Consider the following 72,089-nt stretch of genomic DNA (forward strand, 5'->3'; position numbering starts at 1 on the left):
TGCCTGAGCTCCCATCTGGTGGGGATGTTGGAACACACTGCACAGCAGCTATGGGGAAGATCCCAGCTCTGCAGACACACATTAAAATCTGCAGCTCTGTCTTGGGATCACATCACCACCACACACAGGAAAGTGCATGCAAAGGAATAGTGTAGGAAAGTGGAATGCTAAAGAAAAGGGTTACACACTTGGATCCCTATGAAAGGAAATTGTACCACAGACTTTAGACACTCAGTCTTTCGTAGGGACCGTGGGCACTTGTCCAGTTTTGGGTTTTCCCAACGCGGGAAAGATGATGTTAAATTGGAGCAATTGCAGCAGAGGGCCACTAAGGTAGAGGGAGCTGGATCAGTTGCCCTGTGGGGAAGGGTGGAGGGGATGGGCCAGGCTCAGCCTGGAGAAGAGAAGGCATTGTAGGTACTTGGTACTTGATGCTAAGAAGGAGATGGTGAAGATGATGGAGCCCAGCTCTTCTCAACAGAGAGATGAAAGAAGGTAAGAGAGGGCATGAACCAAAACAAGAGAGGTTCAGAACAGAGAAGTTTTCACCATGAAGACAGTCAGCAGTGAAACTGTGCAGTCTCCATCTTCTGAGACTTTCAAGACCAGACTGGCAGAAGCTCTGAGCAGTCCGGTATGATTTCACAGTTGACCCTGCCTGGAGCAGGCTGGAAGAGAGACTTCCTGAGTTCACTTCCAATTTTAATAATCACATGATCCTACTGCTTTGCGAAACATAATCTGTTTTTATTTCAGCTTTGAGCTAGCAATTTTCAATACTACTAATATATGGAATAGATGGAAATGCACTTTTGAGCATTTCATCAGACACATAACTCCTGTTTTGAGCTATGACAATACATTTTACAAGATAAAACACACCAATTTTCTTTTTGATGGGTAGAAAAAATTGAAGCTGCCATTTGTCTAGTAGTAGCTAGGCAAAACCAACATTTATACCTTTTTATTATCTTTAACAGCCTACATTCCATGTACCTGTAACTATAGGGGAGGTCTGCCAGCCTGAATCAATGCTCACCAGCTGCAATGGGGCTCCCACTTCAACTAGTCCCAGTGGATTTAGTGACCTGGAGCTATCAGTGAAGGCACAGCAATGCCTGTGATATAAAGAGACTGTGTGCACACACCAAAGAAGCAGAAGTTTGACCAGAATACCCACGAGAGGCCTCTGTATCACAATTTTTGCACCTGTGAAGGTCAGACAGACCCATTCTGAAGACCTACAAGCACCTCAGGAGCTTCCCTGCACTGCACCTGTTTCAACCTCCCTGGCTGAACTTCTGCAGAGCGAATCATGTGTTGCAGCTCAGTGCTCTCTGTGGAGCGTGGTGAAAACTTGTGGCATCCAAAGAACTGAATACAGGACTGCCTGCCATGTTAAAAGTAAAAACTTAAACAGCAGAAAGCTACCACACTCTAAAAAGAGTGTCTGCAGAGTTGAAACATTCTCTCAAAGAGGCACATCTTTATATGATAACTCACAGGAAGGAGACTCTCCAAGATTATGAAACAGAGAGACAAATGTAATGATTGCTTTATCTTGAAAAGCACTTGGAAAGCTTCCCTTGGGGAGACTGCAGTCAATTCATTTTTGTAGAGAAAAATTCCCCCCACTGGCAGGTAGACAGCTTATGCTTTAGCAAGGGAGAAGGGCATGCTGCTCACACGTATGCCAGTAATTTGCTGTCAGGGAGAAGGGAGTTAATGATGCTGGACAGGCTGTGTAAATACCAAAAGCCCAAAACCCAGCAAAGAAAGAATCAGAGACACAGAAGGCAGAATGGAAAATACCAAGAGGATGTTATGCTTGATACATATGAATTCTCCCAGGATCATGTATTAAGAAGCACTGGATTATTTTACAAGAACAATATGAAGAGAGAGATGTTGAGAAAATATGAATTAGTTACAGGAGTGTTTAGGGGCCTGTAGGAATGGAGAAGGGAACCAACCAAGAAGGCAAAACATCTTCTTAAAAGAAGAGGGGGTGAGTAAAAACAGAAAAGCCCTTAGAAAATATAAAATGAGGCAGGACAAGATTGGTGTTAGCACAAGCTTTTGAGGCAAGGGGAACAGCTCCTCTGCAGTAAAAAAAAAAAAAAACAAAAAACAAAACCCAAAAAACTGTTTGCTGCATCCTTTGTTATTTCAGCTGGGATCTGCTGGAGTCTATATAAGGGTGACACCACTGTAACACAGCGATTACCTCAGATACACCTCTCCTCATCTGTGCAACTGTAATGCTGGCTGAGTCCTGCAAACACCAATTACATGGAGCAGCTCTCCTCGAGGACTTCAAGCCCAGGGCATGTCCGGTTGGTAAAGCTACCCCAGGATACCCCATTATTGTGGTACAGCACTGGGATTTGTCACATGGTCTACCCTAAATTCCGTCCAGAAAGAGAGAGAGGTCATTTCTAGTTTTATTATTGCATTGCAGCATAGGATGAGCTGCTGCAGAAAATGGCAATGTTTGGATATGCATTGAACACAAACTGCTCAAATACTAGAGTTGGTCACACAAGGTGACAGCAAGAACTGTGCCTAAGCAAGAGCACCAGGGGCTGAGCCCACAGCGCCCCCAGCTCCCTACAGCAAACATAGAAGCAGGATAGGAGGAATCTGGTGGTTGGCATAGGGAAATAAAGGCAGTCCCTGGCTGGCAGAGAAAAGTGTCTGAAGGGATATCCCACAACTGTTGGAGGGTGTGCCAATACACAGGACAAAAAATGGGAATGTTTGGAGGGTCAAGGGCTGGGCAAGTCATGGGATAAACACACTGCCCTACTGCCTCAAACTACCACTGCAGAGCCTGGTAACAGCAGCTGACAAAAGAGCAGCCATGGGGCATTGCTGAACTGCACTCAACAGCTCCCACCTCTACCAGCTTCCAACACACAAAAGGCAAATTCTGATTTTTTTGTCCTGTCAGTGATTTTGCCTCATCTGTTGTACAGCTCCAGATGCTCCTTAAAACAGAGCAAGTAATATTTTTGCCTCCCATTTTGCTTATTTTAAAGTTTCCTTATTTGTAACAGCCACTTCTTTAAAGCGAGATTTGAGTCTAAATGAGGACACAGCTGCATCCTCCTCTTCCCTCATCTCTGCATTAGCTGCAGTTGGCAGTGAGCCTTGGAGCAGTCTCACTTCTTCACGTTAAATATTTTGGAAAACAGATTAGTCAGTTACCAAAGCTATGTTTTCAATATCTCAGAGTTCAATAATTGACTTCCTTGAAATTTTCAACTGCTTCTAGTGACTTCTGAAGTCTCAGCCCACAAGAGAGACAACAGCAGGATAACACTTTATTTAAGGCTTAGCATGATGCATAACCTGCTTCCTCTTTGCCATTTCGTAACTGAAGGAATTAACACAATCAATAGCTTGGCAGCAGTGTTTAGGCAGCTTGCCACATGGAGCCCAGGTAGGAGATCCTCGGGCTCAATGTCAGCATCCCACATCCTCCCGGCTAACACAAACAGCTCATTTTGTCCTCCCCACCCACTGGACACCCCAGCATGCTCACCTCTAATGTCAGTGCTAGAATGGCTTGTTGGTCCGACACAGACCAACACAGAGGATGCCTACACCTACATCCTGGACTGAAAGATTTAAGATTGCTTTGGACAGTCTCAATAACTATTTGAATTTGGTTATAAATAGCAAGACCCATGCCATTTCTTGCTTGCTTTGTCACACAGACACCTCAACTGTAAGACAAAACAATCCTCCTCCTTTAGGCCTGATTGCATAAAAGTTTGTTCACATCTTTGACCGCAAAGTCTCTTCAAAATTAGCATACAACCAGTAAATACTGATAATATCCAAAATCTTCATGGGATGGCTTTGCCTCAGATGCATCAAAAGGTATTAGAATGTTCTTTACGAAACTTCAGTTTATCCCATCAATTTTCTCAACTCCACTTTCCGTAGCACTGTACAACAAGCAGAGAATTTCAGAGCACCAGGTACATTGACAGCAGCTCATTTCTTAGTATTTTTTACATGGTGATTTACATTTTGAAAAGACATGTGTGGATTTATGAGAAGATAAAGGTGTATATAGAAGGCACACCTACTAAATGCATAGCAAAGTGATGTGTGAGCTAAGATAGTATCATACATAAAATTAATCATGTGTTGAGGTGTCTAACCTCTAACTTAATTGAAAATTAGAAGTGTCTATTATAAACATTTAGTCTTAGGAGACCAACAGACTAATCTGGTACATGAAAAGCTGGAACAATGAATGTGATTGAGTCACCAAATCCCAGGGGTAACGGACTGGATTACTAAATCCTCTAGTAGCTGATGCTTGTTTAATGACAGCATTTCACAAAATAAAAGAGAGGGACGACTAATAGGATGTTTCATTGCCACCTATACCCAGAAGTGGCCACATAACAAGATATACTACTATTGGAAAGAATTGTATAGTATTATCATCAAATTTTAAGATACAAGATTGCAATTGTGACACAGAATAAAGTCCCACTTTCGGCAGCTTTTAGAAACCTCATGAGTGATAAGTTATGTCTTTCTCTTGCCAGGATACAGTTGCTTAAAAATTTCCAGACAAGTGAAATACTTTAGTTTGAATACCAAAGCATTCGTGTACAGAAAGCACTGGGTACCACAAGTAAAATGTAGCAAATAATCTTTATTAGTAAATAATTTTTTTTATTCTCCTGTCCCCATTTTAAAGATTTTTTTTTTTTAAATGGCTGAAAATGAAGAGCTAAAATGCAAAACCTTTCAAGCCATAAACACTTTCAAGGCATAAACCATAATTACTCTGAAAAAAATATAGCCCACTCTGAAAGAGCTGCACTCTTAATCTAAATATCCAACATAGCAAAAAGTTAAACACAATTCCAGTTACCTCTGCACTGTCATTTACAGCTACCAAGTAGTTCTGGAGTAACAATAATTTCATTCTCAAAATTTAACTAATTTCTAAATTAGACTTTGGAACCAGATACAGACCTGCTGACGTGAAGTGCTGAAGTACTCTCAGTCTATTAACACTCTATTTAAATTACACTGTGGGACAACTAAGTTTACTTGTTCTCACCAGAGCAAAGAGGGAGCCCTCAAAAGTTAGGAGGAGCCTAAAGGCATTGTAAGGAATGGCTGCCTCCTTTAGCTCCTGCCTAGTGATAAGCTTTTCCAGTCCAAAACTGGAGGATAGCCCTCCAAGAGTCTCAGGGGTGGCTCTTCTATGACACCCTGATTAGAGGGGGCTCACAGGGGAGACACCCAAAGATTTAAGTCATCTGTGAGTTCAGCTTTAAGCCCCACCTGACCAAGAAGCACGAGTTCAACCTTGCACAGCAGAATAAAGGAATAAAATCAAGCAGGCCTGTTCCAAGCATCTGAACACAAACTACTCCTTCTGAAGCCAGGTGGCCTCAGACTTGGACCAGGGCTGTAATACACATTCGAAGGCAATCAAAGAAAGCTTCATGTTTAACTCTGATCTCTGGCTGCACATTGTGTGTGTGCTTGGCAGCACTGGCAGGCCCACCAACAGTAAAGTTTAATAGAAGGAGGAATTAAAAAAAATAATTCAGTACTCCAGGTAGAACCTCAAACACAGAAGAAGCCAAGTAGCAGCAGCTTCCCACCTAGCCCTCAAGTCACAGCAAACAAAGCTCTCTCATTTATCCTCCCATGCCCCACCCCACCTCCCACCCATCAGTTCCAGGATATTCACCAAACAAAGCATATACTTCATATTCCCAGAAATGCAGGATTAGAAAAATATTTGACATTTCCAACTTCCACCAAAGTTACTTTAGTATGGTACATGTCAGATATTTTACTTTCCACAGCAGAAAACAGAAAATTCAATAATCAAAGTGGCTAAAAGTTGAAATAAAATGCTGTGAATCTGTTTGGCACAAACAGGCCTGCTGTCTTTGCTAAAGAGCAAATCTGTTGACATTGAATATTTTAACACAGTGATCGGCTCCACAACTTGCAAGCTGTAACCACTTGCTGCTGTTCTCATCATTATGTCCAGCTCTGCCTGCATGATGTCTCCAACATAAGCGTTTCACAGCAAGAGCATGACTTTGGCTGCAAGAAAAAGAAATCCATACGTAACTGCACAATGTTAAACACAGTTGGGCATGTGAGTGTAAACGTCAACATTCATGCAATTAGTACTCTTCAGTTAACACTACCAACCGAGGAAAAACTGACTTGTGACAACCAGCAGGTATTAAGCTCTTATTAAACAGGGTCATTAACACTAATGACGTTTTATCCTCTCACTCATCAATAATTCAAACAGCTATTGATTTTCAGTTTTACCACATTAAGCTGGAGGTTGAGCATCTCAGTTACTTAGATATGACAGATTTCTGGCTTTTAGCCTGCGATTTCCTGTTATCTGGTGTCTCTTTCCCATTCACTGCAAGTCAAGACAGGCCAGAATCACCATCAGCTTCCATTTCTGTTACTCTCAATGCCAATGTGTGATAGAAGAACACAGGGGAGTGCTTCAAGTGAAACATTCCAAGTCTCTCCACAAAGTCTCTCTAGCTGTCACCGCAGCAATCTCACATAGAGTTTGTCATTACTTTAGTTTTTTTTGTAGAAGCTGCTCTCAAAAGCTTGCTGTCATTCACTCCAGAATGTTTGCTGATGTACATAGACAATGACCCTTTCCACTCTCTCTTCAGTGTTTTCTATCATCATATTTATGACTAAAGGGAAAACTTTTCTCTAAGTAGGGTCAACAAAAGGTAATACTTCTTAAAGCATTTGCATTGCATGAAGTATTTTGGGGTTTAAGCCCGCTCTGGTTTTTGTTCGTATTTGTTGGGAGGTTTTTTTAATACATCTAAATAACCAATATTTTTACTTCTGGGTTTTGCTTTAAGATATCTTTAGAATTTCAGGGATCAAACTTTTCCTAAAAGGATAACAATTTTTGGTGTAGAAATAAACTAGATTAATATATTTTATACTATAAGAACAGAACTCCAGCACCACTAGTCTGAAGAATAACATTTCATTGCTCCTAACTCACTTCAAAAGACATACCTGTTATCTATCTCAACAGTTGTGGTCCAGTCAGCCAGTGTTGGTTCTTTCCCACTTTGCTTCCATGTGTACAAGATAATCTTCCCATTCTCTAAGCCTACTGCAACAATGTATCTATCAAGAGAATAATTACATTAATTTCATTAGAAATTACAGTAGACAGCTCAGTGAGGTCAGTTCTAATGCAGAACAGAAAGAACTAGCAGTCAAGCACTGTTGTTGCACCTTGCCCTTTAAATCTTTAAATTTCCTTTTCCATGAAAAAAATTAATACATCACAGCTGCTTCACAAAAAACCCAAAAAAAACAGCAAAGCAGAAACCTGCTACATATATTTGGTTAGGGAAAAATAACAAGGTTATCACGACATCAGATTAGTCAATATTGTTGGAAGAATTAATGTCTTTGGGTGTCATAATGTGTCTCTCCCCTCTCCCACTTTCATTTTCTCATTACACTGCTTGGAGAAGTCACCATATACCTGAAAGGTGGCTAGGAGAGAAAAAAAAGTAAGGTCATTCTGTTAAAGAATGGTCAAAACAATTGACAGGTAGATTTTGGGAGCTGTTTAGCCACAGGAAACTAGTTGAGTTAAAGGGATAAATACTTATTTCAGACTAAACACAAAATGAGATTACAAAAAAACAGCAATACCTTTCATCAGGAGTAAGCACACGGCTGATACCAACAGCAGTCACAGAATCCCCAGCATCCAGAACTGTTGAACAAGGCTTGATTGAATCCAGCTCATTCCCTTCAGAAATCACTGAGACATCACACTGGCCCCAGATAATGACCTGTAAGAAAAAGAGTACTCTGTGAACTTCCACTTTAATCTTCTTGTAAATGCACATATGAAAACATAAGGAATAACTTAATTAAAATAATTCCAGGGCACAGTGGATGACCCTAAAAATGGGAAAAAAAAATCTCTACCTACAAAGATTCAACTTTGTAGGCAGACCGTCTGATTTCATTAAAGTTACTGACAACAAAACCAGATTCTGTTATGAAAGTTAAAGAAAAACTTGAGACCCATAGAATTATGCGACATATGCTTGTCTTACTGCATGAAAAAACCAAGGGAGAATGTCCAACTGGCAGCCCACAGTCTTGTATATACATATTCAAGCACTTTATTTAGCTTATGAAAGTATCACTGATTTCTGTGTTAATACATGCAATAAGATTTTTGTGTATATATAAAATAGGGGCTCATTAGAACACAGTGTTTGTTATTCTAAAAGACATTTAGAATAACTCTGCTTCCTAAATTCCTTTAACGTTAATTACCTTTTTGTCCCGACTACCAGTAATAAAATACTTGCTGTCTGGTGTCCAATCACAGGACCAAATGATTCGACTGTGAACAGCTGTATTTTTGTCTGTGTATGCACAGCAAGTGAAGATTGGTCCTGGAATAAAACAAGTAGAGTAAAAGCCTTGTTTCAATACTTTACCTATTAAAAGTGATTGTTACTCTTACTTAACTCTATGTCAGAACTGCAAGAATACTTGGACATTATTCCACTCTCTTTAAAGCAACTAGGAATACTTTGGCCGACACAAATATTTTTTGACCAGCATTTACCACAGCAATAACTAGCACCTGTTCAAGACCATATCAGTAAGCCCTTATAACCCTAAAACAGTAGGAACAGTTCAATCTTTTAAATGCATTTCTTTTTCAGAAGAGTTTAAGTCCAAGTATAACATCTTCAGGTTATTTCCATCAAGTTTTTTTAAGAACATTGACTTCAGAGGTTTTTGAATAGTGCAACATTTACCATGTGTTCACATTTCCCCAGTAATTTCACTAAAGCTCCCATTTACCAGTAAAGCCACAACTGCTCAAATCATAATGGCCCAGTTGTAAAGATAAACATGTTCCCAAAGAGACAAGCTTGTATTTCAGCATGTATACAATCAGGCACTAAATCTGATCAGCAGATCAGTAAATGGGAATGCTTTTCCTGAGTAGAAAAGGTGGTCATTTTGGAGCATAGACTTTGAATAACCACTTCTTGGGATGCCAATAGCAGCAGTTTTGCTTTACACTGATAATGATGTTATTTGTAGACAGAAGGGTCATTGACGAACAGATGAAAAGAGGATTTCCTCTACTTGCTATGAGTATTCATGATCCTTATCCTGAAACATTGTGTAACTACTGTGGACAGTATGCCAGGCTTTAGAATAGGAGTCTGAATAGAAAAGAAATTCAAGCCAGGATACAACTGGACACTGTCTGAAGGGGCCAAAACTCACTGCCAAGTCTCTAGGAACATTCTATAGAGCCCAGCAGTGTTTATATGCTATTAAGCCAAGAGTGCAATGATAATCGCTTTCAGCACAAGCATCTGTTCTAGGATTCTATTAAAGTATTCAATAGCAATCTCCTCATGATTTCACAAGCCTCAAAGTCTTAATGAGGAAGTCAACTGAATCCTTACTATCAGCTCATTTTCCAGACATAGCCAGTCCAAGTCAAATTAATCAATTGCGCAGGATTATCAGAAAGCCACACCAAAGACAGAGATTAATCCTGTCAGGAGTCTCAAAGTGTCATGCCATGCAAGCAGGGACAAGGCAGCCCATGCTGGATATGGGTGCAGCCCTGAACCTTCTGGCTATGCCTGCACAGAACTCTGTGATGAAGGCTCTCCTTGACAGAATGCCAATCTGAAGTTCAGCCTGTATACTTAATTTCAGCAAGTCAAATGTACAATCACATGCAGAAGGCATGAGGACAACAGACTTCATTACATCCATCAATTAAACACCATCTAAAGCCTGATTATATTCTTCCCTGCATTATAATTTCCTATCTTTTCACACATTAATTGCATTTCTTAAATCCACAAGAGCTCACAACACTAATAATTCTTCAAAGTTGTAAGCAAAATGTCCATTAAAATATTTTATCAATTCTCTTCCAAGTATTTTGCAGCCAAAAATACTGAACAAACTGCCAAGTCTACAAATGTGTATATCCACTTCATGTATCTTACCTGACTCTGAGGAATCTTGTTTCCTCCACAGTGACCAATTCCTGTCTCTAGAAACAGCTAGTAGAAAGCTGTCATCAGGAGAAAATGCCAGCTGAGTAACAGTCAGATTGTGAAAAGACAAACTCTGCAGTTTCTTCCAAGAAGTAGTGCTCCATAAAATAATTGCTGCATGTTCTTTTTTGGAAGCCTGTATGGATGGAAAAAAATATCAGTGCGAATTAACGAGAGCAAGTACAAAAGTCACACATTTCAAAGCACTAAGATATTAGACAGCTTTTTTTAAGGCTTGCAATTAAATAAGACACAGCTTTCCTCTGGGAAGTTTCAACATTGTTTCCCTACTTTCCTCTAATGCTGACAATAAATCAGTAAGAAAACATTTCAGACCTATATTGGTTAGAAGTTACTAATATCATCAAATGAATCATACACAATTTAGGAATAATAACTTACTGGAAACCCACCCTCACCTTTGCAAGGCAACTGCCACTTATACAAAATCTTTCACATTTTGTAAAACAAGATACTTCAGCCCTAGAAATTGGATAGCTGTTTTCACTAGGTGGTGCTAGAAACTTTTCTTACCTTACATGCTGAGGCAATTACAGTGTTTGAATTATTGCAAGCAACACAAAAAATTTCATATCCATGTCCATATCTGAAACAGATGTGAAAACAAATTTAACACATCACAGTCATTTCTGCAGTATGTATCAAAGTTGTGATACCAATTTAAATCCCTTTTCCAAAACAAAAGGCACCTGTCAGGAACTTCTCACCACTGTTTCAGTATTACATCTCAAATAATTTGTTTAGCATTCAGTTTAAACTCCTGCACAAATTCTTCCATTAGAAACTGGCTATAGAAAAATCTCTCCAGCCCATTCCATAGTCCTAAAGCATCAGCACTGCAGTTACCTGTACATTACCCTAATGACTAACAAAGCAGATTAAAGCAGCATTTAATGTATCCTTATTTTTTTAAAAAGCAATTTTAACACTCCCAATAAAAATCATAAGCCACATATCTGAAAACCACTGAAGAAATAGGCCACTTCACATGCAGTGAAAGGATACCTAGTCTGTAAAATACTGCTAGATTTCTGAACTAAAGGACAAGTATCATTTTGGAAAAGGAAAATACCTCTGTAAAACCCCCAAAATTTCTAGCCTTCTCCAGAAATACATTTTTTAATCAGTTTTTGCATGAGCTCTGCTGAAATCCAAGCTGACATATGCAGACCAGTGTTTAACTAATAAGGAGAAATTCCATACAGACTAACATAAATTAAAATCACTCACAAGAAAGATTGCAAGTAAAGTAGAATTGGAAATGCAATCTAGAAACAGTAGACAAGAATCAGCTCAATACCAGCTGGGTGGGGTGGTTTCCTATTATTTTCCTAGTTCTGAAGAGATGGGCAGTTCTCTTAAATTTCTTTGGTCAGGGTCTGATGTTCATGAGATTTCACTTGCAGCCAGAACAGCCATCTACTTAATGACAAGTTACTGTCTGGAACTGTTGAACCGAGCCCGAAGCATCGTCGCTGGGCATATCCCATCAACAGACTGCCAAAGCCACGCCTGAAGACTGGAAATGCACTGGCTTTCATGAAATGTAACTGTGCCTGGACCATTTAACAGGGAGAGGGGGACTGGTGTGTACCCCTAATGGAAATGTTAAGTTGTGAATTTCCTTATAATGATGAAGGTACTACTGCATATCTTACTCTTAATTTGCCAACAGCATGTGTTTTATCATAATGCTTACTTTTAAAGCACATTCCTGGAGACTGTTTTGTAGTGAAAACCACTGCAAGCCAATTTTCTAAAATTAAAAAATATTTATTGCATCAAAAGAATAAATTTCCTAAAATTCAATGATGGGAAAATAACCTGTGAAACAAATCCTCAGTTGTTTTGGTTTTAGTAGTATTGAAGAGCAGTTGATAGACAAATTTCAAACTTCTGCATGTAATGCTTCTTTTGCTAAATAACAGTGCCAAAATGTAACCATTCTTATTAAATAAACAGAAAACATAAAATATTGTCTCTTTTAAAGTTACATCAGCAAGACTATCCTAGGTCAGACCAGCAGCTGTATAGCCCATTGCTGTCTCCAGTAAAGAGAATTAAGCTACTGGAAACAGGAGATGCTGTCTCAAAACACCATCTATGAGCCTTGACAACATAAGAGCTACAATACAGTCCCATCCTCTGATAAACAAAATCTGATTTCTTCACTATGTAGTACACCACCAAATAAAGGTTCACAATGGAGAGAAGCAACTGCATGAATGAATAATGAAATTATATTTTCAACCACAGACAATTTTGCCTCAGCACTGTACAATTCATAGCATTTTTTTAATGCACAGGTAGAGTGACTGGACTTTCAAGCATCCAGACAAATGAATACCGTAATTTGCTAGTGTCAAAAAGGATCTCTTCCAACTTCCAAGTGTATTACAAGAAATGTACATACATATAAACATATACATTTATGTCAACACTCAACATGCTGCATATGAACTTTCTATGATAATTTTCCAAGGCGATAAAAATTAGCATATTCTCACAAGATTTACCATATTTTTAAAGTTATTATATTATGTAAAAAATTCAGCAAGTTCTTCATACTAAAACCTCCTCAAGCAAACACTTTGCAAAACCCAACACTAATCCTTCAAAATTTGGTGTCAATTTAGAGCTAGGAACACACAAATGTCAATGACAAACAAGCTATTTTTAGCAAGTCAGTGCCTCACACTGTTCTTCTGCTGCTATGGCAACTTGAAATCTACATTATGTGATTTCATGTTACTTCTTTCAGGATTACTCTGAGCAAAAAATCTGAAAGTCTATGAATGCTTTACATCTTGTTGCTCTTGCATAAAATAATCTATATCATTAGCTGTGTTTCTAAAAACAGAAAAAATTGCTCAGATAAAAGTCATCTGAAGACTGTCATAAAATGGAGTTATTTTAATGAATGCAGGATATAAAGGCAGATAAGCAGTACTCCCATAGCAGAGTATAAAATATTAATGTCCCACTAGACTTTGTGGAATGTCAAAGGCAAATGAAGAATTTTGGCCTTGGCTCCTTTTCACTATTTAAACATCCCTTATCAATCTACTTATGTGAGTGCATTAGCAGCCATAGAATGCATAGACAAAACAGTTAAAGTAACAGTTAGAAATTACAAAATGTAATGGTTGATTATACGGTTTAACATCCACTGGCTTTCCTCCTAAAATCATTTAGTACAAACACAGTAACAGAGCTAAAAAGCATTCAAAGCAGATTTGCTGCCCAGTTGAAGGCAAAGATGCTATCCCACAGAACTTCCCCCTTGGTCAACTGAAAACAAGCTGCATAGTGTTTTCCCAAAACTTTTTATTTCCTCCCTCACAAAACTGATAATGTATAGAAGTAGCTGTAACCATCAGCAAAGGCTCAATATTCTTGTTCCACTCTGAGATCCCTTTCAGGAGATTCACATGAATAAACCCACAAGAGATTGAGATCATTCAATTTCTTTGTGCTATACTTTGAAGACTGACACTAAAACTTTGAAGATTGTAAAAGTATAGCCTCATGTTACTGGGATCCTTAGGGAACAAATCAGGTGACAAAATTCATGTGAAAATTGTTGTTAATTTCCAAAAAGGAAGAAAACACAGCTGCAGAATTCTAAAACCCTGCAACCTCAAAACAATTATCATGACCACATAAATCCATTATCTTTGCAACTGACAACCACTCTGTCAGCATTCAATACCCAAACTGGGTACGTAACCGTCTTACTCAACATTTATCACTTTGCTCTACCACTAGACACACATCCTGGTTTGGCTGCTGCTTCCTTACAACTCTGACAGGCATTAGGGGCAAGCTCCTCCATTGATGCCTCAGCCTCTACTTCCATACCACATCTGCAAGCCTGTGCCATGAAGTGGAACATAGCAGAAAACTCCTTACACAGAGAGACTTTTGTTATAGAAGAGGTTTTAAGGAGAAACAACCAAGTAAAATAAAATTGTGACACATCAGTTCTAACTGCCATTTTTTTCACTGTTTACTAATTTATGTGTATAGATAATTTATTTATTTTACAAGCAATACAGCACACACAAAATCAAATGACATAGCAAAATAGGAAGAGTTACAAGACCAGGCTACATTAACATGTTGCAACAGCTTTCTGGAAATTTTGTAAAATCAAGAAAAGGAAAAATAAAACTTACAACTTCTGAATTTCAGGCCATAAGGTATTCTGCAGCAAGTGATCCTCTGGTGGAGGTTCTAAAAAAAGATTTGTACAATTCAAATTTGATTTTTTTAAATCAGCTAAAAAATGCTCTAGGTTTATAGCCAATGAACCTCATTCTCTGTTTCCTACAACAGAAATTATTCTCATACCTGTAAGGATCAAGGGTTGAAAATAAATCTCTGGATACTGATTCGAAATGGTATTAAATGATTCCTCATCCTCATCTGGTTGAATATCCATATCTCCTATTAAAGTAAGGACTTCATTAGCTAAAGAACATACTTGAAAAGAGGGAAAATATAAGGACTTATTATACAAGTAAAAAACACCTACATTTTTTACAAATAATTGAAACTAGGTTTCTCTGCTTGCAGAGTTAAAATAATATAAATACTAGAAGCTAATTATTCTAATGCATATGAGAAGATTTTTTTAAAATAATAATCTAACCTTCATTTTAACACTGACCTCTCTCCATCAGCACAATCTTTTAGAGATTGCTAAAAAGAATTCCGCTGAGCAAAGCAGTCATCAGAGTTCAACCTGTGTTTCCCCCATGTTAAATCTTTCCTTCTGTATTTGAAAAAGTTTAAGACAAAAATCTCTGATACAAGCGATGAGCTCCTAAATTTGATGTAGATCACTAAGTGAAAATCCATATCTGAGCAAGTGTATCTATAACTTGCAAACTTCTGCACATCTGAGGGCTCAGTCCTTAGCTTTAGGCAAAAGTACCAGAGGTAACCAAAACTAGTTAATTTTAAGTTAAAATTCAACTCCGTCCTTCATTGTAAAGTTATTAAGGAAAAGGTACAGAGATGGGGAACAGCTCCTCTCAGACAGAATCTACCTTTTTGCCAAATATACATCTCAAGCACAGCAGTTTCAAAAAGAAAATTCAGAAAAAGCTATCTTCTCATTCATCCCATCTTTGCTCTCTTTGAAAATTAAATGAGCAACATTCATCTGAGACCACTATCTGATCATGGCTCACCATGAAGATTCCTCTGCAGAGTAAGTGAGAACATGTCTGCAGTGTTTTACCCTAAGCCATCAATGTTGACAGCCCCACATGAGCAGTGGTGGATGATGCAGGAAAGTTCTATTCATGGTGCTGCTTCTGGTTGGACCATATGAAATCAATGCAAATTCATTATTCTGTGTGTGGCAATAATGTAGAAGGAAGTTTTGTTCCCGTTCATTGGAAGAACTCATGAGAAAGCAGGGGAAACAATCTTTGCCAAAATATATCTCACAAGTTATTTGAAGTACAACAAAGTTGGTTTTTCTCTCACAAATGATTTAGGAAAACTTGGCTTATTGCCATTGAAGACCCTGGAGACAAAGCTTATTAAAATGTTTCCTTTTGTAGATCATACCTTCTGAAAAGCTTTAAACAGAGAAAAAACAGGTCTGCCCTAATTTGTACATTCCACTATAGTGCATTTTTACCAGAGACTTTATGGAAAACCAGACCTCTAGTCTCATTCCCAGTCTCAGGAAAATACTTTTTATCATTCTAGGGAGATGTCTGTCCCTCCTTCCTTGCTCCCCCACAACATAATCTCTGCTGCCTCTCCAAGATATTAGTTACTGTTGCCTAACTAATTCTGCCTTACTTGTGTTTTTACTTTTAAGCACCATGTTTAGGTGCTAGCAAAGAAATAAACACTTTGATTTCTAGATTCTGAACTTGCTACAGTTGAGCCTACACTTATAGACCTAATATGTACATTAAAACAATCCCTTAAATAGTTTCCACATGAAACACCACAACCATCATTTCTCACTAGCAATACCTTCAAAAACAGCTTTATTGGATAATCCCAAAGCTGGCACAGTTGCACCTTCTGGAAGGTCAGATGACTCCTGAATTAAAGAAAAAGAATAAAGGTTACACACAGATTGTCACATAGGTTTGGATTTCAGAGGCCACAGCTTAAGGAATCCCTGAGAGTTTCTAGAGTTACTTTCCTAGAGAAGTGAAGGGAGCACTTTGAAAATCTCTTGTCCAGAACATACCCTGGACAAAACAAAAACCAGTACTCTGGAAGGAAGGAAGGAAAAAAAAAACCAAAAACAAAAATAATGCTTTTCTAAGGCCCTAGCTCAAGGATTTTCTTCAATGCTAATTGCAGGTTTTCTTCCACAATTATATTCATTCTAGCACATACATGACAATTAATCTATTAACTGAGAGCACTGCAGTTTTTAACACAATAGAACTGGGAAATCGTTGTTCTGAAGTGAAATAATAAAGCAGCATTTTGAAAAAGAGAACAGAGGGTGACTGCCTGTGACCACGACTTGAAACACAACTCAGTAAATAGTACAGAGATGTGTCTGGAATACGTGTCTGTTTAAAGGAGCACAAGGGAAAGACAAATCAGACAGAAAATAGCTCTATAATGGTAAAGGGAAAAGAGAAAAAATTTAGAAAGGGTAAGTGAACTTGGGGTCCTTTGTGTAGAGATAAAAAAAATATTTAATAGCTGTAAACTCACTTCCTTATGGTATCATAAAAGTTGAAAGAAAGACTGTTTTACAGAATCAAATCTATATTTTAGGTGACAGCTTAAAATTTATTTAAATGTTCATAATTAGATGAGAAAATGTATCAGAGACCCAGACAAGCATAAGGCCTCTAAAACAAAAATTGGTTCCTCATTACAACCCAAAGTATAATACAATCCCATGGATTTGAACTGAATATAAACCTATTCAACCCTTTTTGAATATAAAGCTGTTTTTTGGTTTCAGGTACTTTTTTGGAGAAGGCATTTAAGCCAAATTAAAAAAAAAGCTTCCCCACTTCAGTGATAAAAAGCTTTCTCAGAAAACAATTTTAAGAAAGCTATTTAAAAACAGCTGTATAATTAGAGCTCATAAAGCCTTCCTCTTTAACCAAAGTCCATCTGAAACACTTTGTGATATGAATCAAAAAACAGCACTCAGAGGAAGAGTCAATAAAAAAAGTCTATATAAAGTGAATGACATCTGCTCAGCCTTATAAAAGCACAATGTTATTTGTACAATCATCATTAATGCAAATGCTTACAAAGTCTTATGGAATTAAAGCACTAAACAGCTACTTACATAACTTCCTTCCATTGACAATGATTCTATTTCTATTCCAGATATTTCAATTGTTAAATTAAATGGAAAGGCTAATCCATCTCTGAGAAACTGCACAGAAAACCCTGCTTTTGAATGAGATATCCAAAGAGCACGCAAAGCACTGTACAGAGGCAACTATCTTGAATGAGATCTGTTCTACAAGATGCAGCCAAAATTAGAATTAGACCTTAATGCAAATGGGGAGCAAAGAAAGGATAGCAACACAGGACAGTTGACATACCCACAAATAAGAATTGGAATGTAAAGGCCTCAAGAAGATTTCCAATGCCAAGAGGACATAAAGTATGAACAAGTACATATTTATAAATATTTGTGTGTAAGAAGTAAAAATAGTGCCAAAAGCTTTATGCTATTTCCAAGCATGCAGTTACAAAAAGAAAATAGTAATACCAACACATAACCACACAACAATAATTAGATCTAGGCAAGACTACAACACTCCTAAATTAAGGGGAAACACTTTAACAGGTTTTGTTGTTTGCTTGATCCCCAAGTGCATACAGCAGTCTACCTTGGTTTGAGTTACTTAAAATGTACTGACACTCTTTTTAATCTTCTGACACAAGGTCTTGTTTGGTTACAAATAGCATCTGTTTCATATGACAACACCATAAAAATATATATGGAACAACACACATGGAAGCAAGCAAAAGGGAAAGGGAAAATAAGGTTATGGTTTCAGTATGACCAAAAGAATTTTTACGAAGTTTAGTGCAACCTGCCATTTTCTGAAGCACTAACTTATTTCACATCTAAGAGGGTTCTCTTCATTTAGCATTGCTTCAGCATACTTACATGGGAGCAGAGCTTCTCCATTGGGATACCAGTGATGTTACTGAAATTCTCTATAAAATTCTTGGGAGCACGAAAAACTCGAAGTACTTTTTCATCTGCTCCTGACACAAACTCAAACCGGCCAATCATTGCCAGGCAGCGCAGGTCATATCCATGTACTTGAGGCCTGGCAATTTCATGCCAGGTTACCTAAAAATAAGCAGACATACAGGTAAAACACAATTCTTAAACAGAGCAGCAGTTCAACTAAAAGTTGAAAAAAAGCACCACTACTTGCTGAATTTATTAACATAAAGCAAAGGTAGGCACAACCTTCTGATGCACATAACACTGGTGCTCATGTACCTCGGTTGAATCCTCTTCTTCCACCAAACCATTCCTGTAATTAGCAAACTGTGTCCCTGCACAGATGTGTTTAAGGCACTTACTGTGACTTCTTTATGCTAGACAGTCAGGAATAGGACATAATTTGCCTAAGCAAAAAGAGGTTTGTATCCTACTACTTTCAAGACTGTAGGTAAGAAAGGTAGTGATAATTATCTTGCTTCCTTCATCTTTCTTTCACAAAGAACAGCAGCACTGCTGCCAGTAGGCTACAGGTTTCTACTTCCCTCTTTTCTTTAAATACTTGATTTAGGTGAAACCATTTAATAGAAGCTTTGCAAAAAACTGACAAATGCATAATAGATTCTTGAAAAAAAAAAAAAATCCGGAAAATCTGGGTAATTGTAAGAGTGTTTTCTTTTTTCCTGCTTTCCTAAAATATTCTATCCACTCTTCAAGTGTTAATCCAAGTAAACAAGAATTAACAGTTAACCAAAACAGAAACAAGATAGTTTTACAGTCATATTAAATAAAGAATATTAGCAAAAAAGATATTGAATTATTTTAATTACTTTTCTAAAAATCTGACTTACTCTACACATAAGAAAAATGACTCTTCAAAAAAAAAACACATTTATTTTCTAGCAAATGCGTTTTCATGAAGAGATTTTTCCTAGGCATCATTTGCTACTTCACCCAGATGATACTTCAGTTGGAAAAATCCAGTGTGTACTTCTGAGTTAATAGCTAGCAGAACCAGAATCAATTGAAATAACTTAAGACTACTTCAGTATTCCAGTGCCTGTAGCCAAGACAATATAAGCAAATGAATATGAATATATATAAGCATATATATATGAATATATATGCTTATATTCATATGAATATAAGCAAAAGCATTATATTGCCTTTAAACTGTACATGCCACCCGAAAAATTCAACTGAGTTTTGAATGTTGAAGTTTCTGACAGGGCCTGAATGGGAATTTGAGACATCCTACAAAACCTCATGATTTCACAAGGCCTGATTATTTTTCAGTGAGGAAAAAAACATTCATTCTTTAAAAAAAAGTTAAAATCAAACAGTGCAACAAAGCCCTCTTACCCTTTGCTGGGTACATCTTTGCATACAGTACAACACATAGCAAGAATGAAAAAAACACAAAAAATTCAAACTGCAAAGAGAGGGTTGTATAAGTCATGCAATAAGCTTCTAGAAAAATCAGGATGCAAATTTGCATGACAAATTGAAGCTGATAGTTATCCCTCTTTTCTAATATTTTGATATCAGAACTGAGGCTTTAAGAAAGGATGCTTATTTGCATTCAACACTTAGTTTCCTTTTAATAGGGAAAAAATTAATATTGAGCTGTAATACTAACTTTCCATAAATATCTGAACTGAATCCATTGTGCCTTGTTAAGACAAACTTCCAATGTCACCTGTTGTAATTTTTCAGATGCTAAACTCAGTGATAAAGAAACTAAGACATTTTAAAAGCCTGTTATCCAAGTTCATGAGCAGCAGAACTAAAAACCTTCCCAGGGTTCAGAAGTCCTGAATAAACCTCTACAAATGACCCATTTCTATTCCAACTCTCCACTCCACACATCCAAAAATGATACTAAGGCTTTCTCCCACACCTCAGGCAGCAGCAAATATTTAAACTACTTAGATTTACACCTGGGCAAATAAGCTGTGTCAGAACAGGAAGGCAAAGTATAAGAATTCAGTTCATGCCAAATTTCGATATGGAGACCGCAATCATTCTGCTAAATCAGTTGATTCAAAAGTTTTGGGGCAAGCTGTGCAGGTAAATCATACAAAGATCAATTCTTTCTTAAAGATAGGATTAAAATTTAGCAAGCAGCATACATAATAAAAAGTGGTACTTCAGTAGGTCACAGAGAAAGTGATATTGACAACTTTTGAATGCTGACAACTTACACCACATGCTAGTCCTGAACTTTGTTTCAGTATATTTAATGTACCCTCCTGAGTGAAGATTAGGATAAAAACCAGGGAAGGAAACTGGAAATGTCCTTCCTACAACACAAGGCAAAGCATAGCTCTTGAGCTTGAATTACCACCACTCCTGTGTGGCCTGGAAGAAGGAAACCAAAGAACTGATGCCAAATTCACTCTCTCAAAAACATCAGACCTCTTGTGCTGGTCTACACTACAGAAGCTTTGATGAGATGGCTATAATAGCTTCCCCCAATCGATGGCACAGGGCCTTACATGACTACAGTCTAGTTTCTGCCAGTTTCCTGAATGGAACATTGGTACTGTTCTGCCAGAAAAGGTTGTATTTGTGGAGGAGGAAAATGCACGAGGAACAAGAAACAGGAACTTCAATTCCTATACAGACTTCCCCCCAACCCAGTGCAGGAGGAGTGAGCAAACCACTGTGTGGTCCTTAGTTGCTGGCTGGGGGTAAAAGCAGGACAGGTACCAGCTACACTCATGCAGTTCAGATAATCATTCTAGTAAAAGAAAGTCATTAACAAATTAATGTTAAAAATACAGTGAGAACTTTATTTAGATTATGTTCATGTAAAAAAGCACAACCAAAGCTGAGTTTCTTTATGATTACCTACAGCAGTGTAGCCAGTTGTTAAACACTGCAATAGGTGCTTATTAGTTCCAGTCATGTATTCCTCCTTCTGAATTACTGCAGAGACTGTTTTCCAGGACTCTGGAAAAACACTAACTGACAGTAATCTGGACTTGGACTCAGGATTGAACTGCAATAATACTGTGTGACTGCAAAAACTCTGCCACTGATATTTTCAAATGAAAACAGAACACACTCAATTACCAAACGGAGCTGTTTTAAACAGATGATCACTTGGGGAACTTCTAAGGTTTGAGTTATATTCAGACAACTCGTTCCAAACTCAGGACTGACCAAACCCCCTTAACTGCACTCACAAAATCTTTGAAGATCATACCTCCATCTCTTCTTTCCTTTTCCATGGAGCAAAGAGCCTCGTAGTTTGATCAAAGCCCAAACTGATGATAAACTCTCCTTCTGGATCCCACTTTACATCCTCTACACTGTTAAAATGTCCTGAAATCACAACTTCTGGAGTCCATTCTTTCTATTAAAAGAGGTCCACAAAGAAGTAAGGAGTTTTTGATTGACACATTCTAAGCAAAATTAAAGTATCAATGTGCTTATTAAGAAAGGAAGAAAATCACATTTGTGAACGGCAAATTGTTAGAACTCAAGAGAGGCTGAAGAGACACAAATACTGATGTATTGCTGCCATCTGAAAGAAACTTGTGTTGTGAACTGTGAACAAAGCACAAGCACAAAGGAGTTCAGTCTATTCAACTGACTTTATGATCCCCACAGGTAAAAAGCAGGGTTTAGAGCCTGGAGGATTTCCACCTCCCTTCTGTGCAAGAGTGAGACTCCTACAGAATATTTTATTCAGAAAAGGACTATTTCAATCACTAATTTTAAATTATACTGTTACACTTTTCTATTAATAACAGAAATTTACCTCATATGACTTAAAAGTACAATTTTTTTAAGGAAGACTATTAACAAAAAAAACAACATACCTTGTTAACTGTAGACTGTTTCCAAAGGTGTAGTGCTCCATGAAAAGCATGAGCAATGATCATTGAACCATCTGGACTAAACTGGCAGTCAAAAAATCCAAGAGTATTGCCACCCACTTCACCTACCCGTACCTAAATTAATGAAAATAAGTGAAATATCCATGAAAATGGCTTTCTATTCCTACAAAATAATTCTTACTTCATGACACGAAAAACTACCTAGAGACAAGAATTCACATTACACACACAAACACATTCAAAGAATATTTTAATTGAAAAGTTGAGAACTGAAAGGTCATGGGGATTAAAGCTGCATGCCAATCGAATGGAGCCTCCCTTCATAGACATCTCTAGATAGGATCCCACAAGGGAAAGAAAACACTACATCAGATGAAGTGAAAACCCAAATGCTCTGTTTCAATCCAGCCTGTTGGATGCAAGTTTCTTATCATCTGTTGCCTGGCTACTGCTCTGTTGCACAATACAGAAAAATGATTCAAGGAAATCATACTCCCAATTACGTTTTTTTTTCTTACTTAATTTCCAAGATTTCCTAGCTGATTTTCACTTCCCTGTTTCCCCATGAACACCTGCAATTTGATCTACACTCCTTCTGTGGCACATTCTGGCCTCTGTTTTGTGCTTCTCTTAAGACTTCTATGTATGCATGCATACACACAGGCCTTCCAGTTGCTCTAGTGCCCTTCCACTTTTTAAATTTTATTAAAAGATTAATAAAGTTACATTTTCAAGTTCTATTTAAGACATAAGACCACAATTTCTTTCTCTCCCCCATTCTTATATAGCTTCTTTTAAGATCAAAATTAAATGAACCAATGTCCCATTTTAAATGGCACTGCACTAGCAGTTCCATTTTATTAGCAGTCATTCAACAAAAATACTACTCGAAGTGACTTTGATATGCCATGCTAGAGGCAGAAGTCTAGTTTCACCCCCAAGCAGAGGGATGAATTTCTGAAGACATCTTGTTCATCATATCATGATGAAAGAGAGAAACTGGGATGTTCCCCTTGTGCCCTTCCTCCCTGCAGGCTTCCAGCTCAGATTTCCCTCTCTTGATGCAAAATGGATTTTCACAGTTAAAATGTCTGATCTGAACTTGAAGCTTCACATTTGTGGTCAAACCAATGCAAAGAGAATGTAAAATTAAAGAATCACAACTTGAAACAAGCTTTATTGCACAAAGCATTTTTAGAAGCTTGTGAGTTTAGCCACAACTATGTGTTACACCTAGGGACATCATATGGCATTTCTATGTGATTGCCCTTTTATGAACTAAATTCTACTTCAAGCACAAAGGCATCAGAACTTTTCAATGAAACAGAGGAAAAATTAAATACCCTACTGTAATTCTCGCTTTTTCACCCAAGAGATGACTGGAACTTTCTTTGTAATATAAAAGGTCACAAACAATGGCAGCATAACCCAACACAAACAACTTCAACTGAACTACTGCAATTTGGAAAAGCAGGCCAGCTGAAAAAAAATCAAAGCACTAGAGAAATCTGGTTGTACTGCTTGTTTATTTAGGATGATCCACATTAGAACAGCATTCAGAATACTACATGAGTGACACATGAGTATTCAGATCAAATGGAAGAAAAACCTAATGACGCAGCCAATGATCAAGTTACTGTGAGTAAAACCAGGCTTGTGAATTGCTTGTCAGCTGCTCTGTAGTAACTGCTTAGGTCACGTTCCCACAAGGATGAACTGCAAATAGTTCAAGAGGGTTTCTTCTTCCTCTTACCAGGAGTACATATCATGTGTTACTATGCAGCTCCTGCCTTGTACTCTATGAATAACAGTTGAGCACAAACATCCCTATAAACTCCTCAGTATAACAATAAGAAATCAAGAAAGCAATAAAAATCATACTGTATCCCCTTTTTTTTAAACACAGTTTTATTCACAGCATAGCATCGGAATGAGTATTTTCACAAAAAAAACACTTTGCCTTTCTCTGCCAGAATTTTAGTTTTTGTTCCCTACAGTACACACATGATGCTAGAAACGTAACTTGAATACATTACATATTGTGAGTAAGACTGACACTTGCCTGTTCTAGCCAGACTCCAGATTCTTTATCAGGTTCCCAGATGATCACAGTTTTGTCCATTGATGCAGATAATATCCTCATTGGTTGTTGCATGCTGCCATCTACAGTACAAGGAAAATTATTACCCTACAACCTAGGAGCACATTTTCTAAAGAAATTAGGTGATTCTGAAATACAAACACATTAAAAAAATTGTTCAGCATCAGAGATATGCAATGCAGTTCTTATATGCCAAATTTACAGGCTCTACATTCCTGCCAGGCATTCTTTAGGAGATATTGTATTCTCAGCCATAATCACCCAAAGAAAAAGTAAAATATGTACAGGAGAACATCCATATTCCACAGTTTTCTCATTCTGAACTTACAATGAATTAAATATAATTTGGAGGAAAAGCTAGTTTCACAAAGAGAATGCATAGCAGTTCTCAGTTCCATTCCTTAAGTTCTACTGAGAGATTTACAGTTTAAAATAATTACCCAGTATTCACTGCGTGAGTTTTTTCCCCAAATTGTTTGGTTTGCTACTGACTTCAGCAGACTCTAGAACCCTGAAATACATACAGTAACTCAGAACTGCTCCCAAATATGCAGTGAAACACTCCAGAAAAGAGCCCAACACAGAATGGGAAAAAGTGAACTGGTTCATCACCAGTTGTGAAACCTGTAGGAAAACCACTGAAGAACTTTTCTTGCTAATAGAGATAGTGGCAGGCATCTCATGAGGTGGTATGTTTGCAACAGATTTCCCACCCGACCTTCTGCACTGAGAATATGTCTCTCAGATCAGTTTGCCTCTAGTGAAATCTATTTTGGGGATCCCAGCATTGGGCAGGCCACAGAACACAAGCAGCCTCATGTATGCAGAAGCACCTGGAAAACTTCATGGTCTAACAGGACAGTTTTCAGATTGCCATGAAAGGCTGACAAGCCTACATTGTCCCTAAAACTTTTTCTAAAAGGCTAAATCTTTTACTGATGTCTAATTTAGAAAAAAAGAGAAAGGTTTAAGGACCAGATAACTAAACCAATATATTTAAAGCAAGTCCTGTGTCTTTCACTATGTATTTTGACATTCTAAGGGCATTCTGCTATTCAAGTGTTGTACATACACCAGCTAAGCTGTCCTTTGTACTGCTGAAGTCACCTGCCATCAGTAGCTCTAAAATGCATCAGAAAAAAAGACATCTTTGCCAGTACAAATATTCAAGGGTGTTCTGATTGTGCAACGTCAAATCAAGAATCTCCTTCCCTTATATGCCAAGTAGACACATAACAATAAATCAATACTGCAAACAAGTCTGTCAGAATTTAAGGATTTCTAAAGAAAGATTAATACTACAGCAAAATGCAAAATTAAACTATAAATAACACTGTTTCAATGGGAGTCTGCACTAATGCCTTCAAGTTACATGCTGGAGAAAACTGACACTGCAGGAATCGACACCACTAAAAAGAAAGGAGAGCTCTTGAGGTAATGCTTACCTTCTGAAGAATGGATATTTCAAATGCATGTATCAAGGTAACCTATTAGCGCTATTAATTCATACTGGTTAATTACATTAATTTGTACTCCATAACCAACACATCAATTGCAATAAAATCTTTACAGCTCTGTTTTTTATTTTCATTCCTTAAAGAAAACATGAGCACAAGGCAACATCTGTTTACTCATAAAACATTACTTGCAGAATTTAAAGACTGTCATCGTCTACAGGAACCAGCAAACATGCAAACACAATACAGAGACACGTGACTGTACCCTATGTATAGGACACTTAACATTGCTGATCTGTTTGATATCTTCTTACCTTTGGAAAATGAAGGTTGCCAGTGAACTGCATACACCCAGTTTTCATGACCAGCCAACACAGACTCCAAAGAAACTGCATATGATGTGTCACCATCTACCACAAACCAGAGAAAAACATATTTCTTTCTAAAAGCCAAGAAAGACCAGGTCATTTCTGATATCTTTAGTAAAAATAATCAACTGCTTTCAACACCTACTGATATCTCAAAAGCTTCCTGACACTGAACAGCTCCTTGAAACTCTACTTTGGCACAAGCCCTGAGTACTAGATTGATGATCACAGGTCAGTGTATTGCCTCAGAGGGGTCTCTCACAATCCCTAGAGAACTCTCAAGCAGCGTTGAAATAAGAGCTCTAAACTGGCATTATGCATATTCTTATGCATATTTGTGTCTCCAAATGACTGAAAACACAAGCATTAAGACACTTCAAACAATGAATCAGGATTTGCAAGAAGTATCATGAGCACTTTTTATACATAATATCATATACACTTCATTATATTAACTAGGTTGCTGAACAATTTATCCTACAATGTCAGCAAGAATCTGATGTTACCGTGCTTAAAAGCTTGTTAAATGACCATAAAGTAAGCCTGCACATACTTATCTGTTCTTTCCATTATGTTTCTAACAGCACCTCTTAATTCATTGAGCTAGAAAGAAAATTAAAGGTAAGCTATTAAACGAGAACTACACAACAGCTTCTCTCCCACAGACAAATAAGTGTCCTACACATTGCATTTGGAATAACAGCTCATGTTGGCATTAAGCTCCCTCACTGCTTTACCGTTTCTTGTAATACATCATTAACTTTTGTCTTTAAAACAGTAATTCTGCTATTTTAACAGCTAAAAATAGTGCAGTCAACACAAAACAAATCAAACTAGGTGGTAACCACCTTAACAGCCTCCCTGGAACCATGAAAAAATACACACGTTAAAGGTTGTGCCAGAGAATTTTACTGCTGTTACCTACCTTTAACGGTAAAAACATTCTCTTTCAGTTTTATGGAATCATCTTCAGTATCTGGAGGTTTCTTTAATTTTGTACATACTTTCCAAATTCTTATCAAACAGTCCTGAGCACAACTTGCTAAGAAAAGGTCTTCACCTTTTTGTTACCAGAAAAAGAAGGAAAAAAAAAAATAAAACTACATTTTCATTGCAACCACTGCCACGATTAACCTACCATCTTTCTATACATGCACCTAACAGCACTATCCCAATTTTTCCTACTGTACACAGTATCATAAAAAAAATCCACTGTTTTATTTCAACATCAAGTCAATTTGCCACTCAAATTCTCTATTATTTTATAATGCAGTATAAACATGTTCCTGCTTGTAAGATGCGGAAGATATGGTAAGCACTGTGTATGTTATGCTTCCCTACTATTTATGGCCTTTGCTTTTGGAATTCTATCAGTCTCAATACTTGTCAAAATCTCCTTTCGTGCTTTTCTTTCTCCAGGTTTCTACCATCCTCCGATTTCATTTTTTGTGTGTGTGCCACTGCAATAATTATTTGATTAGTCAATGTCTGAAAAGATTCTCCTCTTAATTTCCCAATTAAAAAAAAGGGGGGGGAGGGGGGGAAGCAGGAAAAGATAAACATACTATTTCCCCCTACTTTCCACACTTTGAAAAAGCAGCCAACTCTTCTTCACTCAGATAAAGGCATTTGTCTATTGAAAATGACAAGTTGTTAAAACACCAATTTGTTTGCATTTACCAGTCAGGTAAACATACTTGAAACAAGCAAAAAAATTGTTTTAAAAGGATATAAAGTTTTATCTTGATTTTTAATATTAACTACCACCATCTAAGAAAAACAAACATCACAACCAAAGAGCTTAGGTGCTACAGTGCATCAAAGGAGGGGTAAAACTCTAGTACTGTCATTAAACCACTATTCCACCTCATTAATTTTTCATACTGACCACAGACTGCCCACTCAACGCCTCTTATCCAATCTTCATGGCCAGGGAGTACTAACGTTTTCTGAAACTGAATAAAAACTCCTGTTATATCACAGAAAACCACCTAATTACCATGCACATACCAGCAATAAGTTTTTTGGGTTTTTTCCAAGTCTTTTTTATTTATAGCTTCTATTATTTGAAACAGGGAAAAAAAATAAGCCACTACTAAGGACTGTAATTTACACACAGATACAAGATGAGCATTTTTGGTTTTGCCACCATTGGATAAGCGCATGTAACATTATGGCACTTCCTACATATGAGCAGGAAACGATGTGAATTTAAGGTGCACACCTTCAAGAGGCTACAGTCTCTCTATGAAAAATTTGATTTTTTTTTAAAGTTTATCAGGCTTACTGTGGTACACAAAGAATAACAATGCAAATTTGACGTGACAAGTAATTTCTCGTATTTGTGTGAAGTGGATGCAACTGCAGAGGATGAAGAAAATGAATACAGGTAAAACCAATTATAAAAAGAAGAGCAAATGCTTTGAAATTATTTCAAGAATAAGTTTGTAATAGAATATGATTAATAAGAATCAGTTATGGTACTGGAAATATTCTCTGTTTCTTAAGTTTATTGACAAAATTTCTAAGAAAGCTACACATCAAGAACTGCTGATGGAAAACTCTGCAGGAACACAGGATCAGGAACACCTGAATGAGAACACAGTCTGGACTCCCTTTTAAGAACTTTTACTATTAATTAATTTTCATTTATAATATATGTAATATTTCCAGTTTATTGTGATTCAAGTACAACTATTTACTCCTTAATTACAATTTAACCCATTTCTGCTTTTCTTTGCCCAGAAACAGCCCTACTTCCATGACACTTTTTTATTCCAAGTTGAATTTTAATGCCTGAAGTAACTGTTACAGTTAAAACACTAGTGTAATTTAGTATGAATAACTCATCACATTATTTCTGGCACTATATTCTACTAAATCCCTTACCTAGGCCTACTTAGAGCTATGACTAAATGACAGCCACTGCTACCAGCACAAGTCTGCAACTGAGGTCTCTCTTCCAATGCATGACAGGAAAAAAAAAAATAAAGGAAAAATTTGTATGTATATGAAAAAATCCATACTCAGGAATTGGTACCTCTCTCTTTGATCCAACATTTCTGATATTCTCCAAAACAACCTTCCCATCAAAAAATATTACTCTGCCTCTCCTCATCACACATCTGCAGTCACAATCATAAAATGGTTTAGTTTGGAAAGGACACTAAAGATCATCTAGATCCACCCTCTCCAGCCATAAGCTAGAGACCAGACCATTTCCACTAGACCAGACTGCTCAAAGCCCCATCCAAACTGGCCTCAAGCCATTCCAGGGATGGAGCATCCGCAACTTCTCTGGGCAACTTGTTCCAGTGCCTCACCATACTCACAGTAAAGAATTTCTTCCTAATATCTACTCTAAAACTATCCTGTTTCAGTTTGAAGCCGTTTCCCCTTCTGTAACTACATGTCCTTGTAAACCATCCCTAAAATTGCAGAACCATCTGTAGATGAGATACATGACCAGAACAGGATACATGATCAGACCAAGCTGATTAGGTACTTCCAAATCACAAAGTTCAGGTCTTAAAAATGTGTTCTCACAGCCACCTAAGCCTCATTTGGCTGGTCACTTCTGCAACCACCATCACTTCCAGGTGGGGCACTCCAGACAGATGTTTATGTTAAACACCCAACAGGTTATGTGTAAAGGCAGGAAGGAACAGTCCAGAAAGTGAGATGAAACAGCAACCTGAAGATTTTTCTGAAGATGACATGCTTCTGGCAATACATAAAAAAAAATGTTTAGCAATTTCAGATAACAGATTAAACACATTTATTTATTAATTTATATGATCTTTGAAAAAATGCTCTGTATTTTATAGTCATCAAGATTAGTTGGCAAGTTTATTTCTAACTGAAAGACTGGTTCAGGCTGAACTGCTGCTACCATCCTTCTCTTTCTTGGTTCCTTTTACACTAAACAGCATGTGTATCTCCTGAAACTTGACCTAATATTAATCTAAACACATACCTAATCTTTTTCCCTTTTCAAGGTGTTGCAGTGTAGGGATTTTTTTTTAATTGCCTTCCTCATCTTACATCAAAGAGATCTATTAAGAAAAGCAGCCATTTGTTTTCCTTTAAAAGAGTAAAACTAATTACTTTGAGTTTATTAATACTAGCCCAGATTTCTAAGTCATTTCCCAAACAGGTTTTTAGGTACTACTTAGCTTTAAGTCAAGCATGCCATTATTTTTTTGCTGCAGAAAAAGCATGCTTAACCAGCCAGCTAGAAGTCTGTATTATTTTTTATTTTTATATGCTTACATTGAATAGTCCCATTGAACTATTCACATGATTTAAGGTAGAGGCTGCTGAATTTAATTACCTCATATTCACTCACAGCAGTAATACCAGCACCAGATGGTGGAAGAGACCTCATTGGTGAGGAGAGATACCCCCAAACCTCTGTAAATGCATGCAGTCCCTTAAACGAGAAACTCATGCTGTTGTCTTTCCCAGCCCTATGTCATCCTCCACTCTGCACCCATCTGAGCAGTGTCAGTACAGTGGCTGGAAAACAAGGTGAACACAAGGGCGATTACCATATATAGAAGGATGATGCCACAAAGCATGAGGAACACAACATTCTTAGTCATATCATTTAGTTTGAGGGGGTCTGTGAAGAGCAAGGAGTTGGACCCAGCAATCCTTATGGGTCTCCTCAAACTTGAGATATTCTAAGATTCTATGATTCAGTCAAAGTTTTCAAGAAATTGTTTCCCATAAAAATAAAATCTGTTAACTGAAACTGAGCAAGGAGTAGGATTTTTAGTATTGTTTTTGCCCTTCTCTTTGAAGTTTATGTCTCCTGGCATCCTATATTCTGTTTCTTCAGATGTATTCAGCTCTAAAATTGAATCAATATAAAGGTTTGTGCAGGTGCACATGTTCGTTGTTTTTAGGTGATTTGGTCAAAGTTTCCATTTTTGTATAGGTTATATCTATACCAGTTGTTTGAGCTGTCACTCTTCTCTTTTTTAGAGATATTGTTTTTATAGTCTCATATTTCTTCTGTTTCAGTTTCCACTTGGTCCTCACCAAATACAAAAGAAGTTACAGTACCAACAGTTAAATCTAACAAAACCTCCTGGTCTGACTCTACTTCACAGGCTTTCCCACGCCTCTTACCTAACCTCTGAATATTGCTGCTTAGCAGCAATGTGGTCTCTTTCCTTTTAAGCAAAGAATAAAGCTGTTCTGTAGGTAGCACAACTAGTGAAGCTGTGGACATGCCCAGCACACTCTGCACAACTAACCCTGCCCACACTTTGGGTACATCTCTTTCAGGAACAGGCTGGTAGCAGTTTGGTAAATTTGGCAATAGTGGTCCAAGTCTTCTCATTTTTCCTCCAGCAGACACTCGATGTGGTATCTCTCCTCTATGCAGCTATTAATATCTACAGATTAGAAAGTGCCTGAATTATCTGATTCATCCCCCTATTCCACTTCTCAACTCTGTCAATGTATTTGAGTGGAATCCAAAACACACGGTGCACCACCTTCTCAGAAAAACCGAGCTCAAATAGAAATGTTTTGGTTTAAAAATCTAATTTAATCTGCTGGTTTACTTACTTGCCCTCCACAGGCCACATCTGTAGATGTTATATCTAAAGCAGGAAGACATTATTATGGTTTCTGAAAGATTTTTCCCTGGATACTTTTATAAATCTATACCCTCTTCCAACAAGTCACAAAAGCAAAGAGTTAATTTTCTCTCTACTATTTAACACAGTAAGAGATCTGTGGGTAGGGAGTCTCGAAAGATGTAAAGTATGCCCACTCAATTTTAAAAACCAGTTTTTAATGAATAAATACATTTTGACTTTAAAATTAATGAGTTTACCAAAAAGTAGCCTGAATTAGCTAGGTAAAGATGCCTCATCCTCCCTCAGAGGCCTTTAAGTTTCATTAGAACACCCTGTTATGAATGAAACACAGAAGAAAGGGATGAAGTACTTATTCTACTGACATCAACAGGAACCAAAAAAATCTTATTACTCTACATGGCAGCACAAACTGGCAAAATTATCTAGAGCTTTTATCTCTCTCTCAAAAAAAAAAAAAAAAAAAAGTATTATCTATTCTTTAATCCCTAAAGGGAGTGTGTCTGAGCAAATGCAACAGACTAAGTGGTTCTAAATGTGCCATTTTCAAAGAGGGGTTCTAAATGGCAGCTTCACTGGTGCAGTGGGAGAGCATTTTGGTTTGAAGACCTTTTTTTAAGGGAGTGAGAGAAAGAAGTAAATTATACTGAGTTCTGTTTTGGAAAACAGTCATTCAACACATGCTTTAGAGTCTAACAAAACTTCTGAACAGATGCAAGAGAGGACATAATGTTTTTCTACTGCTGTAAAGCAATATTTATCTGTATGAAAAACTAAAAATTGCCAGCTTCCAAGTAACACATGAAAAATGTGTGCTTTTATGAGATCAGATACTCCTAAAAATACTTTTTTTTGATGTTCAAAAGCAGTAAGGCATAAAGGGCATACTTAGCAATAAACAAAATTCCTCAGATAGAGGTCATAGCAGTTTTTATTATAAGAATTTATAGAAAGAAAGTAACATCATTTCCATATGAACAACTCAATGCCTGGACACTTAATATAGAAAGACAGTTGCAGCTACTTTGTATCAGTAGGAATAGAAACAGCCTATCTTCACACAGGGGAAAAACAATCAAGAAAAACTAACACTTTCATGCATTGAATTCAATATTCTGTATGTGCATTTCATCATTACCTAGAAAAATGGATGAACTATTTGAAAAAAAGGTTGTTGTATGCAATGGCTATGTAGAGACAGAAAGGACTTATTAAAGAACTAACAGCACATTTGAAAAGAAGCAGAAGAACTCAGTAATGCTCTGAGCAAGAGACAAAAATTGTAATTACCTGACCATTCTGCTGTATAAACAAACTTATTTTGCAGTCATCACCACCACAAGCCAGTATTGGTACTAGAAAGGAAAAGAAGATCTTCATTTTTTATAAGATCTAATATTCTAGGATACGAAAAAATAAAAATAATGTAAAATCAATATAGAAATATGTCAAAATATTACAGTACTAACAGACAGGCAAGGTGATAACACTTTTTCAATGCTTTCTACTAGCATTGAAAAAGTGCTATTAGCTGCCTAATAAATTAGTATCTTAAGAACACAGAACTCAAAAGTTATTTTTACATGCAAATAATATCTATAAATATTTAAGATGATAAAAGGAGTAGTTTGCCTCAAGCTCATATATCTCTAGGAAGTTCAAGTATTAGAGTTTTCAATTAACTATATTTTTTTGATATCAACAGGCAGGAGATAAAGAAAATATACAGAAGAAGGAAGGAACAAAACCAAATTACTCAGAACTTAGGCAATTCAAGTTCCTAAATCAATTAAGACAGGTTTAGATGGAGTTGGCATAACTATTATACAGCAAATAAAAAGACAAAAAATGGAAGATATATTACTATCTGTACCCAAGAATATGAAACATTTTTCACTCAAGACTACTCAAGTCTTGAACAGTAGTTGACTTCCACTGGCTAACTTGCAAGCCTCAAATTTCTTTTCTTGGTGAAATTAGAGGCTACTGTAAATGCTTGAGGAAATGTAGTTTATGATTTTCAGAAAAGTAATTCTGTGTTTAGTTCCTTACTTAAGAAATGCAGATTGTTCTCAAGAGAAAAGCTTCTTTGAATTTCTCTGCAGCTGAAAATTTTAGCCTTCATAAAGATTTCTGAGCAACTCCTAAATTTATCATAGATCATTTTTCCCTGAAGATCATTAAAATTCCAAATTGCCATTTGAGATTAATGTTTCTGACAAATGTTCAGCAGTGGTATTTTTAATAATATATTTTAAGCTACTTTATTTAGATTTCAGAATTAACATACTCCTCAGCTATAGGAACTACTGTATCAGGTTTAGGGAGAAAACACTGACTATGCTTTACTTAAAAGGCCCTTTACAGATTTTACAGGAAATATTTCTATACATTTATGGCTCAAAATCTAAATTGTTTATTGGCAATTTTAGCAGCAGAGGTAATTTGTATTGAAATTGGAACAAAAAAAACAAAAGTCTAGAATTTTTTTTTAATTCCATACAAAATGAAATTTTTTGTGCAAATTGAACGCATGCAGCACAGAGCTGAAAATTCCATATACAGTAAGAGAAGTTTTTCTTAATTTTTTTCTTAAATTAAAAAAGAAAGCACTTTTTCAGTTGGGAGCCTGGCAGATCTCCATCCAGGTGAAAGCCTCTAATGATTCTTAAACACAAACTTAATTCAACACATGAATCTAGCTTAAGGATACATCTGCTTTATTAAAAATAGCTTCTGCCTATTTGCACAAAAAGAATGTGTCTGTGGCAGCCTACAACATCTAACATTTCTGTTAATAGAAATCTACAAAAACCATACTAGGCAGTCAGTAGTTCAGCATCTCAATTTTTTCACATTTAAGACTGAACAGGTGACAAACACTGCTTCAGAAACTATGGTTTTCAATGCAGGGCTTCAGATTTTATCTGAATCTTGCCCCTCAATTCACCTCAATTCAAACACCAAAAACTAATACATGCAGCAGCACCACAAGGAGTAGGTTGAACTAACAGCATCATCCTATCCCTTTCATTTACAGCACTGTTACCCTGTTTGAAAGCTTTCCATCTCAAGAGTTCAACTAAACAACACCATCTGAGTGCCATTTTGAAGACATTATATCAGTCTGTGTTTTACTAAAAGGAGTTCAGAGAAAATCTTTAGATACAAGAATCAGCTTAAGCAGATTTCATAGAAAACAAAAACTGTGGCACACAGGTCTGGAGTCAGTCAAATGAAAACCTGTTTGGGGGATTTCTTAGATTTTTCTTCCTGCATTGATATTCAAGATGTGCAGCTTTACTTACCATCGCTGCCAGGCAAGAAGGATAAGCAGACATCCATAACAAATCCATTTCCAAACTGCAGAATTTCAATGCATTTAGCTGGAAAACAGGAACAGACAGCATTGATCTCATATACTGTAACTATTACAGTTACACTGTGATTTCCTTCCATATTATATAGTTAAAATTTCCCATCCATTTTTAATTTAATAAGCTGAAAAAATCTACATTTTTTTCAGAAGCCTAAACAATATCATCTTCTTTGTAGCCATAAAAATTCATCCAGTTAGTTGAGTTAGAAGATAATACTAAGTATTAAATCTATCAAGCTTCACTGTGGTAACACATCAGAAGCAATAAATATTACAAAGTATATCCTGTGGCAACAGCATTCACAACACAGGGAGATAAAACTGAATCCATTTGCTACAACAGCAGCTAGAGAGATAAGCAAAAACCTGCAAACATCCCTGAGATCCTGGAAATGGTTAAACTAGAGTAAGCCATCCAGACCAAAATAAACAAGAGTATAGCCCTAAAAAAACCTCTCTACAGCAGAAGAATTAGACTTCTATCACTGTAACCCACACCAGCAAGACAAAATGGAAAAGACAGGACTTCATGGGGTTCTTTGGGAGTACCAAACATGCGTTCTGGAACATGGGACTGTACTACCTAATTTCACTTCACACATGCATACAGCCAGTCTGCCTCCACATTACAGAGCAAAGCAATTGTTCAGATTAGCATAATCTGAATACATATTTTTTTTAAAAAGTAAATTCAGGCTACACGTCCCTGATGAAATATAAAGAAATCATTTTGCAGAACAAATCTGACCCAAGGCTTTCAAAGAGTAATGCAGTGCTTTGATGTACTAAAGTCTGAAGAGAAATCAATGTAGTTGCATTATAAGATGTTAGTTTTTAACACCTAATGGATAAGCATTCATTATTCTTATTCAGCCAGTATGTTATTCCTAACTTTAAAAAAGTGTTACCTTCAGAACCATGCCAAGACCAGATTCTCACAGTAGAGTCAGAGGCTGCAGAAGCTATCAGCAGATTTAAATCAGGTTCATCTGACTGGTAGACAGCATCCACAGCAAAAACAGCTTCCGTGTGGCCTTTGAGAGGAATGCTTTTCACAAGCTGAACACATGAGAAAATTTTACCAAGTTTTAAATTCCAGTAACTTATGTAGGAGAATTTTTAAAGCCTTTTTTGGAAAAAAAAGCAATATAATACTGAAAATGCGTTCTATACCTGCAATGGCAGTGTGTCTGCCAAGCTATGCTTAAACTAGCTGCATATTCCAGGAAACCCAGAGAAAGGGTACAGCAATGAATATTAACTCAGTAAGATTTTGCTTAAAGCTAAACAGAATTAAATGCTCCTGTGTACACTATACAAACCTCACCCTTCCTTGAGAGAAGTTGGAAACAGTAAGGAAATTAGGAAGAGCCGTTTTCCTTCCTTTTTCCCATTCTCTTGTCCCTCACCCTAAGGTACATCTCAACAAAACTTTGGAGAGCCTTAGTGAAGGAGACAGAGCAGAGAATACAATGGAAAAAGCAGCAGCTACAGGAGCTCTAGCAGCAATGTTTAGTGTGTTTTCACAAACCAAAACAGCTCTTTACTCCTTGAAAAAGCTAACGTAAAAACAAAACTGATAAATTTAGACAATGAAGACAGGTGATTCAATTTTCAATCTGTTCCTCATAAACACACAGATCAAAATTACAAGCTTTTAATTCTGCAACAAGAAGTCCTCCAGCATTTATCCAAATTTTATCATAGACAGCCTTGACACTTCTTTCCAAAATACAGCCTGCTAGGCCCCATTACAAAATTTTCATTAGTTCAATACAGAACTTTGTTTTTAAGAATTTAGTCTAGAACTGCCATTAAAACCTGCACATTTAGCCACATTCTTTTGGAATTACTGCCATATGGCTGTGCACCACATCAGCATAAAAATTTTATTAAAAAGTCTGTAAGTTAACTTAAATAAATGCATGAACGGTTACAATGGATCAGGACCAGAAATAACTTATTCCTGAGAACTTTCCCCCATCAAAGTTCATTTCCCCCTACTATGCATTCTCATGCACTTTACAATGCCAAGTCTAATAACCTCCTTTGAGACAGATGATGAAATGGGCTACCTGCACTGCCATTCATAATCCAGAGTCTAATAAGAAAGACTTTAAAAGATAATGAAGTGGTTTTTTCATCAAAATTTGAGGTAATTCTGAAGGCTCTTTCACACAACACTGAATCTTTTACCTTGCATTTTACAGTACAAATAATAAATTAGCATGTCTCCTTACTCTTCTCCATTTCTCTGATAAAAGCCAATTGCTGCACATATTTTTTATTTTCATTTTTGTTAAACATCTACTCCAACTCATCTATCTTCCTGGTAAGACTATCTATATACAAACCCCACACTGTTGCACAGATTGACTGGAAATCACTAGAAATGGATATAAGGGAACTAAAGGGTACAGAAAATGCCAGCTCACAATGGGCCTCAAGGTTTGAAGGTTTTAAGGTGGTTTAAACAAAACTGCCATGTGAGATCAGAAAGCAGATGAGTTAAGAACAGACAAACAGAGTCTTTCAGACACCTAAACAAATACACTCAATTACTGACAGGTTAGTTAATTCCTTTACCAATGCTGATTTGAAAAAGATGAACCACAGAAAAGAAGAAACAACATAAATAGTAAAACATAGCAAGACAGAGTAACAACATTTTCCAGGATATACACACGGGGTTCAATTTTAAAAAAACTCCAAAAACACACAATGTGAAACTAATAGCATGAACCAGAAATACAGACAAAATAGATAATTTGTGGTATGTGAGGAACTAGTGCAGAGGGAGGCTTGAAAAGAGGTTATTCCTGCTTACCTGATTATTCCATGTTACTGTATCTTTCCATTCCCAAAGAATAAGTTGTTTATCAGATCCACCAGAAATTAACGCTGTTTCAGAAGCTAAAAAAATGTTTTGGTTAGTTTGTTACAGCAACATAAGTAGTTCTGCCGGTTACTACTCAAAAAATATCACTGGTAACCAAAGAATTCACCAAAATAAATTATGGTTAATAGAAGTTACACTGTGCAGAACAGGTTAAGAGCAACAATATTCCCTAACAAAATGTAATGAGAAAATTTACAGGACTATTTAAAGTTCTGTATGAAAGTGATAAAATACCTTTCCAAAAGACTCACAAATCCAACAGTGTAAATTAATATTCTGAGGTTTTGTTTGGTCTTTTTCGAAGATAGGAAAATAAAGCAAGAGAAATCTAAATAAACAGAATTCAAAGCTTCACAAGAAAATTTAATTCCCAAGTTCCCTGAAAATAGCTTATTTTAATAATTTTTAAGAAGAATATGTTTTAGTGCAACCTGTTGAAAGGATGGCAGTTTATATCACTATTAAAAACAAATGTTTGCACCTCAGTACTCATCAAAAAAAGGAAGCAGCGTATTACATTAACAGGCTAATCAACAGTCACTTTTCTCTTTTACAGAGAGTTTCCATAAATGCCTAAGGGCAAAATATATGCCTATCAAAAGCCTGCACTAAGCAATGTTAAATCCTGGAATTACTATCCAGCAAAAGCCTCATAAACGTCTCAAACATTTCTATCTATCAAAAGATTCTTTTTTACGACCACATAACCTCTATGCAGCTTCAGAGCTTCATCCTCAGAGATTGCTGAAAAGGCATTGGAAATCGGTTTACAAAGTCAAAACACACAGAACTCCAAACCTTACTAAAGAGACTGGTAGCAGAACAAGCAGCACAAGCCATCGACCTGTGTGAGCTGCCGCAGCACCAGGCAAACATCCTCCTGGGGAGCCCTTGGCTGTGGGGCCGGGAGCAGAGATTCCCTCACCCAGCAGGCAACTCATCTGGGTTTGGCAGATCGCATTCCTACAGACCCACCTGTTAAAATGAGGCCAGATCTCGAGTACTGTGCCCAGTTCTGAGCCCCTCAATTCAGGAGGGGTACTAATGTGCTGGAGCAGATCCAGAGATGGGCAATAGAGCTGATAAGGGTCTGGAGCATGCATCTTACGAGGAGTGTCTGAGGGAGCTGGGGGTGTTTAGCCCGGAGGAGGCTCAGGGCAGACCTTATCATTCTCTACAACCATCTGAAAGGAGGGAGTAGCCAGGTGGGGCTCGGTCTCCTCTTCCAAGTAGCAAGTGACAGGACGAGAGAACACAGTCTTATGCTGTGCCAGGGGAGGTTTAGGTTGGGGGAAAATGTCTTCACAGTGTGCTTAGACACTGGAATGGACTGCCCAGGGAGGTGGTGGAGTCACTGTCTCTGTAGGTACTTAAGGAAAGCAAGGACGTGGCACTCAATGCCACGGTCTAGTTGACACGGTGGTGTTGGGCCATAGCTTGAACTCGATGATCTCAGAGATATTTTCCAAACTAACTGATTTTGTGAAAATCCCTACTGGGAAGCTGGGTTTAAAGCGAAAGGATGCACTGTAAGCGTCGCAGTCCCCTATTTCCTTCAGTGTAGAGCGCAGCCACGCTGTTACCGAGCCTCCCCCGTCCCCTCTCCCCCTCAAGGGCAGCAGCGCCCGCGGCCCGGGGGGAACCGGCCCCAGCCCCACCGCGGCACCGAGGGGACGGCGGGTGCAAGGCCGCGCTACTCACCGCGGTCCCGCCGGCGGACCCACCGCACGCAGTTCACCCTGCCGGTGTGGCCGCGGAGGGCGGCGACCGCCCGCCTCACCTGCGGGACAGACGGACAGCACCGAGAGTGAGGGACTGCTCCTGCTCCCGCTCCCGGTCCCGGTCCCACCCCAGAGCGCATCAGCTCACCGCCGGGTCGTAGAGGATGACGTCGTGGCAGCTGCCGAAGGCGACGAGGCCGCCGCGGCCCCAGGCCACGGCGCCGCCGCCCGCCCGGTTGGCGCAGCAGGCGATGTGACAGAGCGACACGGGCGCCGCCATCTTCGCCGCCGCCGCGTGCGCGACCCTGCGCGGCTCCCATAGCAATGACCCCGCGCGGGGCGGGGCCTGAGCGGGGCGGGCCGAGCCGGTGTGGGGCTTCTCGGTGGGAGGTGGCAGTTCTAACCTTCTTTGCAGCTTTTGCCGGGACCTCAAGGGTTTAAAAAGTTTACAACTTTTCTGTTTGCTGGTTTCTGTGAAGACGTTCCCCCTAATGTCCAGCCTAAATGTCCCCTGGCGTAGCTTAAGGCTGTGTGCTAATCCTGTCGCTGGGTGCCTGGGTGAAGAAAGCGACCCCCACCTGGCCACAATCTGTTTTCAGGGAGTTATAAAGAGCATTAAGGTCCTCCCCCGAGCCTCCTTTTCTACAGGCGACACAACCCCAGCTCCCTCAGCCACTCCCTGTAGGATTTACTCTCTGGACCTTCACCAAGTGGATTCCACCTAAGCTGCAGGACATCTAAGTACGAGATCGTGTCGCTGCTGTTTTCATCACCTGTGAAGCCAACTTCTGATCAGGAATCATGCTCAAATTAAGTCTCTGACGTCGGGATGTATTTAATACTACCATGTACAATGTCCTAAAATTACTGTCATGGAAAGCATGAGAATCTGCAACTGAGCAATGGCCAGCCTGAATGTCTTAATCTGAATATGTTTGAATACCTCTGCTTTTCAGGGGAAAAAAAAGTTAAGAACAGAGCAATTAGTGAACTCCATCTGTTACCTTTTTTTATTATTTATTTAATTTTTTTTTATATTTTTTTGATATATTTATTGTCACTCCTGCACAAGAAATAAAAGTCAAATCAAGAAAAAAGAAATACTGCAGTAATATTCTAGTTTTACTTGCATGGTCACTGGCCTTGAGAAACGGAATCAAAATACAGGGTATTTATTACACTGTATAGATGTGCTCAAATTGTATCAACCACTTGGCTTCACAGGTTCAAGGACTCTGCTAGTTCACAGTAGCCACAGGTGCAAACAGCTGACCCACAGGCTGAGTAGGAGCCTCAGCAGGACCTTCAAGACATCGACTCTGCCTCCAAATGTGCTGCCTCACGTATACAGAGGGCCGTGGAGCAGAAGCCATGTTGGAGTAAAATGGAGAGCTCAGCTATGCAAGTATGGAAAAGGGAGAGGAGCAGGGATGTGCTTCCTTGTCCCCAAATCCTACCTAGGATACCCTGAAATATTTGAAATTGAACTGGAAAACTGAGAAGTCTGGGCTGGAGGGAGAAGCTGGCTTTATGGGGGTGTGCAGGAGGTGGGGGCAGGAAGAGAAAGCAGTGAAAAGCAAACAGGCATCAAGAGGAAACACTCTGGCTAGCGCATGGAACATTTTGGGCCCTAAACCTCTCCTGACAGGCCTTTGTCTCTCCCGTGTATTCTTGAATCCTGGCTGTCTGCAGCCCTGTAACCTGACACAAAAACATTGCAGATAGGCACAGTTGTTTTCCAGTGGATATGAGAGGAAGGAAGCTGTGCCTGATCACACACAAGATACAGCCAGAAATGTTAGCTGCTAGGGGAACAAATGATTCCTTGCAGAAAAATGCATGGATCCAGTCATCAAAGCATGCCTTGACTGAGGAGTGCTGTCTTGAGCTGCCAAGGATGGCTGTGAAGCAGTCAGGTTGCACAGCAACCCCTTCTCAGCAGACCTTGCCAGGGTTGGAGTCAGGGCTCGGGCAGAAGGAGGTCGAGCACTGCCAAAAAGCTGGGTCATGTTATAGGAGTTGCGTCTGTTGCTGTGGGAACAAAGCTGGCTCTGGCTGTGATTGTAGGCATAAGCGTAGGCTTTTCCAAGGATTGGGTGAGAGACTCTTCTGTGACACAAAAAGTTAGGTAACCTGAGGCTTTTGCTGTCCTGTAAACAGATTGACTGGGGTGCTGCTTGTATTGGAGAGGTTAGGGGTTGTGTCGTGCCTAAGGACACGAGGGCATTGTGGCCCCATGCTGCAGGGTTTTGCAGGGCTTATCCTTGTACACCTCAGGGTGCTTTCCAAGCTAGTTTGAGATACCACATTGTGGAGGGCTGCTAATGCCAAGTATTGACAGTGATTGCCTCTTTTCCCCCCAAAAAATGTCTGTCACTGTCACCCTGGTGCCACCCTAGCAGTCCAACACTGAGAGAACTGGGATAAATCAACACAGAATATGGAATTAAAAGTGCCATGAGGAATGCTGTAGCAGCACCATGGTGCATGGCTAAAAAAGCACAGGAATCTGGATTTATGTCAGGACAGATCAGCCCAGATGAGCCCAGTCTCTTACTTGTCATAAGTACTCTGTCTGACCAAGGCTTCATTCAAATAAGACTCTGAGCCCTTGATCAAACCCAAGAAAGTCTTTTTGTGAATTCTAATGTTACAGGATCTTCTCTTGAAAACTGAAATATCTGGAGGATATTGTATGAGAAGTTTAGAATATCAGGTAATTACTATAGAACCAATATGCCTTTTAGGAGCACATACTTTATAAGAGGTAATAGTGATGGTCAGTGGTATTACAAGGATAGAAAAGGACATACTCTAGACTTGTCAGCTGCCAGTCTTCATTCATAGCTAATGTCCTCATGAAATTAAAATCTCTTGTAGAGGCCCAGAGAAGTGTGTGCTTCCTTCCCCTTAGAGTGGGTCATCACATCAGTCCTTGTTTTCCTTCATATTCCCAAAAAATAACTTCTTTATCTTTCAGAAATATAAATATATGTAAAAATAATCTTCCTCTTTTCTCCCTTTGATGGAATTTTTGAGGCACAAGAATAACTCAGTTCATTGAAATCAGAGATGGTTATTATGGTGCCTAAGCAGACTTCAAAAGTCACTCCATAGTTTTGTTCATATCTTTTATGTGTCTCAGTTTGGTTCTGCCAATGGAGGTAAATCAACAAGCTCTGATAAGGGAGATACTACTTGAACAAAAGCTTTCTTGAGCTTAGAATAAATACGCCAATTAGTTAGGCATTGGAAAAACTTTTGTTCCAATAGTAATTTAGTAGCAAAATAGTAATTTTGTATAGAAATAGTAATATTGATGGTAAACTCATGTTTACAAGTGAGATTTTGCAGACAGAGGTGGCTTAGTGCCCTTTATGTGCTCTCTATCCAGCTCAGTTACGCCTACAACTTTATGAGAGAGATGGAGAAAATACAACAGTAATCAAAAAGTTACATTTAGTGTTTAATGTACTTTTCTAACTATGTCTAAACATTAAGATGAAAATATAATAATGTTGCAGATATGTTAAATCAAAGTTTAATGCTTTCTTTTATTGGGTGAAATTCTGATGTACAAGAATATGTGTTAAAAAACAGGAGACATTCTACATGACACTATGAAAAGCAGCAGTCATATGTTAGGTTTACAGTTAATTATATGTAGGTAAGTTCTATAGAGGAAAGTTCAAAAGCTGTTAAATGAGCAAAACCAGTACTTAAAGGTTGAGGGCCTTGTTCTTGTGAATTGTTGAACTTAGCCTATCTTTATGTGTCTTCATTTCATACATGCTTATGAAGTAATCCCTAATGAAATTGCCTCATACACAAGTTACTGTTTGATATTTTTACTTGAGCTTGTTTGCCTCCAGAAGCAACCTGGATGAGTAGTGCCTGGTGAATGAGACAGCTATTCAGTATTTTAATGTCTCCTCATTAGCTGTATCATGGCCCTAGGCTTAATATTTTGTACAGTAGTCTTTTCTGTACAGCACCTAATTATCTTTTTCCATAGCCATTTTTTTTCTTTTTTCTTTTTTCGTAACTTCTACTGCCACACCACCTGAATGTCTCAGGAAAAACTTTATGAGATTCATTTTTCTAACTTTTAGGCAGAGGGGTATTATTATATTCATTTCCTGGGGTAAATTTCTGCCTAGATCAAAATTCATAATAAAATCACAGACTCATAGAATGTCTTGGGTTGGAAAGGACCTTAAAAATCACCTACTTTGAAGCTTCTGCCATGGGCAAGGACACTTTCCACTAGACCAGGTTGCTCAGAGCCCCATCCCATCTGGATTTGAATACTTCCAGGAATGGAGCATCCACAGCTTCTCTAGGCCAACTGTTTCAACTGAACTGTTGGTGCTTCAACACCACCACAGCACAGAATTTCTTCCTAATGCCTAACCTAAACCTGCTCTTTCTGTTTGAAGCCATTCCCCCTCTTCCTATCACAACTCTCCTTGATAAATAGTCCCTCCCCTATTTGCTGTCATTTCCACCCACTTTAGGTACAAGAAGGCTGCTCCAGGATGTCCCCAGAGACTTCTCTAGGCCGTCGTAGACTTCTCCAGACCATTCTCTAGGCTGAACAACCCCAAAACTCTCAAGCACCGTAGATCTTTAGAGGTGAAATGCCTCTTGTGGAAGACAGAGAATAGCATTCAGGACACTGACAAACCATCCGCAGCATCCTTTGCCTCCAGCTTGAGTTGAGAGCATTCAAAACTTGGAAATCAGATTCCAGCCCTGGGACACTACTGATGGCTGTGCCAAGGTTTCATCTGAGGGATCAGAGCTGGAGCACTGTGAAAATAAATATTAAGCAATAGCAACCAAACCATAAAGATGGGTTTAAAGAACTTCCCAGCTTCACAGAGGATATCCTGTACAGCAGCAGGGAACAGCTCCATTGCCTTTGACATCTTTTAAACAGATCCAGCCTCTTCCTTTTTGCCAGCTGTGGGATCTGTGTTGGAAGGCATTCCACTGCATGAGGAATACTAATTTGTAGGTTTGCTAGGATTTCCTTCCCTGGAGCATGCACCCACCAGATTTGATGCCAGAAAGAATGATCAAGGAGAAGTGTCATTCTCAAAGTCACTAATTGAGTCCATTGAAATTCAGCAACAGACTGTTTTTTAACTGCCACTGGAACAATTCGGGAACTGTGGTCCTGCGTTCAATAAAAGTTAAGATTTCTAGTGTATCTTGAGTATAATGGAAGCCTGGGGCATCCTTTCCAAATACATTTCTCAAGATAAAAAAGTAGATATTGTTACTTGAATAGATTTAATTTCAAATATTTAAAGTACATTTTTAGAAGCAATTTCTCCTATAATTCATCTCACTGAAGACTGAAAGTTGAATGATGCTGGTGAAAGAAGTTGAACTGAACAAATCTTAACTATAGCTATTTCCATTTTTCTTGAAGGCTGTATTTTAAGTATTCTATGAATAGCTTAAATCCCCACTGTCTAAATGGATTTCTGATTTTCTAACAACAAAAAAAAAAAGAACAACTAATTATTTAGAAATATAATTCTAAATTAGTTCTCCAAACAATGACTGTAATTGCTGGCTGAAAGAAATTCTGCATAAAATCTCCCTGATATTATTTTTTTTAAGGAAGACCTAACACAAACATGACCTAGAAAATTGCTTGGGAAGAAAAAAAAAGAGTAAAAGGATGAAACAGCTTGTCAAATAATCAAACTGATTATGCATTATGTTTTTGAAACAGAAGCTCTAAAAAGAGACATGATAATGGGCATTCATTCCGGAGGGCGTACGTGTACAAGCACACATGCACACACACACAAAAGAAAAAGTACGTGGAAATGCCATCTGGAATAATTAAAGTAATATTTTACACTTGAATTCTGTATTAGGAGCAGTTCTTGTAGGACTTCTATAGGATATTGTTCCACGCCATAGAATAATATCTCCCAAAACCAAAAATAAGTTTTGTAATAATCTCCTGATACATCTCTTCATGCTCATTTAAAAAACCCAAACCTAATACGCTGAGTTAATATCAGTTGGTGGTTTCATTTCTACACACACACACATTTATCATGTAGCCACATCCACTGCATATATATTTAAAATGGGTTTGATAATTGAAGGGGTTTTGTACAAGTTACATATCTCCAGAAGCACATGCCTGGTCCAAAGGCTTCAGCTTTCTAAAGCAGACAGAGATTCCCAGTGTTTGATGAGGCTTTGTATCAGAGATCTGGTTACTAACACTAGAAACTGGCAACCTTTTTTATCTGTATGATAATGCCACATTTCCCTGCTCTTTGTCATTGTCTCACTCCCAGTAATTTGGTGAGCACAGGTAGGAAAATTAATAACCTTCTATCCTGCTGGTCTGAAGCTGTCACGGGTTTCAGCTCAGGGGAAGTGCAAACACCATTTAAGTTTGTATGAGGAAATTCCCATTCCCAATGCTAAGTTCTCAAAAGCAAATGTCTGCTGAGTCTCACAGCTGCAGAGAAAAGAGGAACATGACACAGCATATCCTATGCTCATACAGCAGCCTGCTTGTGTTGGGTGAAACTTCCTCTCCAAGGAAAGACAATGAAAACTCTGTCAAAATTCCTTTTTAAAATGGGGGAGGATTTTTTTTTTCTGCTAATAGTGTACATTGGTGTACAAAGTTTCTGTAATAGGCAACAATTTCTTTGGAGAATTTGATGAACTGCTTTACCACACATTATAGATGAAGTTATAAGAAAGGCTTGAACCTGTCCTGCCACTGGGGCCACAAAGTGCCCTGTGCCATTCAAGTTGGTGTAGGCATTACAGGTGATTCTGTTGCTTTTCCCCTGTCACCCACAGTAGGACACAGCCCTGTCAGATGCCACAAGCCACAGAAGAGAAATAAAAAATACTTCATTTTGCAAGGGGGAAATGTGCTTTCTCTTTGATGTGGCTCAGCTTAAATAAGCACCTCAAAGGAAGACTTCATACCACGCTGGCATTAAGAAAACATTGCTAATAAGATAAGTATTTCCTACAGAGATATAAGACTGAATAATAGTTGATGGTAAAGAAATTTAGAAGGGAAAAATATTGAGTGAACATGAGGAAAAAATCCTTCTGATAAATCAGTTAAGGCATATCGGGAAATTGCAGTGTCATGAAAAGGATCTTGTGATATCTCTTCAGATTTAAGGTAGTGAAATCTGCTTTGTGCCTAAACCAGGAGTTCAGCCTCCTTCTTCTGTATAATAATTCTAAAAAACATACTCTTTGGACATCAAGCAATTATTTTGATACTTAAGATCAACTTATTGGATAAAACAGAAAAATTGAAAATTAGTTTGCATAAGAAAAACACCATGAAATGGAAAGAATATGAAATATGAAAATACAAAAAGCTGCATCATTTTAACCATTTAGAAAAACACATACAACATACAGCTCAAACATTGGTATTTCCAAGTGCATTATTTTTAATTCTCACATGCTAAAGTGCTTTGATGAAAGGTATTTTGTCTACATTTCTAGTCATATATTGAACCATTTAAAGTAAAATACTGAAGAATGGATGTCTAGAGAACAAGGGCAAAAGCAATCTCTGCACCAGTGAGCCTTACAGGTCATTCTTCAAAGAGCTTTGCATGAAAGAAGCAGGCAGAAGGGGCATCTACCAAAAGACTGCAGTGCATGCTGAAATTCACTTATGAGAATCAAACTTCTGCACACTTACCAATAATAACACGCAGAGAGTAGATCCTTACCTTTCATGCTGCATTAACTGTCAACAAAACCAAACTTACACAAGGCTAGGGTAAACTTTTACCTCATTTTGAGTGCATGAAAAATTGTCATTTCACCAAGGAATATGATCAAGGTAAATTGCAACGTGCCTCATATTTCCTTCCTCAGTTCTTCCATTTCTTCCATCCGAAAACTCCATTCTCCATGTGGTCAACAGCAGCAAAACTTGGCTCTTGCCAGGCTTTCCCTACAGTCCAAGACATGGAGAGCTACATCCTCCCTCCTGCTTATATGTACAAATTTTGGGGAAAACAGGTTGGAGAAAGAGATCCAGGAATTTTGATTGATTGATGGCAATTTGAATATGGGTCAGCAGCGTGCCCTGAGCCAATCACATCCTGTGGTGCATCAGGCACAGCATCGCCAGCCGATTAATGGAAATTGTTATCACACTGTGCTCTGCACTGGTGCAACCTTACCTTTAATGTTGTGTGCAGTTTTGGGCACTACAGTGTAAGAAGGATTATCAGACTGTTGGGATGTATCCAGAGAAGGCAACCAAGCTGACAAAAGGTCTTGAGGGAAAGACTTCAGGGTGTGGCTGAGGTCACATGGTTTGTTCATTTTTGAGAAGAGAAGGCTGAGGGGTGGCCTCATTGCAGTCTAAAGCCTGCTCAAGGAGGGCAGTGGAGGAGGAGCTGCTGAGCTTCTCTCTCTGGTGACCAGCAACAGGATATGAGGGAATGGAATGAAGTTGTGTAAGGAGAAGTTCAGATTCTTCTCTGTAATGGTGATTGGTCACTGGAACAGGCTCCCCAGGGAAGTGGTCATGGCACTAAGCCTGTCAGAGTTCAAGGAGAATCTGGATGATACTCTTAATTTTATGATGTAATTTTAATAAGTCATGCAAAGAGCAGAGTTGGGCTCAACGATCCTTATGGGTCTCTTCCAACTTAAGTTATTCAATGATCCTTTTCCTAGTCTGTCATTACCTTCTAGTAACTTTTTTTTCCTTTTTCATGTCCTTTTCCCTCTTCTATTCACTTCCCTGTTGCCTTGACTTCTTCACTGAGTATTTTGCAGAACGCACTGTGTTCAAGGGGCTGACAATCCTGAACACCCCTGTTCTACTGGGTCTTGTACACAGCGGTGGAGCAGCCCATTCATTAGAGTGAGCAGCCCTACATGGGAGCCACCCCACACCAGCCTGACCTGCACTGGTGTCTGTGGGATGGAGATAATGTTCCAAGCCATTGGAACCCTGCTAGTCGGCCATCCCACTCAGATAATCTGTAATTTACAAAATTGTTGAGAAAGGTGATTTTTGTGTGGATCAGGGGGTGAAGCACAGCTGTCCTGCCTGGGAAAAGGCTGTCCATGGAGGAGTGAGTGATTAGCTCGGTTGTTTGGAACAGGATAATAATTAATAATTCCAAGGTCACTGTTTGATCCCTGTATGGACCATTCACTTAAGAGTTGGGCTCAATCTTTCTAGTCCCTTCCAACTCAGCCTATTCTGTGTGGTCACATTTCTGTGTGACCCTTGTCACTGTAGCGCCAAGCAGGCACAGGTGGGACCCCAGCAGGGTCCTTGGGCTGTGCCAGGTTGCACAGGTCCCCTGCCTCCAGGGTCACCTCACCTGCATCACAGTCACAGAGCTGCCTGCAGGCAGCTCCCACACCGTACCAGCAATTTTCCCTCCTACATGGCCTTGCCTTTATCTAACCATGCAGCAAAATGTTCTGTGACTATCCTTCAGGAACAGAGTTTTCTTGTGAGAAAATCCTATATTAGCTCAAAGAATCAAAAGGGGGAGGATGGGAGAATGTCTCTCCATGGACAGGATCTGCTCTGTGTGGAATTCCTTGGGGAAATCCATCTGGCTCCATCAGATGCTGCATGAGCACAAGAGTGCCTGGAATCTAAAGGGATATACAATATACTCACTGTATATATATTCTTCTTATTATTGTACAAAGCCTGCTATTTTATGAAGTTGCTAAATTTTCTAACCTTTCTTGTTGATATCCATAACAAGCCCTGCTCTGTTCCTTTCCCCCTTCACCTCACCCCCTCCCTCTGCCTCTTCCCCTTCCCCTTACTGCATGTGTAACCCTGCCCTCTAATCCCACCACCCCTCTGCACTGTCAGTTCATTTCCTTCCTCACAGCCCTGCGAGCCAGGCCATAGAAAGGCTTTGAGATGTCCATGAAATGGCATAAAGTCCAGGTACAGGGGAGAGAAAGATTCTGTCACCAAACTTAGTGTGTTTGCATTACATTTATATTTCTCATACTATAACATATTCCCTTAAAAAAAACAAAAAAAACAACAAAAAAAAAACAGAAAAAGCAGGAAAAGAAGTGCTGTAGAAGTTGCAAGATCTGCACTGAAGAGTTGCATACATGCCTCATGCTAGAGTGAGCTGGGGAGCTGTATATCATTCCCAGACTACTCATGTGCCTAAATGGAACCAACTCACCCCAAAACATATAGCAAGCAGGCAAGATAAAAGGGAGCTGCTGAGGTGACTTCTACTTGCACACTTCTCTGCTTTGTGTTTAGCACTTTGGGAGACTGGCTTTAAATTATTCTGTTTTCAATGGCTGAGTTCTTTTTTTTTCCCTGACTATCATTAGTCATTACCTGACTTGGAAGTGCCCAGGATCTGGGGAGGACAAGGAATTTTAGTTAAGCTGTCAGGTGAGGCTTGTGACAGATGGCAAAACTTTATTCTTAATGAGAAGTTTTTCCACCACAGGTCTCCAGCAAGGGAGTCCTCCCTCCCTAAGCCTGCAGTGAGCCCAAGGTCACTGCGGCTGGACGTGCTCAGGTGAATATCAGGGAAAAGCACAAGCCCGGAGGGGGGTCTGTAACAGTCTGCAAAAGGTGGTGTTACCCTGAGGACTGTTCTACCTTTGGAACACCAGGGTAATAATAAGGATGGCAACAAAAGGATAAACCTTTAGCCTTGGGGAAAACTGAAAAAGGTGTTTTCACATTGGAGCCAAAAAACCAACAAAAATTTGTGTTATTTATTTGGACTTCATTACAGCCTGCATCCAACTGCATCAAATATTAGTCATCTTTATAGAGTTTTTAGTAGAAGGAATGACTAAATTATAATAAACATAACATTCTTATTTTATAATACAGTACAAAACTGACTAAAATATTAGCAGGTAAGCTCTAAAACTATAGACCCAGACCCAGCTTCTTATGGTCATACTTGAATTATATAATCTCTAATAATTCTTCCATATTTTTCCATATGTATACCAATGGAATTGTTATCACAATCTTTTCCAAATTCCTGATAAAAGGCATCAATGTGAATAAAAAAATTATGGCATAGTTGTGATTAGCTTTAGGATATGTAAGTCATTATCTCTCTCTTGTAAATTTGTAACTTTTTGTATAAAAATTCATATCTAAACAATATTTTCTGACCCACTTTGGAATATGAAGCATCTGTCAGGAAGTAAACACAGATTTTTCTATACTGTATAAAAGATGTGAATGTTCTATAATATGCTAGGAAAATGTTTTAAACATGATCCTTTTTTTTTTTTTTTGTATGAGCCTTTTTTTTTGTCCTTAGATCTGTGAAGGGAATATGTTTTCCTTCTTGCTATTTCCATCACATACAAGAAATTTTTATTTTCCTTAATTTAATCATAGATTCATAGAATGGCTTGGGCTGGAAGGGACCTTGGATATCATCTAGTTCCAACCTCCTTGCCATGGACAGGGACAAGTTACACTAAACCAAGTTGCTCAGAGCCCTATCCAGCTTGTCCTTGAACACTCCCAGAGACTCAGAGAACTCCTAGAAGAAATCTAATCTCTCCCTAGACATAAAAAGCATTACAGGAGTTGTCCCAGGCTGACAGAAATTGTTATTCTTCTCTTGGAGCAAATCTTAGATTGTTTGCATCTTCTGAAGGCTTGCTTCTGAGCTGAAGTAAAGAAAGTGGCATTTTATTCTTTACTTTAGCAAGTGTTCAATATGCCCAGTAAGCTATGATATGAATCAATTTATCGTAGCCCCAGTACATTACAAAAATCCTCTTACGAATGTTGGAAATTTATTCTACCATTTTCAGGGCAGCAGTTGAAAAACAAATTGAATAAATTTTAGGTGGGTGTTCATGAAATGGAAAAAAAAATATAATCAGCAGCCTCTTCGGCAGATTTTTCCCTTTCTGGTGTTTTTTGGTTTTGCTTTTATGACATAGAAACAGGATGTACCTTCCCTATTTTATTATAGATAATTGCATCCAGATATTTCCATATATTAAAATTAAGTCATTTTCACAAATCTTTGTAAAACACCTGGTGGGCTTCTTTATTTTCTTTTATTTTCTGCATCACTATTATTCCACATTTTGTTATGCCAATTTGTCCAGAACTATACCTTTTTTTCAAAAGAGATCATCAGATGCAATTTGACAGTATATTTGAAGAAAACCTGATAAACAAAGAATGACTAATGGGGGTTTTACCATTATTTCTCATCACTGCTCACTTCCAAGTGAAAACCTCAGCCTACATTTTTAAGGGTTCTATTTGTATGAACAGCCTATTGGTTTGTTCAAATATTTTCTCATAGAGTAGTTCCTTTCTTTCCAGTTACTTTAAGTCCTTGATTCTTACAAGCGCATTATCACATGAATATTTTAATTTTCAGTACATGGACATCCTTCTGCTTTTAGCCTGTATATATTTTGTCCTTTCAAAACCTTAAGAGATTATGTTTTGTGTCTAAGAGACTTAAATAGGTTAGCTTTTATTTTGCTAAGTCATGTGCTTCTTTCTGAGTAAGACTGAATTTTAAATAAGATTAGTGGTAAACTAAATATTATACACAGTTATGAAATATATTAACCAAGAGAATTGAATAATACTGCAATAACTTACTATCTATATGTTTAGTAGCCATAAAAAGAGAATCATACTAAAGCTCAAAAATCTTGAGCATTGGAGCCTGAGATAATCTGATTTAGGGTTTACATTTTGTGATGGTTCTTGATTTATGTCTCATTTGACAAGAAGGTACCTGATAAAGTGTCTTATGAGTCATAGGACAGGAAGATTAAAGAAATCTAGAGTTTTCATATCTTTGGGCTCCAAATCTGAGTTAAACATTGTAAAACAGAGGTGACCCATCTTGAAAAGATGCTGAATCCCAGCTGGTACGGATGTGCGTTGTTCTCACTCATCACATCCCACTGAAATCCTCATGTCTTTCCCTGTCTACTCCCGGTGTGACATGTCTCCTCTGACCCCACATTCTTCAAATTATCTTGCCCAATTGTTTTTCCCCAAACCCCTTTAGTCCTTAAACCCTTTCAACAAAACTGTATATGCTTATAAATATCTCTAAATTCCATACAGAATTTTAAAAAGAAAGACTCTGAGTAAAACCTTGACCATGACCTTTTCTTTGAACCTTCTTCTTCCATAATCCCCGCTTTTTCTCATGGTGTATTATTTTCCCTGCTCCTATCCTATTTAGAGATTTACATTATTATGCTACTATAAAGAGGTTTCACATTTTTCCCTCTTTACAGACAATAATTTATTCCAGACAATGAAATTTTTTTTATCTCTGAGCAAAGTTTGATTAAGACCATGCTTCAATCCATGAAAATTGTTGATGATCCTGCAAATCTGAGTTTGTTAATTTGCAGTTCTAAGTTCTGGGGCTCCAGTTGTCCCTATGCCCTTTCTGTAGAAAGAGGAAGGTAGCTCCTTTCTCCCTTCCACCTTCCCCCAGTGCATCAATCCAGCCCTCCTGTGGAGCCAGGTATATATATGAACCCTCAAGACTGAAGGTGATATGAAGTCCAATAGCCAGAATTCAGCTTAAGAAGTCTGCTTAAGAAGCACAGAATTTCTGAGCCAACACTTCTGTCCTGCCAGCTTTGCTTTGCACTAGAAAGCTGTTACCCACAGCCAAAGTGCAGAGTGGGTTGGCACATTTTGTTATTTCCTAAATTGCTGCAAGTTTTGTCTGAACTTTTTGATCAATCTCCTCAACCCATAGAGTGAATATAATAACCAGACAAAACACAATATTCACAAACAAGGAGGCTTCTTATCTGTCAAGGATGTTATTTTTTTTCTGTCCTGTTTTCCAGCAGCCGCATAATGGAACTGTCATCTTTTATCATGAGATGTTGTGATATTTCTCTGTTGCTTCCCCTGGCAACAGAGTTCCTTCAAGGCAAGTACAGTTATGTTTTCAATTAAAGTGCGATGTCATACATTTGTTTCCATTTCCATCTCATTGACAAACAATGAAGGTAAAGAATATATATTTTATTTTCATCCAGTTTGTTCAGGAATTTGAGAACCACTCAGGCTGGCAGGGCCACTGTGTCACAGTGCATATGTAGCTTCTCACACTTATCACAAATTTGCACATCTAGGTCTGAAAAGCATATCCATCTTTTCAATGTCATTTGATTTCAAGCAGTCACTGTTTTCACTCTCTATCATTTAGGTAATACCTTTGACCCCAGTGTTCTCCTCCACTTCTGAGTACTGTGATCTTTTTGATCCATTTGTGCAAATGCCCTCCCACACAAAGGCAAGTCAGAAGTGTGATACTGGTTTTCACCACCTGGAAACATATTGCTTTGACAGAGAGGTATTTTGGTCCCATTCCTGAGTCCAGCAAATATTTTTACATTTAATTTTAATATCTCGAATCAAAAGCATTATCCTTACATGAATAATTTTGGTATCTCTGAAGAACAGAGGGTTTTGTTTTATTTTTGACTGAGTACAGTATGGTTTAAAATAAACTCGGTTTGTTTTGCTGAGCATCATTTATAAGGGCCTGGAAGGAGGTAGTGAAGACGACTGGATGTGATGTGCCCTAAGCCCTTTGCTGACACGCCCCTGTACGAGCTACACGACAACATACAGGGTTTATTGTGGACACTAGGTAGCCTCCAGCAGGGCTTTTTCTACATTTCACTGAGGTTATAACTTTGCAAATGACAAAACTTAAATGATTTAATCTCCAAACCAGAAGCTAAGTCCTTTTGCTGTCTTTGAATGTAAGGCTGCCAGGAGTCCCAGGGAGCACTTATATAAAAGCAAATCACCCAGCACTGTAAGAGACATTCTGGAAAATTTTTCCAGAGCTGCTTCTGTATCATCTACTCAGGCTGTCCTCAGCCTACCACTGGCAGGCTGGCCAAAGCCCTGTATGACTAGTTTTCTTAAAACTTGGAACCTTCTTATTTCTTCCCCTTGTTGAAAAGAGCTTCTGCCTGTAAGCTGCTTTTTCCTGTGCTATGTAGGCACACATACTCTCTGCTTATGAAGTATGATGTTACCCTTGCTGATCTTTGCCCTGCTCCTTGATTTTCTTCCTTGTTGTCCAGCTGAGGCTGATTTTCAAACCTTTTCAAGAAACTTTAATGAGAAAGAATTTTTGCATGGATCATCCTCCCTCCCACTTACAGCAATTGTGATTTTATCCTGTTATTTGAGGCAACAATATTTCTAAAGAGACATTTCTATGTAGAAAATTATTGCTTGGAAAAAGGTTTCTTCTCCTATAACTATTTCACAGTTTATCAGGTAGGAGTAAGCTAAAATGGCTAATCCTGTATCTAGTTTTCAGGCTGTAAACCACATATAATAATCCTATTTTGAAGTCCAGCAGCAGACATAGGAGGGATTAGATTACTCAGAGGAATAAAAAAGGCAGGGTAAGTATCTGGAAACACTTTCTTGATCAGCCTGTAAAATATTAGACAGGGATTTCCTCAGGAGAAAAAAAAAAAAATTTTGAGTAGCTTGAAACACTGAAAACAAGTTTGGATGCAATAGCTTGTAGAAGAAGAATGTTGTACTAAGCAGATAATAAGAAAAAGGGCTTAAGAGTTCTTTGTGTTTCCTCTCTCTGGAAGGGTAATTAGGTATGTGCACAATTACAAAGCAAGTGGCATTCATGATGATGTTTTCCTCAGTCAGATTTCTTTTTCTGTTCTTCTAATTTGGCTTTAATTAACAGTAACACAAATAGAGTTTTTTCCTGTATATAAGCACAGATATATACTGTGGTTAAGGTTTTAAATCATTCCTGTGGTGCACTGAGGTAATTTCTATTGGTACTAGGGAGAATAACACTTTTTTTTTTTTTATGTGCAGCTGGAGCAAATGGTACCCAAGTATAACACTGATAATCATGCTTTGTTGTGTGTGTGAAATTTAGCAAAGGGAATTAACAACCCAAATCAGTGCTCTCACATGAAGGATAGCATTAAACAAATCTAGCACTAAGTCCTGACCTTCCTACCCATAATTCCTGTCAGGAGACTTTGAAGTCTGATACTAAAAAGACTGTGGAGCTTGGAAACTGAAAACAGCATTTCACAGGTATTAGCATGATAATTAGGAGTCTGTTTAACACATTATTTTAATTAGAAAGTAAGTCATCAGAGTTTAGATGACACTTCGCTTAATTATATTGAGTGTTTGACATGAAAGTAAATTAATAGCAAATTTATTTCCAGCATCTGCTACTATTAACACTGGGAAAACCGATAGAACTCCAAATGTCATATCTGTGTTTTATACATATATTTTTTAATATTATTATCCAAAAAAGATGTTGCATCTTTGTGAGAAACAACACAGTGCACTCAATGGAAGGATAAAGCAGCCAAAACAGATCCCTAGAGAGCAGAAGACAGTGTGGGATGTGATTGGGATTGAGCCTGTGGGCACCACCACTGCCTGCTGCACAAGGCAAATGCAGTCCCTGAAGTGTTACACTGTCCAGACTGCATCCTGGAGTAGTCTGAGTTTAACTAGATAAGAAAGAGAAATAGTCCCACTAAAAACACTCAACCTTTTGCAACATGGTGAGAACTGGAATGAGAGTACGTGTGTTGAGATTTGTCATTTTTGCTTATAGTTAACCAAGAGTCCATACACCCCAGCCAGAGAAAACTGTCACGTGTTATCATCTCTCAGTTTTACAGCCAGGTTGTTAGAGGGAACATTTTTCTTTGGAGATGTTCTTCCTTTGGCATTGTTATGAGGATTTTTTAATCTCAGAATGCAAATTATTTCACAATTTAAATGTAGGAAACATTATCACTCTAATATTTTTTGTTATGAGGAATGCATAATTGGAAATTTCTTCCTCTCCTGAAGAGCACAGCTTTCTATACGAGGTATGCAATTCATATCTAATAAAAAAGACTACAATGAGAATGAATTAGGCAATAAAACAGTGAAAGTATTTTTAAATGTGAATGTTTACTTGCTTTTACAACAGAATTTGAAAAAGCTGGACAAAGCCTGGAATATTTCAAAGGGAAGCACCATCCCCTTTCTAAGGCCATTGTTACTATGGGCTATCTCTCACAGTGGGTATATTTCATTTAAAACCTAGAATAATATTCCATACAGCCAACATATGCTATTACTGTGATCTGACTAAAGCTGGGACAGGTCGTGCTCAATTTGTTGAGGAGTGGCAATTTTAAAATATTCATGTCCGTGATACAAAGGTCCATGACAAGGCTGGGTCAGGTGTGGTACTGGTGCACAGTAGCTTGGGGATAAAATGGAACTGCCATGTTATATCTCTTGAGGTTAAGGTGCTCCAAGGACGCATCTTCAAATGATGTGAAGGTTCCAGCAGCAAGAGAGCTCTCCTGTCTCATTGTGCTAGACAGCAGCAGAACCACTGTGCTTGTGCTGTCTTCTTTACACTGCCTTTGGCTACTGTTTTTCAGACTATTTTAGAGATTAGAGTAGCTAAAAGAAATTGTCTTAGAGAACCTGGAAAAGAATCCATCCCAAGAAAATTAAAAAGCCCAGATGAAAAACCCAAGCAACTACTCTGAGAACAGCCAGGTTGCACAGAGGCAGAGCTCAGAGTCCTGCAGCCAGCAGTCAGCAAGGCACTTGCTACCAACATCTTCTAGTGCTTTACAGGATGTTTGCAGGACAGATCTGAGCAATTTCTTGTTGCATTTGTTGCTCTTGTTTCATGCTATCTGAGCCTCCTCTCCAAAATTCCTGTCACAGAAATGATAGATGTTAACGGTTGTGGTTCTCTAGGACCTTAAATGGGTATTTGTTTCAGTGCCTGGGAGATGAAAAATAAATAAATTAAAATGTTTTTAGCCAAGGAATCCTGTGTTACCAACTCCTGAAAGTGGAAGCAAGGCAATTTTCTCAACAACTTCTGGGACTCCTGAAGCCTTAAAAAAAGCTGATAAAGACATCAGCTTTATGAAAGCATCAATAAAAATTGAGAATCTCCTTGCAAGGAGAATCTCTCAGCAACCAGCCAAATGCTGTTTGGTTTACCCTGTTTTTTTCTCTCACTAGCAGTAATCAGAGTATTCACCCTCCTGAAGAGGGGCAAGTTTCCCTCTTCATCTGCAGGTTTCCTGCCAGGGACACTCTGTGACCATCAGCCACCCCAGGGACGCTGGCTCTTCTGGCCATGCTGTGAATGGGCTGGTCTTTACGGGGAAGAGCAGAGGCAGGATTCCCTTTAAACATATATCTGGGTTTTTTGCTCACAGTGACAGTCTTTCAACATATTGATAAGGAATATAATTTTTCAAGTTGCTGTGCACTCTCCTTAGAGAGTATATTTCCCAAAGCAAATTGCAATTCTTTTTTATTATGAAATTTAATCTACTGTGTGAGAATGGACATTTAACATACACACATCGTATACATATACACCTCTTATACATCCTCAGAAGGGGATGCTGAAAGCCTTTGATTTATGCTTCAGTGGCAATTTAAATTACATGGATTGTAGGTTTGTGAAGACAAAAATATCAACATTACAAATTACTGTACATTAGCTAACACTTTGCCAAACAAATTAATTTAGGCTGTATAACTCTGATGATAAAATTGAGGTGATTCCCTTATAGGAAATATCCTTAACATTTAATTTCATTTTCAGACAGTGTTCAGAGAGCTCCTGAGAATTTCTTTGAAATCACACCAGTTTATCAATTACCACTTTCACAAAAGAGTTGTTTTAAATCCATTTTCCCTTGAAGGTATCTTAGCTTTTCTCAGTGAGAGAAAAGTTGAAATGGGGACACTGGAAATAATTTCCCTTTTTCTCTTCTTCCATCTTTTTTTAAAAAACATTTAAATAAATGTATAGTGACTGTGCTTAAATAGAAAAAAAATCAAATACTATCCATGAGCAAATTTTTACTCTCATGAACATCGCATATCTGATTTTTCAACAAGCTAAAATACCCCAGGTTTTAATCTATAACAGTTTTTTTTTCTCTGAGCCTTACTTAGTAGTACCTCACAGATTTCCTCGAAGAGGAAGAATATCATATTAGGTGGCACATTGCTGTAGTTTTTATATACACTCTCACACAGCATGATGGAAAGGAGATTTAGGTGCAGAACGCTTGGTTAAAAATTCAGGCAAAGAGATCTGGCCTTCTCAAACAGTCCTCAGGTTTACACTTGCCATGGCGTATTAGCAGAAGGAACCCACAACCCTTTGTTTTTCTTTTATGTCTCTTTGTGTCGCCACATGTAGACGTGTTTTTATCAGGTCTTCCACAGGTCACCCAGTGTTTCCCATCCTAGAGGGGACTTGCTTTGTTAAACTCTAAAACCAGAGAAGCAAGACATGGATTTGTAGTAATTAAAATTTTAACTGGACAAGTATGTGAGGAGAAATTAATCATATTATCATAGCCAGAAAATAAAGGCAAACCCCTTTTTTAACAGAAGAAACAATTTTTCTATGCTGGATTTCCATGAGAAGACTGGAAACTTAAGGGTGTTTCCACACCTAAGAGGGAGCAGTAGCTGCTGTGCTTATAAAGTGCAGCTGCAGAGTCTGTGTGACATCCTTGGGTGGGCTATGGGCTTTCCCTCTGACAGAGAGATTATGTGTGATAAAAAGTTAAGAGATTAAATTTAGAGGCTTAGAGTTTTACAAAATTGGTTTGGTGTGAAACTCTAGGGGGACAATATTTGCAAACGATGTTAGAAATTGGCAGGAATTATTAACCACTCCAGCATGTCTAGTTGCATCTTTGAAAAGAACTTCTTCAGTCATTGAATATGTAGCATAAAAAAATTAAATTAAAAATAAAAAAAAACATAAAAACAAGATGCCTATTTTACAAAGTGACCCGAACCACAATAAAATCTGAATTTTTATGACTGGCTGTTCTTACCTCTGTCATTAACAAAGAAGTAGTCAAGGAGAAAGAGTATCTTACTGTCATGGGTCTGTCTACACTGAGAATTTAGATTATCATACTTACAGGAGCACAAGACAGATTTACCTTCTCTTTACAAGACAGTAAGGGAAGGATGCACCTGTATTTGAGGTAAATCTGCACAACCTTGCAGAGTCAATGGTCATATTAAGAAGCGCAGATTCATTTCCTTGGTGGTGATCCTGTGAATAAAATATCAGTCTTTTAGATCTGTCCTATAGCTATATTTTATGTATAGTGTTGTTGTTCAGGTATTTATAGAAAGTTATGGGCCTTGATACTCAGGATGGCCTTCAAGGGCAAACTTGGCATTTTACTTACTGATTCTCACATATGATTGTAATGCTGTGACATTCAAATGCAAATCCATGAGGGAATATGGTCTCTCAAACACAAAATGTGTTGCTGAAGTGGTTTTTAATGCATAAGAACAACTGCAATGGCCCATACTCCCAAGGCATATTTTTCTAGTGGTCATACTTGTATGAATCCCAGACTGGAAGCAGAGCTGTTTCTATTACCCAGGCAGTCCTGTGAACACCAGATCTCAGGATTCCTGCTTGCTTTCAGAGTGATCTCCCTGCCAAGGTGCAATCAACAGAGACACACTCTGATGGAAGACGGGGTTCCCTGGCATCTAATAGGGTATGAATTCCAGATGAAACTTTCCTAAAGTTGTATCTCCCTCCTTTCTCACCTGCTTTCTTCAAATGTACTGGAAACTTGCATCTTTGAAACATCTTTTCTTCTTTCTCTTTTTTTTTCTTTTTTTTTTAACTTTTTGAAATGCAACGGAGTCCTTGGGTGTGACTTGTTTTCATAGGTCATTGGGGGAAAACGAAATATGTACACAAAAAGCTTTATCACACACTCTGTATTCATTCTTTGGAGGAAGTGTAAAGTGACATGGGCTTTCCTGTCACACATGTGAGCATAGGAGTTAGATCATAGGGCCAGGATGTCAATGTATTTAAATGCTCACTGACTTCACGGTAGATGTGGTGTTTTATACAAGTCATAGACTTCGACCCCTGTATGTACAAAGTGCAAACTCATTTAACTCAGTTGATCTGAGGAACACTCCTGATTAAAAAGACTTTATTAGGGATAGCTGTTCATTATGCATACCCACAGCTTCCCAAGGAAACTCATTCTTAGCATCCTGCTGTGACAGAGATTAGTCATTATGCACTAAAGCTGTACTGCTGGGACCGCATTTGCATTATTAAATGAATTAGAGTATTACTTATAAAAAAAGAAGTCCCATAGCACTGATCACTAACCCCAGACCTAGACAAATGTGGCCAGCAAATGTTACAGGACATGTTTCACCATTTGGCAAGAGGACTGCATCCTCAGTCATCTTGTCACAGTGAACCAGACTTACACTAGCATCTATAAAATACAGTAGAAGGGAAGTCTCATAGAAACTTCACAGTAATAGCCAAGTACCTAATATCAAAAGCAAATCAGCAGTAGATACTGCTTATAAAACACTACAATAGTGGGTTGGGTTTTCTCCCCCACTGCACAAAGCCTGCAGCACCACTGAAACACATCTCCATCCAAACTTTACAAGGACCTTTCTTCCAGGGCAATGCCTGACCCACTGTTGTCCTGGCCACTTCACACAGCTGGGTACTGCTCAGCCAGCCAGGAGCAGCTAGCAGCTGAGGGGCAGGTAGGAAAAGCTTTTAAGTGACCATTTTCCAGGCACCTCCTTTCTTTGAAGTTCCCCTCTCAGAGCAAATTTAAGTAGGTGTGTGGAAAGCATCTTTGTTAGTTTGAGCTAAAGTGAATTAGAAGGATTCACACAGTCCACTTCTGTAAGCTGAGGGTATTTCACATTCTTGAATGGCCTCCTGATCATCCCAGGACACTTAAGCTTTTCCAGCCCTTTTCAAGGTAATTTTTAAACACAACTTTAATAAGGTAATGTGTTTCACTTTGAACCTTTGTGAATTAGGAAACTTCATGAGTGGTGCAATTAAAAATAAATACTTATTTCTGTGCAGCTATAGACTGCCAACTTTTAGCTTCTGTTTCTGCCTGACCTATTCAAGTCACACAGCATGTAGAACATGGGTCATGGCCACCTTTAGAAATGGGGCTGCTCTTGCCTCTGCTCTGAACTACATCCTCAAGGAGCTAAGCCAGCACACACCACATTCCTGGGCTGGGAATATGGCTGGATAGTAAATGAGGGTATATGCTTTTATTCAGGTAGGGGTCTAGCAGTTCAGACACCATGTGCCACAATTCAGGCAGCCTGGAAAACCATGTGAGGAAAACCAGGAAGGAAAACTGAGCTGCCAGCCCATCCTGGCCATCCAAATGAATGAGAAATGGATGGTGGCCAAATACGAGCTGGTGCACTTCAGACTACAAATACCAAATTCAGCAACATTTTGGAAAAAATGCCAAAATCATGCACTCTGGAAGCACACAGTCCCTGTCTGAAATGAAGGCAGCTTTTTACCCCCTGCAGTAGCTATTACTGCAAGCTGTGAGCAAACCGGTGACTTGAACTCACTTCATATTTTCAAAGTTATCACCACAATCATAATTCCACAGATCTAAACACAATAAGGTATAGATCCTAGCTGTTACCAAACTCTTTGTAAAGCAAATCAAAAAAGAAGTTACAAGTCTAGAAGAAAAACTCACAAGCCTAAATATTTTAATAAATCTGTGCCCCAAAGCGTGGATTGTGGAGACTTTGGGCTATTGCAAATCTATTTTAGGATCTCAAGGGTCCAGTCAGACCAAATAGACTGAACTGATCCATCAGCCCAGGGCTGCTAAAAGTTCTTCTCCCTCTCCTCCTTTTTGTCACCAATATCCTCCTACTTACACTTACTGCACAGATCCCCAGCACTTCCCTGAGCTAACCTGGGGCTATCTGACCTTTCAAGGAGGCAGCTGAGCTCATAAAAGTGATAGAAATTAAGATTTTTTAAAAAAAAAGGTGAGAGAGAAATATCTTTTAGACATAGCAAGCTGTGAAGTCAGCTCAGCCATCTCATCTGATTGTACCTTCAGACCTGCTGAGTATAAAACAAGCAAACACTGTCTGCTCTTGAAAAAAATCTGCTGAGTTTTTCAAATACCAACATATGGCCTTTATTAATCTTGCAAAATTGTATGAAGGTGCGAGACAATCGAGTCTGACTCAAAATCCATAGAGTTCCCTTGTACTAATTAGAAGTCGCCTTTCCTTGTACTAGTTCCAAGACGTTGCCTGAACTTTCAAGTGTTTCTGAAGACAGCTGCAATTTCTCTTTTGAAAGGACCAACAGCTTAATATTTAACCTGTAGCTGTTGTCAGCTATTTAACCTTGTCCAGAAGTGAATGGGAAATTCCCCTTTGCTAACAAAAGTGTAAAAAGTATCTTAAAATGACCTTGTGCTGAGTTTATAGTGAAAAGTCACACTTCAGTAAAGCCACACAGTGAGTAACAGTGTTGACCTTTTGTTCTTGGCCATCTAAGGATGTTAAAATCTGACTGAAACCCGATTACACCATCTTAGATTCAAAGTGCTTAAATAAAACAAGGAGCAGTGGTAGGGAGGACCAGCCAGGCTGAAGTAGAGTGAGCTGAGCCCTGCTCCAGGCAGCCCTGAGGAAGAGCTGAGGAAGAGTTCACTGATTCTTGTCTGGTTTTGAAATTTTTGTTATCAGAATAGACTTCTTTATTTGGACAAAAGCTGACTAAGAAGGGAGGATTTATTCACATTAACAGAGAGCCAGTATTAATGACTCATTAGCATATGATCAGAGAGGGTTTGTAACCCTGCAGGCCTGTGAGCGGGGCTGAGAGCATCAGTAGAAGGAGAAAAAACAATAATGAGTTTGCATTTGAAAGTTTGTTTTAGGAAAATAATCCAGACAAGAGGGTCATCAGTTATTAGGGAATTAGACTCTCTAGTGGATATTCCTATTGAAGGAATGAGCATATTAAGATTTCTCAAATTGTGGTGTCTGTGCAGTCATATGAAACTTAGACTACGATGACAGCCAAGGCAAAAGACCTTACTCATGACCCATAGAGCAGTCTGGGACTCTTGATGGCTTGGAGATGTCAGCCTAGTTACACATCTGAAAGAAACTAAGAAGATTTTGTAAACTGCAGCTCATCAAGCTCAGTCCACACCCCTGAAGGGCGAAACATGTCTTTTAATTTCACTCTGTGAAGGTGGGGACCTACCTGATGTAGCCCTGTGAAAGACAAAAGGGGAAATTTGGATATTAGCCCACTGCTCTGCTACAGCCTCTTTGTACTGTTCAGCATAATCAGGCTCATCTGGAGAAGAAATCCCACTTCTTATGAGTTTTAATAATGAACCTTTTCTGATTTCCACTCAATGACAGCCATGTGAGGCCTTGCTTCTCCAAAGAAAAAGCTGTGCAGCTCTCCACAGAGAAAATCCCACTGCCCTCTGACTCAGCCATCATAAAAAAAACAAAAAAAAAAACAAACAGAAAACATTTGGTTTGATGTAAAATTGTTCCTGAGTGCACATAAACAGAGTGTGAAATTTTGGTGCAGAATTTGTCCTTTGGGTGCAGTTTACTGTCTCTGCCATAATCCCATTTTGAAATGCTTGATTTCATTTGTACTTTGGTCCAAACAAGCTCTCACCCTCTTCTGTAACCAAGCAGATCTCACATCCGTTGCCACCAGAGTGGTGGCTTCTCATTTTAGAAAGAGAGAAGGTGTGTGTCACCCTGCACATCAGTGATCACCACTGCAGTTTCTTCAAAAGTTTCCAACAGCCAGAAGCAGGATTCCATTGCAAATTCCATCACCTCCTAGTCACTTATCCAGGGGAAGGATCGTTACAAGAAACAACGTCCCACTCAGCACCGTGGGATGGAAGTCTTGGCTCTTTTGCCATGGGCAGCACCAGCTCTCCTGAGCAATAGTCCCAGCTCTGCATTTGGCATTGCCTTTGCAGGCAGCCTGGCTGCCTCTCACCCCTGAGAGAGAGAGCTGTGGTGCCTCTGCCCACGCAGGCACAGCGGGATGGACTGGAAATCACCGGTCACGGTCCATTCCACAGGCACGCTAAATAAACAGAAAATAATGGCTGGGAGCTCTCATCTGCGCATGGGAGATTCAGTGTGGCCTGCTTTGTTTTCAGAGTGCTGGGAGAAATCTGTTTTGATTGCTCAGACTTCACAGCAGCTGCTGTAAACATGACGTGTCTGAATGTTTCTTCTGGGCAAACGCTGGCAACAATGCAGCTCACAAATTCTGCTAAAACAGATTATCCTCCATCTTCCTGCTCACCCTTTTTAGGGCTAACTGACAAGTCATTAATCCTCCAAAATTTACGACAGCTATGGGTCTATTTAATTTGCACCTAGCTTCCTCTAATCCAAACTGATTTTTCCAGAAGCCAAAAATAACTGCTGCACATATCCAGCTGTTCTTTTATTCTGCCAAGGGTGGCCTAAATACCAGTGGGTACAGCAGCATGATTTTCTGCTAAATACCTTCATCCCATCCCATTCCTGCCCCATTGAAATTATTTTCTTGGGGCTCATGACTGGCTTAGAAGCTCCTTGAGGCAGTGGAGAAGAAAAAACTAATCACAGCAGAAGGGAAAATCAAAACCTAAAGGATACAAGATTGACATTGAGCTCAGCTATTAACTTAAAACTTTCCTAAGGAGGAAAATACAAAGCTGTTACTGATGATAACATTGCAATCCAGAAAGCAGATTTTTATCCCATTTCTGGGAGGTCAGCTGTCTTCTAGTTTCCAAGTGAAGACAATGTTTCACAGCAAGATGAGCAGGTGCAGATATACACCAGCAGAGACCCACTTTATAAAACAAAATTTTAATTTGCAGGTCTTTTACAAGTGCCCAGCATCCAGCCTGAAAGCATCCAGCCTGTAGACATCATGACTTAATCACAGCCTCATTAAAGACAAAAGCAACCAGCTTTGGTCTTTTGGCCACCTCAAGGCTGTGGAACTGTCCTCCCAGTTTGCTGTGCCCAAAATCCCCTTTTGATTTTCAAAACCTATTATGCAAACGCGGGAAGCATGCTAACTAGAACAATGAGCTCTGAACATAGGACTTTGCCACCCAAAAGACATTTCCCTGTGACCTCTAAAAAATAAAAGTCTCCCCAGTTCTTTTCTGCCAAGACAATGTCTGCGTTAATAAGTTGTGCAATGCCAGTGGAGCGAATCCAGCTTTGCAGCCCACAGTCTGAGGCTGTGGTGATGACCCAGTGTTGACATTCAGCGTTTCAGCTTTTCTCTGGTCACCTGGACTAACAGCCCAGTAGTGGCTTGCACACACAGAGTGCAGTCCTGAGGGATACTGGCTGATGGAACCAAAAGTTTGGTGTACTTCCATGCCAAAGGAAGGGCTTTCCTAGGGTCCTTAGGCAGACTTCATCCAGCCATGTCAAAGACCTCTCTGTGATGCAAATAAAAACATGGTAAGTGAAGGTAATCAGGAGAATCACTTAAAAAGCATAATTTTGATCCGAGCTAGATCATCAATGACAACACATCTGACTGAGTCAGCATCTGCCTGGGCTTAGCTAACCAGAGGAAGTTTTTAAGGATGATGTCAAAAGAGGGGCAGCTTCTGATGTGCTCAAGTAGGTGAAAGCTGACAAAACTCCACAAGGGTCAGCACTCCCTGATGGCAGAAGAACCTTTTTCACCATGGGTGCACTCCATCCTTAATTGTAAGGGACATTGTTTTTTTCATTCACTTTTCCAAAGGATATGGGGAAGGTTGAACCATTCAGTCAAATGCTGTGACTGTAAGTTTTGCCAGGCAACACCAACAGATCCAGTCGCTGACTAGACCCTCTTTTCAGGCTGTAGCTCAGCCTGAGGAAATGAATTTTTTTTAAAAAAAAATTAAAAAACACAGCCTAAAAAAAAATAAGTTTTTTCAGTTATTCCATGGCTATCCTCAATTATTAACTTGAAATACAAAGTCATGGGTGTGGTATTTGAGCCATTGGATATTGAAGGGTGATGTTTATGCATTTGTAACCCGTTCAGAGAAATGGCATGCAAAAAAAAGGAACCTTTCAAAGGCTTCAGGCTTCATGTAGGACTATATGAACAGAAAATACTTCATGTTATTTGAACTCTAGAATGTTTTATTGTGTATGTTTAGTGAGTACTGTGGGAAGGGCAGAAACATGAAACATACTGGCCCATATGGATTCCATATTTTCTTTTTTTTTTAAAAAAAAAGTAGAAGCTTTGCTAGTGCTTTATAGGAGTTTCATAACAGGCTCAGCATCCTATAAATAAAGGAGACCTTCAGCAGCTGGGGGTTTTACTGTGTCACTGATGTTTTCATCCCCACAGACTACCACACTGAACAAATAAAAGTTACAGCCTTTTGAGGGAACTGGAAGCAAGCTGGGACCTTTCTGATATTAGGAGAAAGATCATGTGAGCATTCCAGAGACCAGACATCTTCTAAAAACAAAGTGACATGGAAATTTCTTCTGTTTTCTGGAGACTAGAAACAGTTGAAAGAAGTATGAACAGTGTTCACTCCTAGAGAGACTTCCAAATAATTGAATGAAATCCTGAACCCCAAATTTCATATGTTCCTTCATAAACATCATATGGAAAGGATTTCAGCTGCTCCCTGAGTGTGACATCATATGCTACATATAACAAGATGCATAACATAACTCTTGATTTTATATGTATGTAACAAAACTTTCTTGTCACTCTCATTCATGCCAAAACAAAGGCTAGGTATTTCAGGATATGTTTAATTTTGTCAGCAGAATATACAAGTATTCTGAGGTTTATTCACCAATAATACATGTCATCAATAAGAGGCACTTAAAAGCTTTCCAGCTTCTATAAGTTGCCTCTGTATTTTAGAGGATTTATCAAACTCAGTCTCTAAATTGGTTCAAGATGGCGAAGGTGTGGATGATGACAAACCACTTTTGGTAACTGAAATGCTGCTTATATTCTTTTATAGTGAGCTAAAAGTCTTTTAATGGTGTAATCTTGGAGCAGCTCAATTTTATATGCTGAGGTTTCTGAAATGATGCGTTCTCAGCGGAGTAATGACAAAGAATTGATGACAAATTCTTTTGTGATAGCAGTAACTTTGATCTAAGAAACACATCAAAACAAAGAACAAGGTGTGTGAGAAGGAATAAATTCAATAGCATACCTCTGCTCTAACCTGACTTTTCAGTGTTGTATAAATAAACAAATTTTCAGCCACTTCCTACAGAAAAATATCACTTTTCAACATAAGTAGGACTGAAGGGTTGAAATATGACAAAAGGATGGAATTGGACTGTTTAATAATCACAGGTATGAAGAATAACATGTGTTGAGAGATTCAGTAGAGAATTATTTATCTGAGGAAACTGAATGTACACCTAAAGATTACAGATTTCCTACTTAAAACACTATCTGATATTTTTACATTATCCTCCTTCCTTCCATCTCGCGGTGATCACATAATTTTAGTTGCTCTTCTTAAGTGCTGAGTTTTTAACTCTTGCCTTAACTCTTCATTCTAACTACACTATTAAATACAGAATCATCAGAGTCAGAAGAGACCTTCAAGATCATCCAACCATCAACCCAGCACCAGCATAATAACCCCTAAACCATAGCCTCAAGTACCACATGCAGATTCCTCTTGAACACTTCCAGAGACAGTGACTCCACCACCTCCCTGGGCAATTTATTGTAATACCTAACTAGTCTTTCAGTGAAAAATTTCTTTTTCTAATATCCAATCTAAACCACCCCTGGTGCAATTTAAGGTCTTTCCTCAAATACCACCACAATAAGTTACTATTGCATTCCTATTAATGGAATTAATTAACTCTGGACTTTGAAGAGATTAGAGGTGACACACAGAATGGACATAGGGCTCCATCAGTGAGTGTCTCCCTGAAGTCTTCCTCAGCAGCATCACCTACCAAGGGCTCTTCAAAAAGTTCAGTGACTACTTCTTGCACACCTTTTCCATAGAAAATATGTTGTTTCTCTCAACCAAGTGGAAGTGCTCTCCAGGCAGCTCATCACAACAAAGCAGGAAGCTTTCTTGTCATTCAGGGATGCTCACCCCACCCCAGACCCATAAAATTATGCTTGTCATAAGAAACTGTTTTCAAATACCACAAAACCAAAACATGCATATCCAAGGAAAACAGCATGAGACAGCTGTAAAAAATAATTCTGCAGCTGTTGATCTCAGTTCCCAGCTCTCTACCATTCCCCCTGCTTCACAACAGCTGCTGCATAGGCCTTGTGGGCGACTTCCAAAATCTTTAACAGGAGCTATTTTGCCCTATGAGAAAATCACAATTTCATTCCTGTTTCCAGTTTTAGAAGAAAACAGCACCATGTTCTGAGGGGCTTAACCCACAGCCACCTAAATCCTGAGAAAGCTTTCTAAAATCACTTGGAATTTGCCATGGAGGAGGCTGTGTGTTAAGTTCAGTGCAACTGCAGTGGTGTAACACAGAGCAGCGAGGACACAAAGTATAATGCGGCCAAAACTGCTCTGTTGCCTAAATACTGCATTTCCCATACTCTGATGGATGGCAGCCCTTCAGACTGCTCAAGTGGGAGGCAAAGTCTGCATACAGGATGAATACAGCAATGAACACGGAATGGAGGACCACTGGAATTGGAGCTTGGCTGAGCCCTTCCTGCAGGCATCCCAGTTAATGTGGCTCAGGTTTATCAGGATGGGACAAGAACAATAGCACTCGCTCCAGTGATGAGTGATTTCACACTTATTTTTCCTGATACTTGAGTAGTTCTGTCATCCATTTAACTCTCAGCATTATCAGTCATCAGGGGAAGAGACAACTTAACTGAATCCATAAATTAGTAAGTGCTTGGAAACAGTTGTGTTCTCCTAAGTGTCCTAGCATTGTGGAAATATTTGAAATAACTGGTATCATCTCCTGCACCTCAGTAGCAAAAAATATTTTTGAAAAAAGAAAAAAAATAGTACCCAGCTGCCTGCTGTAAGGTCTGATTAACTCATATTCTGTCCCCCCATGCTCTGTTACCCCTTGTTCTGAGGTTCTCTTCAAATCCACATAACTATTTACATGGGAAAAATAAAGGGGACTGAGAGCACAGAGAGTAAGTGGAATTTGTTTTGTGAGCTTGAGAAGAATAATCTGCCAATAGCAAATTATGCTCAGATAAAACACCTGTAAATTTCAAGTAATGAAGAGACCAGGTCCAAAATACCTGAAAAATAAAATGTTACTGAACAATAGCAAACAGAAGAATGGCAAAAATAATCAGTGTAAAATGAAACCAATCAACCAATAAGAGCCCCCAAATATGCAAAGGCAACTTTTCTGCCCTAACATTGTGCCAGTTCCTAATGTCATGGTTCCTTTTAACCTCAAATTTACAGAACAAGATACCTGATGAATGAAACTTGGATTAATGAGTTCACTAGGTAGTATCACACAGCATAGAGGTAAAATTCTTCAGAATAGGATTTCTTTTCTTATTTTATATTGTGGGCTGTGCTCTGTTCCACTGTGAAAAGAAGTGTGCACTATCCCCAAACCAAAATGCAAATTCTCTGGAATAAAGGAGTCCTGACTATGCCAGCACAGGGAAATTTAGAAACTGGGAGGACTTTGAAAAAAATGAAGCAAGCAAAGAAAGCAAAGAAAGCAAAGAATCAGAGAAACATACTCTGAACAGAAAAATGATTGTGATGGGATTCTTTTGCTTGTAGCAATGAAAGCACTGCTTTGCACATGCACCGATCCTAAATATTCTGGGCCCTTTGGGGAACTGCTTTGTATGTAGTACTGCGAGCTTGTTCCAATAGACAAGGCATACTGGCTGTCACAGTCATGGATATGAAATTTATCTTTCTGTATATGAATTACAGGCTTAGGAAGCCAGCAAGCAGCCAAGCCTCAGAAGACAAAACTGGAATTCAGATTGTCTAAATCTGAGAGGACCATTTTGTACGGTGACCTGCCATTTTATCTCTGACTAAGTTCTTACAACACCCCAGCCCAGCTTCTCAGGACCCAGAACTTCCACAAATCTGAAATAAATCTTCTGAAACAGCCCTAGCAGTTGAGTGTTTCAGAAAGCTATTACTGTTGTGCCCCTGGGACCTGTAAAGCTGAAGGCTAAATAAGAGGAAGCTTAGGTAGCGGTTCCTGTAAGAGGTATTTAAGAGGCCCACCAGGTATTTTATTTTCCAGGAGGATTTCTTAAAACTGATAATTTGTAGTACCTGGGAATTCTACTGTTGAAAAATGGATGATAACCAAAACCAAAAATACTGATTTATTAATTTTCAATTAGAAAATTTCAGTTGAGAGATGTAAAACCCCATAATTTTGTCGTGGTTTGAAACCATCTTGTCCCTCCTCCTTCCTTTGGTACCTCAGATGCAACTCATAATCCCATTCTTCTCAGCAGCCTGGGCTTCCCAGACAGGTTTCTTGTGCCATTGACCATGGTCCCCAAGTGCACTGTATCAGTTTAATGATGGGGGACACTGCCTGGCTTAGAGTAATTGGAATTAAACAAAAAAAAAGGATTCCAAACAAAGTTGCTTCAATTCAAGACAGACACCCTTGAAATCTCCTAATAAAATAATGAAATTTTTGTGGCCTATATATCTTTTATTAAGAAAGGAAATAGTGTACAATTTTACTCCCCTGGCCTACATTGAGAAAGAAATGCATTTCTAGATAGGTGTTTCATTACTGGAGCTTAACAGGAAAGTAAATCTGATAATTTTCCTTTACTCTGCTTCTTTTTTTTTCAAAAAGATATTAAAAGAAATTATAATTTTTATTATGTGGTGGAAATCCAATAATTTAAATATTATCTTTGGAGAATGAATATTTTGTTAAATATTAGTGATTTAGAACAACTCTGACATATTTCATATTCATATCCACTGCCTGTTAATTCTTCTCTTTCCATTTTTCTGTCATGTATATTACCCAGTACAGCTGCCAAGTTCACCTTAGAGTGTGCTCAACTTTCATGAATTTTTCCTTTTATGTTCATGCTGAATTTATAAAGCAGTTTATAATGAAAATTCACCATAAGAGAAAAACTTACAATATATTTTTATGGAGCAGTCATAAGTTTTACGATTTAAACTGGGAAGCAGTAACTGTGAAGTCATTGCCATACCCATGGCATATTTTAATCATCTGTCTACAGTATGCATGAGCTGGAGAATTTTTTTAAAAACTGAAGGATATTTTCCCCTCCTTGAGGAACAACAGAAACAGGAATAGAATTCTGAGATTTGGGCACTGTCATTGATACCAACACTCTGTAAAGAT

General features: G+C 38.6%; 1 protein-coding gene across 1 annotated transcript; it reads right to left on the bottom strand.

The window, feature by feature from the left end:
- Positions 1–4,661: 4,661 nt before the first annotated feature.
- ELP2 (elongator acetyltransferase complex subunit 2) lies at positions 4,662–40,043 on the bottom strand. Its single transcript, XM_015619235.2, has 22 exons — positions 39,894–40,043; positions 39,726–39,804; positions 37,953–38,038; positions 36,034–36,184; positions 35,055–35,132; positions 33,037–33,101; positions 28,023–28,089; positions 27,060–27,194; positions 26,081–26,176; positions 24,271–24,371; positions 22,191–22,322; positions 21,572–21,721; positions 18,295–18,483; positions 16,161–16,230; positions 14,511–14,606; positions 14,336–14,393; positions 10,671–10,743; positions 10,086–10,272; positions 8,368–8,489; positions 7,729–7,871; positions 7,075–7,188; positions 4,662–6,102 (listed from the first exon to the last, which is right to left on the bottom strand). The coding sequence occupies exons 1-22, from the start codon at positions 40,023–40,025 to the stop codon at positions 5,946–5,948; spliced, it is 2,481 nt and encodes an 826-aa protein (XP_015474721.1). The 5' UTR covers positions 40,026–40,043; the 3' UTR covers positions 4,662–5,945.
- Positions 40,044–72,089: the final 32,046 nt, after the last annotated feature.

The sequence above is a fragment of the Parus major genome, chromosome 2 (genome assembly GCF_001522545.3).
Source record: "Parus major isolate Abel chromosome 2, Parus_major1.1, whole genome shotgun sequence".
Lineage (NCBI taxonomy): Eukaryota > Metazoa > Chordata > Aves > Passeriformes > Paridae > Parus > Parus major.

Excerpts from the sequence above, each read along its gene's own strand:
- ELP2 (XM_015619235.2), bottom strand. The coding sequence starts at position 40,025 with ATGGCGGCGCCCGTGTCGCTCTGTCACATCGCCTGCTGCGCCAACCGG. Across the intron at positions 7,189-7,728 it reads GTGCTTACTCCTGATGAAAG|ATACATTGTTGCAGTAGGCT; the intron begins GTATTGCTGTTT and ends TTCTCTTGATAG. Across the intron at positions 6,103-7,074 it reads ACTGTTGAGATAGATAACAG|CCAAAGTCATGCTCTTGCTG; the intron begins GTATGTCTTTTG and ends TTTTTCTTGCAG.